General features: G+C 42.6%; 2 protein-coding genes and 1 pseudogene across 16 annotated transcripts; 1 reads left to right on the forward strand and 2 right to left on the reverse strand.

Moving 5' to 3' along the window:
- Nucleotides 1-16,624: 16,624 nt before the first annotated feature.
- LOC720359 (large ribosomal subunit protein eL31 pseudogene) lies at nt 16,625-17,084 on the forward strand (annotated as a pseudogene). Its single transcript, XR_013395701.1, has one exon. The product of XR_013395701.1 is annotated as a large ribosomal subunit protein eL31 pseudogene (transcript).
- A 7,288-nt stretch (nt 17,085-24,372) lies between these two features.
- Nucleotides 24,373-44,522, reverse strand: FCGR2B (Fc gamma receptor IIb). Of its 14 annotated transcripts, none has more exons than XM_077997144.1 (11): nt 44,244-44,337; nt 43,757-44,009; nt 43,242-43,460; nt 39,698-39,906; nt 32,103-32,123; nt 30,734-30,991; nt 29,153-29,407; nt 28,264-28,386; nt 27,025-27,081; nt 24,986-25,023; nt 24,373-24,875 (listed from the first exon to the last, which is right to left on the reverse strand). In XM_077997144.1, exons 4-11 carry the CDS (start codon nt 39,807-39,809, stop codon nt 24,798-24,800), a joined length of 942 nt encoding a protein of 313 aa, XP_077853270.1. In that variant the 5' UTR covers nt 39,810-39,906; nt 43,242-43,460; nt 43,757-44,009; nt 44,244-44,337; the 3' UTR covers nt 24,373-24,797. The 14 variants fall into 14 exon arrangements, with proteins under 14 accessions (XP_077853270.1, XP_077853299.1, XP_077853302.1 ...); XM_077997173.1 differs by having other exon boundaries at nt 43,242-43,334; nt 43,928-44,009; nt 44,244-44,306; XM_077997176.1 differs by lacking the exon at nt 32,103-32,123 and having other exon boundaries at nt 43,242-43,334; nt 43,928-44,009; nt 44,244-44,308.
- Nucleotides 44,523-55,072: 10,550 nt separating this feature from the next.
- LOC144329947 (endogenous retrovirus group K member 7 Env polyprotein-like) lies at nt 55,073-60,622 on the reverse strand. The gene has a single exon (XM_077939685.1). The coding sequence runs from the start codon at nt 60,610-60,612 to the stop codon at nt 59,137-59,139; it is 1,476 nt and encodes a 491-aa protein (XP_077795811.1). The 5' UTR covers nt 60,613-60,622; the 3' UTR covers nt 55,073-59,136.
- Between the last annotated feature and the right edge of the window lie 9,249 nt (nt 60,623-69,871).

The following is a 69,871-nucleotide window of genomic DNA, read 5'->3' on the forward strand; positions in this document are numbered from 1 at the left end:
GCCAGATATGGTGGTGCACACCTGTCATCCCAGCTACTTGGGAGGCTGAGGCAGGAGAACTGCTTGAACCCAGGAGGTGAAGGTTGCAGTGAGCTGAGATCAAGCTACTGCACTCCAGCCTGGGCGACAGAGCAAGACTCCATCTTAAAAAAATAAAAATAAATAAATAAATAAAATCAGCATGTCATTTTTTTTAAGCCTGCTGAGACTTTGAATAGGATTGCATTGATTCTATAGATCAGTTTGGAAAGAATTCACACCTTAACAATACCAAATCATCTGATCCATGAAAACATTTCTCTTCATTTATTTAAGCCTTCCTTAATTTCTTTCAGCAGTTTTCAGCATATAGGTCTTGTACATCTTTTGTCAAATGTATCCCCTAAGTATTTTATATTCTTGATGCTATTATAAATGGTATTTTTAAAATGCATTTCCGATTGTTCATTGTTGGTATACAGAAATAGAACTGAGTTTTGTATATTGACTTTGTAACCTTGCTGAACTCACTTATTAGTTATAGGAGTTTTTCAAAATAGGTTAGTGGGATTTTCTATATAGACCATCATGTCATCTATAAATAGGGACAGTTTTACTTCTTCCTTTCTGATCTGTATGCTTTTAAATTTTCTTTTACTGCCTTATTACAGTGGCTAAAACTTTCAGAACTATGCTTGTAAGAGCAGTAAGAGCAGACTTCTTTGCCTTTTTTCCAATCTTAGGGAGAAAGCATGCAGTCTTTCACTTAAGTATGATGTTAGATGTAGTTTTTTTGTATATGTCCCCTATAAGGTTAATGAAGTTTCCATCTATTCCTAGTTTACTGAGAGTTTGTGAGTATTTTTGTTTGTTTTGTTTTATCATGAATGGGTATTGAACTTTATCAAGTGCTTTTATGCATCTATTGAAATGATGTTTTTTTTCTCTTTTTTAATCTGTTAATATGGTAAATTACATTCATTGGTTTTGAATTGGTCCAGATTTGTACTGGTCGATATGTATTATCCTTTTATATAATACTGAATTTGATTGCTAAAATTTGGTAAAACTTTTTGCATCTATGTCCATGAAAGATATTGGTCTCTAGGCTTTATTTCTTATTTCTTATTTCTTATTTTTATTCTATTCTACTTATTTATTTTTGACACCGTCTCGCTCTGTCACCCAGGCTGCAGTGCAGTGGTGCCATTTCGGCTCACTGCAACCTCTGTCTCCCAAGTTCAAACGATTCTCCTGCCTCAGCCTCCCCAGCAGCTGGGATTATAGGTGCCTGCCACCACGCCGTGCTAATTTTTGTATTTTTAGTAGAGATGGTATTCCTTAAATGTTTGTTAGAATTTGGCAGTAAAACCATCTGGACCTTAAGTTTTCTTTGCAGGAAAGTTTTGATAATAAATTCAATTTCTTTTTTTATTATTTTTATTTTACTTTAAGTTCTGGGATACACGTGCAGAACATGCAGGTTTGTTACATAGGTATACAAGTGCCATGCTGGTTTGCTGCACCTATCGACTCATCATCTAGGTTTTAAGTCCCGCATGCATTAGGTATTTGTTCTAATGCTCTTCCTCCCCTTACCCCTACCCCCCAACAGGCCCTGGTGTGTGATATTCCCCTCCCTGTGTCCATGTGTTCTCATTGTTCAACTCCCACTTATGAATGAGAATATGTGGTGTTTGGTTTTCTGTTCCTGTGTTAGTTTGCTGAGGATGATGGTTTCCAGCTTCATCCTTGTCCCTCCAAAGGACATGAACTCATCCTTTTTTATGGATGCATAGTATCTCATGGTGTATATGTCCCACATTTTCTTTATCAAGTCTATCATTGATGGGCATTTGAGTCGGTTCTAAATCTTTGCTATTGTAAATAGTGCTGCAGTAAACATATGTGTGCAGATGTCTTTATAGTAGAATGATTTATAATCCTTTGGGTGTATAACCAGTAATGAGATTGCTGGGTCAAATGGTATTTCTGGTTCTAGATCATTGAGGATTCACCACACTGTCTTCTTCCACAATGGTTGAACTAATTTACACCCCCACCAACAGTATAAAAGTGCTCCTGTTTCTCCACAGCTTTGCCAGCATCTGTTGTTTCCTGACTTTTTAGTAATCACCATTCTAACTGGCATGAGATGGTATCTCATTGTGGTTTTGATTTGCATGTCTCTAATGACCAGCGATGATGAGCTTTTAAAAATGTTTGTTGGCCCCCTAAATGTCTTCTTTTGAGAAGTGTCTGTTCATAACTGTGACCCACTTTTTGATGGAGTTGTTTTTTTCTTATACATTTAAGTTCCTTGTAGATTCTGAATATTAGACCTTTGTCAGATGGGTAGCTTGCAAAACTTTTCTCCCATTCTGTAGGTTGCCTGTTCACTTTGATGTTAGTTTCTGGTTTTTTTTTTTTTTTTTTTTTTAGCTTTTTTTTTTTTGAGATGGAGTCTCACTCCGTCGCCCAGGCTGGAGTGCAGTGGCCGGATCTCAGCTCACTGCAAGCTCCGCCTCCCGGGTTTAGGCCATTCTCCTGCCTCAGCCTCCCAAGTAGCTGGGACTACAGGTGTCCGCCACCTCGCTCGGCTAGTTTTTTTGTATTTTTTTAGTAGAGATGGGGTTTCACCGTGTTAGCCAGGATGGTCTCGATCTCCTGACCTTGTGATCCACCCGTCTCGGCCTCCCAAAGTGCTGGGATTACAGGCTTGAGCCACCGCGCCCGGCCGATGTTAGTTTCTTTTGTTGTGCGGAAGCTCTTTAATTTGATTAGATCTCATTTGCCAATTTTGGCTTTCGTTGCAGTTGCTTTTGGTGTTTTAGTCATGAAGTCTTTGCCCATGCCTATGTCCTGAATGGTATTGCCTAGGTTTTCTTCTAGGGTTTTTATGGTTTTAGATTTTACGTTTAAGTCTTCAATCCATCTTGAGTTAATTTTCGTATAAGGTATAAGGAAAGAGTCCAGTTTCTGTTTTCTGCATATGGCTAGTCAGTTTTCCCAGCACCATTTGTTAAATAGGGAATCTTTTGCCCATTGCTTGTTTCTGTGGGGTTTGTCAAAGATCAGATGGTTGTAGATATGTGGTGTTATTTCTGAGGTCTCTGTTCTGTTCCATTGGTCTCTATATCTGTTTTGGTACCAGTATCATGCTGTTTTGGTTACTGTAGCCTTGTAGTATTGTTTGAAATCAGGTAGCATGATGTCTGCAGCTTTGTTCTTTTTGCTTAGGATTGTCTTGGCGATATGGGCTCTTTTTTGGTTCCACGTGAAATTTAAAGTAGTTTTTTCTAATTCTGCAAAGAAAGTCAATGGTAGTTAGATGGGAATAGCATTGAATCTATAAATTACTTTGGGCAGTATGGCCATTTTCATGATATTGATTCTTCCTATCCATAAGCATGGAATGTTTTTCCATTTGTTTGTGTACTCTCTTATTTCCTTGAGCAGTGGTTTGTAGTTCCCCTTGAAGAGGTCGTTCATGTCCCTTGTAAGTTGTATGCCTAGGTATTGTATTCTCTTTGTAGCAATTGTGAATGGGAGTTCACTCATGATTTGGCTCTCTACTTGTCTACTGTTGGTGTATAGGAATGCTTGCGATCTTTGTACATTGATTTTGTATCCTGAGACTTTGCTAAAGTTGCTTATCACCTTAAGGAGTTTTGGGGCTGAGACAATGGGGTTTTCTAAATATACAATCATGTCTTCTACAAAGAGACAATTTGACTTCCTCTCTTCTTATTTGAATACCCTTTATTTCTTTCTCCTGCCTATTTGCCTGGGCCAGAAATTCCAGTACTATGTTGAATAGGAGTGATGAGAGAGGGCATCCTTGACTTGTGCCCGTTTTCAAAGGGAATGCTTCCAGTTTTTGCCCATTCAGTATGGTATTGGCTGTGAGTTTGTCATAAATAGCTCTTATTATTTTGAGATATGTTCCATCAATACCTAGTTTATTGAGAGTTTTTAGCATGAAGGGATGTTGAATTTTACGAAGGCCTTTTCTGCATCTATTGAGATAATCATGTTTTTGTCATTGGTTCTGTTTATGTGATGGATTACATTTATTGATTTGCATATGTTGATCCAGCCTTGCATCCCAGGGATGAAGCCGACTTGATCATGGTGGATAAGCTTTTTGATGTGCTACTGGATTCAGTTTGCCAGTATTTTATTGAGAATTTTCACATTGATGTTCATCAGGGCTATTGGTCTGACATTTTCTTTTTTAGTTGTGTCTCTCTGCCGGGGTTTGGTATCAGGATGATTCTGGCCTCATAAAATGAGTTAGAGTGGAGTCCCTCTTTTTCTATTATTTGGAATAGTTTCAGAAAGAATGGTACCAGCCTCTTTATACCTCTGGTAGAATTCAGTTGTGAATCTGTCTGGTCCTGGGCTTTTTTTGATTGGTAGGTTATTAACTACTGCCTTAATTTTGGAACTTGTTATTGGTCTATTCAGGGATTCAACTTCTTCCTGGTTTAGTCTTGGGAGGGTGTATGTGTCCAGGAATGTATTCATTTCTTCTAGAATTTCTAGTTTATTTGCATAGAAGTGTTTGTATTATTCTCTGATGGTAGTTTGTATTTCTGTGGGATCAGTGGTGATATCCCCTTTATGATTTTTTTTGCGTGTCTATTTGATTCTTCTCTCTTTTCTCATTTATTAGTCTAGCTAGTGGTCCATGTATTTTGTTAATCTTTTCAAAAAATCAGCTCCTGGATTCACTGATTTTTTGAAGGTTTTTTCATGTCTCTTATCTCTTTCAGTTCTGCACTGATCTTAGTTATTTCTTGTCTTCTGCTAGTTTTTGAATTTGTTTGCTCTTGCTTCTCTAGTTCTTTTAATTGTGATATTAAGGTGGTGATTTTAGATCTTTCCTGCTTTCTCCTGTGGGCATTTAGTGCTATAAATTTCCCTCTACACACTGCTTTAGCTTTGCCTCAGAGATCCTGGTACATTGTCTTTTTGTTCTCATTGGTTTCAAAGAACTTCTTTATTTCTGTCATAATTTCATTATTTACTTAGTAGTCATTCAGGAGCAGGTTGTTCAATTTCCATGTAGTTTTGCAGTTTTGAGTGAGTTTCTTAATCCTGAGTTCTAATTTGATTGCACTGTGGTCTGAGAGACTGTTTGTTATGATTTCTGTTCTTTTGCATTTTCCAAGGAGTGTTTTACTTCCAATTATGTATTCAATTTTAGAATACGTGCTATGTGATCCTGAGAAGAATGTATATTCGATTGATTTGGGGTGGAGAGTTCTGTAGATGTCTATTAGGTCCACTTGGTCTAGAGTTGAGTAAGTCCTAAATATCCTTGTTAATTTTCTGTCTCATTGATCTGTCTAATATTGACAGTGGGGTGTTATAGTCTCCCACTAATATTGTGTGGAAGTCTAAGTCTCTTTGTATGTCTCTAAGAACTTGTTTTATGAATCTGGGTGCTCCTGTATTGGGTGCATATATATTTAGGATAGTTAGTTCTTCTTGTTACATTGATCCCTTTACCTTTATGTAATGCCTTTGTCTTTTTTGATCTTTGTTGGTTTGAAGTCTGTTTTATCAGAGACTAGGATTGCAACCCCAGTTTTGTTTGTTTGTTTGTTTTGTTTTTTGCTTTCCATTTGCTTGGTAAATATTCCTCCATCCCTTTATTTTGAGCCCATGTGTGTCTTTGCACATGAGATGGGTCTCCTGAATATAGCACACCAATGGGTCTTGACTCTGTATCCAATTTGCCAGTCTGTGTCTTTTAATTGGGGCATTTAGCCCGTTTACCTTTAAGGTTAACATTATTACGTGTGAATTTGATCCTGTCATCATGCTGCTAGCTGGTTATTTTGCACATTATTTGATGCAGTTGCTTCATAATGTCATTGGTCTTTATATTTTGGTGTGTTTTGCAGTGGCTGGTACCAGCTTTTCCTTTCCATATTTAGTGCTTCCTTCAAGAGCTCTTGTAAGGCAGGTCTGGTGGTGGCAAAATTCCTCAGCATTTGCTTGTCTGGAAAGGATTTTATTTCTGCTTCATTTATGAAGTTGAGTTTGGCTGGATATGAAATTCTGGGTTGAAAGTTCTTTTCTTTAAGAATGTTGAATGTTGGCCCCCATTCTCTTCTAGCTTGTAGAGTTTCTGAAGAGAGATCTGCTGTTAGTCTGAGGGGCTTCCCTTTATATGTAAACTGACCTTTCTCTCTGGCTGCCTTTAATATTTTTTCCTGCATTTTGACCTTGGAGAATCTGAAGATTATGTGTCTTGGGGTTGCTCTTCTTGAGGACTATCTTAGTGGTGCTCTCTGTATGTCCTGAATTTGAAGATTGGCCTGTCTTGCTAGGTTGGGGAAGTTCTCCCGAATAATATCCTAAAGTGTGTTTTCCAACTTGGTTCCATTCTCCCTGTCACTTTCAGGTATACCAATCAGTCATAGGTTTGGTCTGTTCACATAGTCCCGTATTTCTTGGAGGCTTTCTTCATTCCTTTTCATTCTATTTTCTGTAACCTTTTCTTCACGTCTTATTTCAGTAAGTTGATCTTCAATCTCTGATATCCTTTCTTCCACTTAATCAATTTGGCTATTGATAATTATGTATGCTTCACGAAGTCCTCATGCTGTGTTTTTCAGCTCCATCACGTCATTTATGTTCCTCTCTAAACTGGTTATTCTAGTTAGCAGTTCCTATAACCTTTTATCAAGGTTCTTAGCTTCCCTGCATTAGGTTAGAACATGCTCCTTTAGCTCAGAGGAGTTTGTTATTACCCACCTTCTGAAGCCTACTTTTGTCAATTCATCAATCTCATTCTCCATTCAGTTTTGTGCCCTTGCTAGAGAGGAGTTGTGATCATTTGGAGGAGAAGAGGCATTCTGGTTTTTGGAGTTTTCAGTGTTTTTGCATTGGTTTTTCTTCATCTTCATGGATTTATCTACCTTTGATCCTTTAGGCTGATGACCTTTGGATGGGGTTTTTGTATGGGGTTCCTTTATGTTGATGCTGTTGCTTTATGTTAGTTTTTCTTCTAATAGTCAGACCCCTCTTCTGCAGTTTGCTGGAGGCCCATTCCAGACCCTGTTCACCTGAGTATCACCAGTGGAGGCTGCAGAACAGCAAAGATTGCTGCCTGCTCCTTTCTCTGGAAGCTTCATCCCAGAGGGTCACCAGTCTGATGTCAGCCAGAGCTCTCCTGTATGAGGTGTCTGTCGATCCCTGTTGGGAGGTTTCTCCCAGTCAGGAGACTCGGGGGTCAGGGACCCAACTTGAGGAGGCAGTCTGTCCCTTAGCAGAGCTGGTGTGCTATGCTGGGAGAATCCTGCTAGTCAGGATCAGCTGCTCTCTTCAGAGCCAGCAGGCAGGAACAATTAAATCCACTGAAGCTGTGCCCACAGCCACCCCTTCCCCCAGGTGTTCTGTCCAGTGAGATGGTGGTTTTGTCTGTAAGCCCCTGACTGGGGCTGTTACCTTTCCTTCAGAGATGCCCTGCCCAGTGAGGAAGAATCTAGAGAAGCAGTCTGGCCACAGCTGCTTTGCCTCACCCAGCCCAGACCTCCCAGCCTCCTAAGCACTGTCGAAAACATCGCCTACTAAAGCCTCAGTAGTGGCAGACGCCCCTCCCCTGACTAAACTCAATTGTCCCAGGTCAACTTCAGACTTCTGTGCTGGCAGTGAGAATTTCAAGCTGGTGGTTCTTAGCTTGCTGGGCTCTGTGGGAGTGGGACCCGCTGAGTGAGACCACTTGGTTCCCTGGCTTCAGCCCCCTCTCCAAGGGAGAGAATGGTTCTGTCTCACTGGGGTTCTAGGTGCCACTGGGGTATGAAAAAAACTCCTGCAGCTAGCTCTGTGTCTGCCCAAACAGCTGCCCAGTTTTGTGCTTGAAACCCAGGGCCCTGGTGGTGTAGGCACACAAGGGAATCTCCCCATCTGCAGATTGCAAAAACCATGGGAAAAGCGTAGTAACCCAGCTGGGTAGCGCAGTTCCTCATGGCTTCCCTTGGCTTGGGGGAGGGAGGTCCCTGGCCCCTTGCACTTCCCAGGTGGAGCATCACCCCATCCTGCTTCTGCTCACCCTCCATGGGTTGGACCCACTGCCTAACCATTCCCAATGAGATGAACTGGTTACCTCAGCTGGAAATACAGAAATCACCAGCCTTCTGCATTGGTCTCGCTGGGAGCTGCAGACTGGAGCTTCCTATTTGGCCATCTTGGCCCCTCCCCCCTTGAAAATTCCATTTCTTTAACAGATATAGGACTATTGAGGCTATTTCTTCTTAAATGAACCTAGATACCTTGTGTGCAGCTGTCAAGGAATTTGTCCATTTTATCTAAGTTATCATATTTATCTATATAAAGTTTTTCATAATATTCCTTTATTATCTACTGTCTATAGCAGTACTGATGGCTTTTGAATACTTGCATGGCTAGTTGCAGATCTATAGCGATGTCACCTGTCTCATTCCTAAGATTTAAAAATGCACTGCAGGACACAAAGTTATTCCACACACCTCGACTTAGCTTATTTGTGTATTTCTTCCAAGAGGAAAAAAAAAAAAAAAGAGCCCTGGCACGGTGGCTCATGTCTGTAATCCCAGCACTTTGGGAGGCCGAGGCAGACAGATTACTTGAGATAAGGAGTTTGAGATCAGCCTGGTCAACATGGTGAAACCCTTTCTCTACTAAAATACAAAAATTAGCTGGGCGTGGTGGCGGGCGCCTATAGTCCCAGCTACTCAGTACACAGAGGCAGGAGAATCGCTTGAACCCAGGAGGCGGAGGTTGCAGCAAGCCGAGATCGAGCCACTGCACTTCATCCTGGGCGACAAAGTGAGACTCTGTCTCAAAAAAACAAAACAAAAAAAGAAGGAAGGTAGGAGAAGGACAGAGAGAGGGATGGAGAGAGGAAGGGGAGAGGGAAAGAGAAAGAAAGAATTCACTCAGAACCAGTTTCAGGTTGTTCAGGTAGAAGCTGAAAGTCTCCACATAAACTAGACATGAATTGACATGCCCCTTTCTGGGTACCTATTTCATCACCTGTTAAACTTTCAGAATACACATTCTGAAAGCATACACAAAGATGCTCTGAGTTCTCCATGCACCAAATCTCCCAGGCACCAGGGAGTGGCCCCCAGTTTCTAAAGAAAGCCAATCCAATCCCCTACTGTCAGGTCACTGGAAGTATGGGAAACTTTTTTTTTTTCTTTTTCTTTTTTTTTTTTTTTTTTTGAGACGGAGTCTTGCTCTGTCACCCGGGCTGGAGTGCAGTGGCCTGATCTCAGCTCACTGCAAGCTCCGCCTCCCGGGTTTACGCCATTCTCCTGCCTCAGCCTCCGGAGTAGCTGGGACTACATGCGCCCGCCACCACGCCCGGCTAGTTTTTTGTATTTTTAGTAGAGACGGGGTTTTACCGTGTTAGCCAGGATGGTCTCGATCTCCTGACCTCGTGATCCGCCCGTCTCGGCCTCCCAAAGTGCTGGGATTACAGGCTTGAGCCACCGCGCCCGGCCAGGAAACTTATTCTGCTGCCAGGTGGGCTTCATTTTTATGAAGAAAACTCACATATTCCTGGAAGACAATGCCCTGAGCTATTTTTTCTATCTGACTGCTAGTAGCAAATAAAAGATTTAAGAATTTATGGAGTATAGTGCCCTGAATTCTTTCCCTTGGAAATTGAAACTGCTTGAGGTTCTTAGGCCACAAACAATTTTTAAAATATGTATACTTTTTTTTCTTACTGTCTTTGTGATGGCTCTGCAGATTTGTTCAGCAAAATGACTCCTTAACAGAGTTATCCTGAGCTGGTATATCACAGAGACAGGCAGGCTTCTGCTGGAGCCTAAGGTTTCTCTCCTCTCTCTTAGCTGCTTTATTTGAGACCGCCAGCATAGGGCACAGCCTTCAACCCTCAGCTCACCATGGATTTGTTAATTAATTGAAATAATTCTCCCAATTTTTGTGTTGAAGTAGAATGTCTTACAGAACTATGAGCTTCTTTCCCCTAACATGAATAACTGAGAAAATGAAGGTATCAGTGATCCACTTCTAATTTGACAGAGCAATTTTACAAGTGTTTATTTTGTGTAGGAGTATATAGATGTAAATTAAAACATTATTGCTCAGGCAACAGATTTTGAAATAATATCATCAAAATGAAGCATGGATTTATTTTTGAAGATAATTTTCACAAGATATGGCAGTTTTTAAAGGAATTCTGCAAGGTCTCATTACTCAAATTTTACTTCCAAGGACAGATTAATATCAACAGAACAGGTTGTAAACAAATATGAATATCCACACATCTCCATTTTGTCCAAGAAAACAATATTGATATTTTAATAAAACACTTCAGTTTAACACCTTATCAAATTGGATTCTTGAAGCAGCTTTATGACATAGAAGGATAGTGCTCCTCTGTTAATTAAAGGGAGAGGGGACATCTCTTTCTGAAACTCCTTACATTTCTTATGAAAACTTGCATTTTTAAAGTTAAAGCCTGCAATTTTATTGGTTAGCAAATAAGCAAAAATAAGGTCTATAAAACTCAATTTATTCATAAAAGTGACGTAGAAATAAACAGGATTTTTACTTAATAATAGTAAAATAAGATACATAGAACACTGAGCTTCCAAATGTTATTTACGATACGTACTAATGGTAGAAAATAAGGAAAAAGGAAAAAATAAAATAAAAGCATCCATAAGTCCTTCACCTAGAGAGTTCTCCTATGGATAGTTCAGCTTATTTTTATCTGGGTGCTTTTTATTCCCCCAAAAAGTTCAAGGGGGAAATATAGACTATGACTAACTCTATGTATTGATGAAAATTTAAGTGTAAACATGTATATTAAAACTATTAGGAGCATAGCTTGAGCCTAGGAGTTCAAAACCAGAGTGGGCAACATAGCAAGACTCAATCTTCACAAAAATTTTTTTAACTTTTATTTTAAGTTCAGGGATACATGTGCAGGTTTGTGACGTAAGTAAACTTCTGTCATGGGGGGTTGTTATACAGGTTATTTTATCACCCAGGTACTAAGTTTCGGATCCATTAGTTACTTTTCCTGATTTTGTCTCTTCTCCCACTCTCCACCCTCTGGCGGGCCCCTGTGTGTGTTTTTCCCCTCTCTGTGTCCATGTGTTCTCTTCATTTAGCTCCCACTTATACGTGAAACATTAGGTATTTGTTTTTTGTTCCAATGTTAGTTTGCTAAGGATAATGGCCTCCAGCTCCATCTGTGTCCCTGCAAAGGACATGATCTCATTCTTTTTTGTGGCTGTATAGTATACCATGGTGTGTATGTATCACATTTGCTTTATCCAGTCTATCATTGATGGGCATTTAGGTTGATTCCATGTCTTTGCAATGGTGAATAGTGCTGCAACGAATATACATGAGCATGTGTCTTTATAATAAAAGGATTTCTATTCCTTTGGGCATGTACCCAGTAATGGGATTGCTGAGTCAAATGGTATTTCTGTATTTAGGTATTTGAGGAATCATCACAAATTTTTTCATTATTGGCTGGGCATGGTGGTGCGTGCCTGTGGTCCCAGTTACTTGGGAGGCTGAGGCAGGAGGACAGCTTGAGCCTGGGAGGTCAAGGTAGCAGTGAGCCATGAACTGCCGCACTCTAGCTTGGGCAACAGAGCAAGACCCCATTTTAATAATAATAGTAAATAAAAATATGCCAAGCTCAGTGGCTTATGCCTGTAACTGCAGCACTTTGGGTGGGAGGCTGAGGCAGGAGGGTTGCTTGAGCCCAGTAGTTTGAGGCTAGAGTGAACTATGATTGACCACTGCACTCCAGCCTATGTGACACAGTGAGACCCTGTCTCAAACACACACACACACACACATGCACACACACACACACACACACAGCTTCCAGACTACTGAAAATATGTAATAGAAGTATTTTCCCTATTCCTCCTGCTAAGTACAGCTAAAAACTGTAGATATTATATACAAAACAGAAATAAGAAGGTCTTAAAAATGGAGAAAAGAGAAAAGAAAGCAGATGAGCGAGGGAGTTTGGAACCTGGGGAACAAAATGGTGATGAGTTCCATAGGTTTTTTGTTTCATGTATGCTACACCTGGAGCTGAAAAAGCCAGCAACCCAGAAAATCCAAAGGTATAGAGAAAAAAAGCCTCAGCAAAATCCTTCTCTTCCTCCCCAAAAGACAAGGAAAGGGGCAGCCTAGCATGACTGAAAATGTTTAGATAGTAAATGCACTAGTCTAGCAATACCACAGGGAAAAAAAACCAAAAAAACAAAAAAAACTGTGGCCCCCACCAACACCCACAAAAGCATCAGATAAAGTAGACTTCAGAGCAGAGTGAATTACCAGAGACAGAAAGGGACTTTATTTAATGATAAAAGGGCCAATCCACCAAAAAGATATTCTAAATGTAAATTCACCAAGCGAGAGAGCTACAAAATATGTGAAGCGAAAGTGATAGCATTAAAAGTAGAACTTGACATATCCACAATTATGGCTGGAAGCTTCAATGCCCCTCTCTCAATATTTAGTAGAACAACTAGATGGAACATCAGCAAAAATACAGAAGAACTCAATGACACCATCAAGCAACAGGATCTAATCAATATTTATATAACACTCCACCCAAAAATAGCAAAACACACATTTTTATCAGGTGCTCACTGACATAAATCATATGCTAAGCCAAAATAAATCCTCAACACATTTAAAAGACTCAACGTTATACAAAGCATGTTTTCCAGCCACTATGAAATCAAACTAGAATCAACAGAAAGACAACAGGAACATCTCTAAGTACCTGGAAACCAAACAACATATGTCTACATAATCCTTGGGTCAAAGAGGAAGTCTCAAGGGAAATAAAATAAAATACACTAAACAGAATAAAAATGAAAATACAACGTATAAAAATTTGTGGGACACGGACGGGCGCGGTGGCTCAAGCCTGTAATCCCAGCACTTTGGGAGGCCGAGACGGGTGGATCACGAGATCAGGAGATCAAGACCATCCTGGCTAACATGGTGAAACCCCGTCTCTACTAAAAAATACAAAAAACTAGCCGGGCGAGGTGGCAGCGCCTGTAGTCCCAGCTAGTCGGGAGGCTGAGGCAGGAGAATGGCGTAAACCTGGGAGGCAGACCGTGCAGTGAGCTGAGATCTGGCCACTGCACTCCAGTCTGGGTGACAGAGCGAGACTCTATCTCAAAAAAAAAAAAAAAAAAAAAAATTTGTGGGACACAATTAAAACAGTACTGGAATGGAAATTTATAGCACTAATTGCATAGAGAAAAATCTCAGATCAATAATCTAAGCTCCCACCTCAAGAATCTAAAAAAAGAAGAGCAAAATAAACCCAAAGCAAGCAGAAGGCAGGCAATAAAAAAGATAAGTGCACAAAACAGTGAAACTGAAAACAGAAAAACGATAGAGAAAATAAATAAGAAATAGAGAAAATTGATCTTCATTGAAAAGATAAAACTGACAAACCTCAAGCAAGACTGACAGACAGAGCGAAGATACAAGTTACCAATAAACCTGCAGATATCAAAAGGAGAATAAGGGAATACTATACTTTTATTTGTTTAAATTTATTATTTTGTATTTACTATTATTATTATTATTTTGAGACAGAGTGTCCCTCTGTCACCCAGGCTGGAGGGCAGTGGCATGATCTTGGCTCACTACAACCTCCGCCTCCCAGGTTCAAGCGATTCTCCTGCCTCAGCCTCCCAAGCAGCAGGAACTACAGGCATGCCCCACCATACCCGGCTAATTTTGGTATTTTCAGTAGGGGCAGGGTTTCACCATGTTAGTCAGGCTGGTCTCAAACTCCTGACCTCAGGTGATTTGCCTGCCTCAGCCTCTGAAAGTGCTAGGATTACAGGAGTGAGCCACTGCTCCTGGCCCGTATTTATTTTTTTAAAAATAGAGATGGGAATCTCACTATGTTGCCAAAGCTGGTGTCAGACTCCTGGCCTCAAGCAGTTTTCCCATCCCAGCCTCCCAAAGTGCTAGGATTACAGGCATGAGCCACTGTGCCTGGCCTATAATTTTAAATACATAAATTTGCCAACTTAGATGAAATAATTCCTCAAAAACACAAACTGCCACGATTCTCCCAAAATGAAATAGATTGTGGAGTAGCTCTATAATTATAAAGGAAATTGAATTCACAATTTTAAAACTCCCCAAAAAGAAATCTCCAGTTGTAGACGGTTTTACTGGTGAATTCTGCCAAACATTTGAAGAAGAATTAGCCAATTCTATACAATGTTTCTCAGAATATAGAATAGGAAGGAACACATTCCAATTCATTTTACAAAGTTAGTTTACCCTGATACCAAAGCCAGACAAAGACTACACATTCTTTCTAAGTGCCCATGACACATATACCAAGATAGACATATCATATTTTGGGCTAAAGACAAATACAGGATTAATACACACACACACACACACACACACACACACACACACACACACACAAGAAAACTACAGACTAATATTTTTCATGACTATAGATGCAAAAATACTAAACAAAATATTAGCAAATAGAATTTAGTAACATGTAAAAAGAATTATACACCATGACCAAGTGGGGTTTATTCCTGGAATGCAAGACTGGTTTAATATTTTAAAATCAATCAATGTAATCCACCATGTTAACATACTAAAGGAGAAAAATCACATCAAAAATCATGTCAAACCATAAAAAATCATGTCAATCAATGCAAAAAAAAATCAACAAAATTAACACCTATTCCTGATGAAAAGTCTTAAAAAAATTAAAAAAAAAAAAAAAAAACAAGCAAAAAGGAGAGGGCATAGAGGGAAACTTGCTCAACTTGATAAACAGCATCTACACAGACTTTTGGCTAACACCATACTCAACAATGAAAGACTGCATGCTTTCCCCCTAAAATCAAAACGATGTAAAGATGTCTGCTAGCACCACTCTTATTCAACATAATGCTGGAAGTTCTAGCCAGTTCAGTAAGATAAGAGAAGAAAATAAAAGGCATATGGGTAGGAAAGAAAGAAAGAAAATGCCCCTGCTTATACATGATGTGATTGTCTACCTAGAAAATCCCAGGAATCCATTAAAAACTCCTAGAACTAATACGTGAGTCTTCAGCAAGGTTGCAACACACATAAACATACAAGATAAAAAATCAATTGTATTTCTACATACTGGCAATGAACATGTGGACTCTGAAATTTAAAACAGTATCATTTACAATTACAATACTAAGAAGAAAAAAGAAATAGGTATAAATCTAACAAAACATGTATAGGTTTTGTATGACAAAAACTACACAACACTGATGAAGGAAAGTTGGTAAAAATCTAAATAAATGGAGAGCCATATCATGTTTATGGATTGGAAAACTTAATATAGTAAAGAAGTCAATTCTGCCCAAACTAATATACACCTTTAACACAATTACTGTCAAAATCCTAGCGTATTTTTTATTTTTATTTTTTAGATGGAGTCTCGCTCTGTCGCCCAGGCTGGAGTGCAGTGGTGCAATCTCTGCTCACTGCAAGCTCCGCCTCCCAGGTTCACTCCATTCTCCTGCCTCAGACTGCCGAGTAGCTGGGACTACAGGGGCCCGCCAACACACCCGGCTAATTTTTTGTATTTTTTAGTAGAGACGGGGTTTCATTGTGTTAGCCAGGATGGTCTCGATCTCCTGACCTTGTGATCCGCCCGTCTCGGCCTCCCAAAGTGCTGGGATTACAGGCGTGAGCTACCGCGCCCGGCCTAGCGTGATTTTTTTATAGATATAGACAATATTATTTTTAAATGTATATGGGAAGACAAAGGAATTAGAATAGCTTAAAAATCTCGAAAAATAAGAATGTTGGGAGGAATCAGTCTAACCAATTATAAAACTTACAATGCAGTTAGAATAATCAAGATCTTATGGTATTGGCAGAGTGATAGACACAGAATAATGGGACAGAATAGAGAACCAGAAATAGGCCCACACAAATATGCCCAACTGATTGACAAAGGTGCAAAACCAATTCAATGAGGAAAGACGGCCTTTTCAACAAATGATTGTTGGAGCAATCGGTCATCCATAGGAAAAAAAATAAACTTCAACTTAAGTATCATACCTCATAAAAAATAAACTCAAAATGGATCCTGGATTTATTTACTTACTTATGTACATTTTTGAGATAAGGTCTCACTCTGTTGCCCAGGCTGGAGTGCAGTGGTGCAATCATAGCTCACTGCAGCCTCGACCTCCCGTACTTAGGCAACCTTCCCACCTCAGCCTTCCAAGTAGCTGGGACTTCCCAGGTAACTTTTTTTTTTTTTTTTTTTTTTTGTAGAGACCGAGTCTCACTATGTTGCCAGGCTGGTCTCAAACTCCTGGGTTAAAGCAATCCTCCTGCCTTGGCCTCCCAAAGTGCTGGGATTACAGGTGTGAGCCACTGTGTCTGGGAGATCCTGGGTTTAAATGTAGACTGTAAAACTGTAAAACTTAAAAAACAAAAACAAAAACAAAAAACTGGAGAACATATTTTTTGGGATGTAGGGCTAGCCAAATAGTTCTTAGACTTGACACCCAAAGCATGATCTATTAAAAGACATAGAGTCTAGGCTTTCCTTCTCCCACAATGCCTCGCGCTCTTCCTTTCCGACTTGGACCCGGCAGAATGACTCCAGCAAAGAAGGATGGCGAAAAGAAAAAGGGCCATTCTGCCATCATCGAGGTGGTGACCCGAAAATACACCATCAGCATTCACAAGCGTATCCATGGAGTGGGCTTCAAGAAGTGTACCCCTCGGGCACTCAAAGAGATTCGGAAATTTGCCACGAAGGAAATGGGAACTCCAGATGTGCGCATTGATATCAGGCTCCACAAAGCTGTCTGGGCCAGAGGAATAAGGAATGTCCCATACCGAATCCATGTGCGGCTGTCCAGAAAACGTAATGAGGATGAAGATTCACCAAATAAGCTCTATACTTTGGTTACCTATGTACCTGTTACCACTTTCGAAAATCTTCAGACAGTCAATGTGGATGAGAACTAATCGCTGATCGTCAAATACATCAAATGAAGTTATAAAATTGCCTTCAAAAAAAAAAAAAAAAGACATACATTCTCATTGGATATGTAGAAATTATAGATTGAAGTGTTTAATTATTTGGCTGACAACAGTTATAGAAATGTATGTAACAATGTGTTTGATAAGTCTTAAGTAATCTTGTTGAGATACAATTTGTATAATTTAAATTATCAGTTGAAATTGTGGTTTTCAACAAAAATAGAAAAATTAAGGAACATTTCATTCCAGTGGGCACAGGAGTACAGTAAACAGAGAGACTAATGTGGTAGGGAAAATCTATACATATTTTTTGGTATTATTCAAGACTAAGAATATTACAAAGAGAAGAGATTACAATGTACAAGATTGCAAACAAAAGGAGGATGTGATCAAACAATCAAAAACTAATTCTGTGAAAAGACCAATAAAAAAGACTTCTGACAAGTCTAATTAAGATGAACAGAGATATAAAGATATCTCTGTTATTCAACCATTTAACAACATTATTTTTGTCTAATATCTAAGAAGTAACATTGGGATGACCACAAATCTTGGTCCTGTTGTTACAGAAAATTGGGTAATAGGGAATTGAGTTTATTTCCCTAAAGAAAGGAATACTAATGAAAAGCAAGCTAATTTTCCTGGAAGATCTTAGAAAAAGTTCAGGAATTAGAGGAATCATGTACAACAAAATATACGGTTAAAGAATGATTCTAGGCCGGGCGCGGTGGCTCAAGCCTGTAATCCCAGCACTTTGGGAGGCCGAGACGGGCGGATCACGAGGTCGGGAGATCGAGACCATCCTGGCTAACACAGTGAAACCCCGTCTCTACTAAAAAATACAAAAAACTAGCCGGGCGAGGTGGCGGGCGCCTGTAGTCCCAGCTACTCGGGAGGCTGAGGCAGGAGAATGGCGTGAACCCGGGAGGCGGAGCTTGCAGTGAGCTGAGATCCGGCCACTGCACTCCAGCCTGGGTGACAGAGCGAGACTCCGTCTCAAAAAAAAAAAAAAAAAAAGAAAAAAAAAAAAAGAATGATTCTAAAAGTGAGAGGATAATTGTAAACTCTGTAGAAGAAGAAGTTACACTCTTAGGGCCTCTCTCCTACCCAGAGTGACTGTTTGCAGGTGACTAATTTTTTCCCTGTCTTAGTTTAATTCTCAGGAGAAATTGACCCAGCCAGCAGCTGCAAGTGAATTCAGGTGAGCTGAGTGAGTATGAGGTGAGGCATTATGGCCTCCACTATATCACCTGAAAACCCTTTCTCAGGGTACCCTGGCAAACATGCTGCAGCCACACAAGGAAGAAACCAAGAAATATGAAGACATAAGATTCAGGAAACAGGATTTCATATAAAAGATAGAGAAGTCCTAGGACAACAGCTGTGCAAGAGGCCCAGAGATCAAATGACCGAAAACAGCGTCAAAAAAGGAGGGACATCTTGCTAATGGAAAAAAAAAAAAAGGAAGGAAGAGAAACTGAAAAGATACATGGTGCATTTGACCACATGGAAAATAGTATTAAGTTACTTAGAACATTTTTAAAAATCTTTGGAAAAGCTAATAAACACATAGAAAACTAAAAAAAATTACAAAAATGAGGCATTTATTATCTCTAGAGGAAAAAAAGATGGTTCAAGAGGGGAAATATAATCAGACAACGCTATTTGTCTCAGTAACAAACAGTAATCATAAATTGTGATAAAGCTATGTTGGAGCACATGGTAGGAAAAGTGGGAAGTGAGTAAGCGTGGTATAATAAGAATAGTCCTCATATTCTATAGTAGGAAATCAAATAGATAATGTCTAATATTGAAAAATTGAGAAATAGCATATTGTATTGTTTGGAAATATGGAGGTAAATTAGCAGAAGACATAGTTGAAATAATTGAACATGGTTGCCTCTGAGAAGCAGAGCTGAGATGTGAGGGAAGGGGCAATAAACAGCTATTTCTTATTATATGCCTTCTATTCTCTTATACAATATAAACTAAGTGTGTGTGTTGCTATAATAAAAAACAAAGCTTTATTTTAAATGAAAGAAAACATTGTCTTCGTACATATACTTAAAGATATTCACATACAGAAAAATCATACAGACCACATTTACCGACCGTCCCACAATAAAATGAAAACAAAAAAGGCAAAAAAAGGTAGTACTCATTTGTCTTGAACAAAACAAACACAACAAAACACCCTTCCAAATAAACTTTGGGTTAAGAAGAAAGTAAAAGTAAAGTTATAGATTTAGAAACAACAATGACAGGGATACATACATCTCAAAATCTAATGGGTGTGACCAAAATGGCAGAAGAGGAAAAGGTATAGCCTTTTGTGAATCTGTTTCAAAACAGGAAGTTTAGAAATTAATAATACAGTAAATATAAATGAAATCTAAGAAAGAAATAATACATTAGAAAACAAGCAAAAGTACTTGAGCCAGAAGTCAAAAGCTGTGACAAGACTAATAAAGCAAACCTTTGGTAAGTCTGTTTAGGATGAACAGAGAGATAGTGTCAAGATGGTTGACTCTCCAAATGATTAAGCTAAGTGAATTACGGTCATCTCAGTCCCCTTTCTCATGATGGATTTAAGAATGAGCATGTGACCCAGTCCTGACCAATATGATATTATGGGAAGATGGTTGAAGAACTTCTGAGAAAATTTTCCTCGTTGTCAAAAAGAGACACAAGGCCAGGCACAGTGGCTCACGCCTATAATCCCAGCGCTTTGGGAGGCCGAGGCAGGTGGATCACCTGAGGTCAGAAGTTTGAGACCAGCCTGGCCAACATGGTAAAACCCTGTCTCTACTAAAAGATACAAAAATTAGCTGGGCGTGGTGGCGCATACCTTAATCCCAGCTACTCAGGAGGCTGAGGCAGGAAAATTGCTTGAACCCAGAAGGTGGAGACTGCAGTGAATGGAAATCGCGCCACTGCAACTCTGTCTCAAAAAAAATAAAAAATAAAAAATAAAAAGGTACACATGAAAGAGATAGTCCTTTTCTTTCTATAGCGGTCTGGGTATGATGCTGCCTCGAATCACTAATCATCTTGCTGCTAGCTCAAGGGCAGTGCTCACAGAATTGTAGAAAAGTGGACCAAGAGGTCTGATGTGCTAGAAACTGTCTCTGGACTTTTTGTTATGTGAGATAATACATTTCCTTAATGTTTAAGCCAATTTGAATCACAATTTCCTGTTATTTCCAACTGAAGTCATCCTAACTGATAAAAGAAAGAAAACCCAAAACCTAGGAATGAGAGGAGGGACGTAAACACAAACACACAACTTATTGCCAAAAAATAGGGAAAAAGTGTGATTTACTGCTGTATACCAATAAAATGGATGATTCCTAGGAAAGCAAAAGTTTTCAAAATTGACTCCCAAGAGAGATAGAAAATCCTAACCAGACCAAAAATGACAGAAAAAAAAAGTTTGTCAAAGATCTATCACAAAAAATGTACCAAGCTCATACGATATTATAGAAAAATTCTGTAAGTCTGAATGAATGAAGAGTTGTAACTTGGGAAGCCTCAATATGACACAGATGTCAAACTTTACCCAGATAATCCATAAATGCAGTGCAGTTCTACCAATATCATAATAGTGTTACGGAATTCTTAAGTACATCTGGAAGAGAAGCAGCACAGTAGTAGCCAAGAAAACCTTGAAACAGAAGAATGAGAGAAAACTTGACCTTCTATATATCAAAGTACACTATAAAGTTGCAATAACTAAAAATGTGGTATTGATGCAGAAATAGATAAATAGAACAATGTAATAGAAGAGAGGCTAAAAATAGACCTATGAGTGGGAATTTAGGTGATAAATTAGGATTTCAAATCATTAAACTGTTCAACAAATGGTATTGGAACAACTGACTTTCATGTGGAAAAATTATGTTAGGTTCTCATCTTACACCAAGTCCAAAAATAAGCTCCAAATATGGTAAAGATCTATTTAAAGCATTTAAGAGTTTTAGATAAATATAATATGATTTCATTCATTAACTCATTCAATCAATAGTGATTGCATTGTTATAGTCTCTGGAATACACCAGTGAATAATACAAATACCCTGCCCAGAGTGAGCTTACATTTTAGAACATGTAAGTAAATATTTAAGCAAAAAAAAAATGCATAAGACAATTACATACAGTGATAGATACCATGAAGGAAATAAGAGCAGAGGAATAGCAGTAGGGGAAGTGTAGACAGGGATGTCCTTGCTGAAGAGGATATTTGAAAGAACTCATCAAACTCTACTGAGCATGCTCACACAAAGTGCTTATTTAAAAATATAGCAAGAGAAAGAGAGTCTAGGCAATTACTGGGAGTCCAAGAGATTCCGTGTGCAAGCTCCCTAGCATCCTTATAGTTACTGTACCTTATTTGCGCTTTTTGTCAGGATTAAACCACCAAGATCCATGCAAGGAATCTTGGCTATGGGAGAGCTCAAAGCAGAAGTTCCCAGAGGGATTTTTATGCCCCCTCTGGCTACGTAGTCAAGCCAACTATCTAAATGGCTAGGCTTACTGAAAAACTATCAGTAAAGAAACTGACCCTGGGGATCAGGAGTCAAGTTTCAGACTTTAAATAGCATGTCAGGGCCAGGTACAGTGGCTCACACCTGTAATCCCACCACTTTGGGAGGCTAAGTGGGGAGGATCACCTGAGGCTCAGAGTTTGAGATCAGCCTAGGCAACATAGCAAAACCCCGTCTCTACAAACTTTTTTGTTTTATTTTGTTTTGTTTCGAGACTGAGTCTCACTCTGTTCCCCAGGCTCGAGTGCAATGGCATGATCTCGGCTCACTGCAACCTTCGCCTCCCGGGTTCAAGCGATTCTCATGCCTCAGCCTCCCAAGTAACTGGGACTAAACAGTCATGATCCTCTACGCCCAGCTAATTTTTGTATTTTCAGTAGAGACGGAAGTTTCACCATGTTGGCCAGGCTGGTCTCAAACTCCTGACCTCAGGTGATCCACCCACCTTGGCCTCCCAAAGCACTGGGATTACAGGCATGAGCCACCGTACCCAGCCAAAAAAAAATTTTTATTTTTATTTATTATTTTTTTTGAGACGGAGTCTTGCTCTGTTGCCCAGGTTGTAGTGCAGTGGCGTGATCTTGGCTCACTGCAAACTCTGCCTCCCGGGTTCACGCCATTCTCCTGCCTCAGTCTCCCAAGTAGCTGCGATACAGGCGCCCGCCACCAAGCCTGGCTAATTTTGTGTGTGTGTATTTTTTTTATTTTTTTGAGACGGAGTCTCTATCTGTCGCCCAGGCTGGAGTGCAGTGGTGCGATCTCGACTCACTGCAACCTCCGCCTCCCGGGTTCACTCCATTCTCCTGCAGAGTAGCTGGGACTACAGGTGCCCACCACCACGCCCGGCTAATTTTTTGTGTTTTTGGTAGAGACGGGGTTTCACCGTGTTCACCAGATGGTCTCGATCTCCTGACCTCGTGATCCGCCCGCCTCAGCCTCCCAAAGTGCTGGGATTACAGGCATGAGCCACCGTGCCCGGCCAAAAAATTCTTAAAAATTAGCCAGGTGTGGTAGTCCCAGCTACTGGGAAGGCTGAGGTGGGAAGATCACTTGAGCCCAGGAGTTTGAGGCTGTAGTGAGCTGTGATCCTGCCACTGCACTCCAGCCTGAGCTACAATCCCATCTCTTAAAAAAAAAAAAAAGAAAGAAAGAAAGAAAAGGGCTTCTACTTTTTACTCCTTATCTTTCTGTATTATTTGGGCTTACATGCTTACAATGAGCATACATTTTTGCCTGAGTGTATTTATGAATATGTAAAAATATACGATATGATCCAATTTTTTTTTTTTTTTGAGATGGAATTTCACTCTTGCTGCCCAGGCTGAAGTGCAATGGTGCAATCTTGGCTCACTGCAACCTCTGCTTCCCGGGTTCAAGCGATTCTCCTGTCTCAGCCTCCCAAGTAGCTGGGATTAGATCCAATTCTTAAAACACAAATACACACTGCCTCAGACAGGAATGTGGATTGATATCCTTAAATGCTACCATTAGTTATTTCTGGTTTATGGCTTTATGGGTGACTTAATTTTTTTGTTTTGCCTAGCTGTATCTTAATTTTATAAAAAGAATATATTATTAGTGTCGTGAAATAATTTACATACAAATAAAAGGAAATAAGTTACTACTATGCAATTTATAAATAAAGGGACATATATTGTATCTACAAAAATAGGCAAAGAATAAACTCACAGGAAACTCACAAAAGAGGAAATATAAAAGGCTAATTGTAAATTCTCTAATTTCTAAAGCATAGAGTTCGGCACAAAGTAAGCCCTTAATAATGCAGTAATTTTAATTATTATCCCTTATTACTAAAACAATAAGTGTGTATGAAATCTGATTGTGGGACCATAAAAAGTGAGTACTTTTTATCCTACCATAAAAAGTGCAACAAATGTTGCACAATGATACTGTGTTAGAGTCCCAGGAAAATGAAGCCTCTCCAAGGGCACTCTCCAAACCCTCCAGGAGACTGCCAGTCATGTTTCTAATCTGCCTGGGATGACTTCTCTGAGAAGGTCACATCCTTCTGGTAACTACATTGGGAGAATAGTGGAGCAGGACATGTCAGCAATCTCCACTGAGGGCTCATCTCAAGTTTGACTTCCTGTGAACTTGTGTTGCAAAACAGTGTTTTATTTGCCATAGGAGGAAACAGAAGAAGACATGGAAACAAGAATACAAGGTTATTGGCAGAAGAGTACAGTCATGCATTGCTGAAATATGGGGATATATTTTGAGAAATGCAGGCAATTTTGTTGTGTGAACATTAGAGCAGGTACTTATACAAACCTACACGGTGTGGCCTACTACACACCTAGGCTATATGGCATAGCCTATTGCCCCTAGGCTACAAACCTGTACAGCATGCTACTGTACTGAATACTTTAGGCAACTGTAACACAATGGTAAGTACTCATATATCTAAACATAGGAATAGAAAAGGCATAGTAGAAATATAGCATTATAATTTTATGGGACCACCATCATATATGCAGTTTGTTGTTGAACTAAAAATCGTTACGTGGTGCATGACTGTATTCAGTTTTAAGAAAAGGGGCACTAACTCTACATTCCAAATCCCCATCTCTCCTTTCCCCCACATCCTATCCGTTCCTGCCTTCCTAAGAGTCTCATCACTGAAGAGAAACAGACCCCACGCAATTCAATCTACACTCAAACCAATACAGCCTTGAAAAGGTAAACAGAATGTTATTTTTATAATGTTTTATCATAAAAGTAATATATGATCTTTATAGAAAAATAAAGAAAATTAAAATCATCAATAATTTTATCACCCAGAAACAATCACTTTTAATGTGCTAGTAGAGGTTAGTCTATTTTAACATTTCTGAAATCATATAGATTTACATGATTGTTCTCATGTAACCTGTAACATAAGCATTTCCCAAGTTGCTATGATCTATTAATAACAGTGGTTTGATTAATTGTATTGGCTGTGTGGATGTGGAACGAAGAGTCTTGATGTCAAGAAGGGCTGAAGCACAGAAGGTGCAGTCGGTCATTTGGGGCCATATTGTCCGTGGTTTTCAGGACAGGGAGCTTCAGGACTCAGGTAGATGACTCTGGAAGAGACCTTCTTTTTTGGAACTGCAGCATCTCCTTCTCCTCCCCAAGGGGAATTTAGGCCAGGAACTATCAGATCTTTCCTTCTCTGATTTTCTTCTCAAATCCCAAGGCAAGACAATGGAGACTAAACACGGTTTTGGTCATCAGGCTCTTCCAGAGCGTCCGGATGCATGAGAAGTGAATAGGTGATTGTGTTCTCAGCCTAGAGAAAGCAGAGACCAGCAGTGAGGATCCACAGAGAGGGCCTAGGAAAGAAGGCAACAGAGAAGGCAAAAGGGGAGAAGGGAGGGGGAGATGACTGGGATTACTCACCCCAACTTTGTCAGCCTCGTCAGGATTAGTGGGATTGGCTGTGGGCAAAAAGAAGAAATATCAGCCAGAGCACTGCCGGAGAAGAGGGCCTGCCTGTGCTGATGCTGAGGCTGCAAAACCAACGCCCAAGCTAGAGCCAAAGCAAGCACAGCTGACCCTGTCTTGGATCTCTAGGCCAAGATCTGGGTAAATATGGCCTCATTGATCCACGCGTGGGGTAGCCCAGCCACAGCCTTCCCCATGGGCCATGGTGAAAAAGTGAAGCAGTCACTTGAGCTGCATTCTTCTCAGGGAATTGCTGAGCTTTCCTAGAAGCAAACCAGGGAGCCTTGGGATCTGAGATATTAGGGAAGAGGTGGGGTAGGGGAGTGTTCAGCATCAGAGTGACGTAAAGTCCAGATTTTTGCTGGCCACAGACTTCAGGGAGAGAAGACTGAGGGCCATTTTCACATTGTCTAAATGTAGTGCATCTTTGTTGGAACTTTGAAAAATATGGTACACCGTAGCATTAAAAAGGAAGAGAAAGTGAGTGAGAAAGGGAGGAAGGGAGGGAGGGAAGAAGAAAGGAAGGAAGGGCTTTCTCTGGTTAGTGTCTGAAACACACTGAATTCCCTCATATTTTGCTATGAACTGACTTAGCCAGTGTGAAAAGTAGCCCCAGTATCTGCAAAGTGGCATTTCTCAGGAAGTCGGGAGGCATCTGAGACAGTGCATCTAGTCTCTTCTCTCACTCCCTGAACACCAAGAGCCTTTATTGCCATGCTGTAAATTCTGCAGCAAAACCACATTCTGAATTCCCATTCTAATACATTCCCCAAGAATCCCAGTAACCCAGCTTTACCTTTTGGGAAATCATCAGCCCCAGTGCCTGGCTGCAAAAATGCCTTGTGAAATGTGCTTATGCCAGTGTAGACAGAACCACACAACAAGACAGATAATCCAGTTGCTCGGACTTTGTTTTTTCCAGATCTGCTTTGGCCCTGGTGTGAACATAGGCCCCTGTCCCCACTGGGCCCGGCCAGCGGACACGTGACCTTGCTGCAAGCACAGCGGGACGAGTGATATTTTGCTCAAGCTCTCAAATCTGTTGGTTCTGCTCTGAATCATACTCCAGCCATCTGAGTTGGGGTCGTTGACACCCTTTTTCCTGCCTGTTCCTACTGTCATGGAAGCCCCCAGAAAAAACCCCAGTTTCCTTTGTGCTCTGACTTTACCTACAGTCTGGAAGTTGCCTGGCATCCTCCTGGAAGTTCCTTTACATACTCCCACCTAGGCCAGGGTTTGAGTGGCCCCTGGCTCTCAGAATGTCAGACCTAGAAGGCCTGAGAGGTCACCCCAGCCACCCACTCATTTCCTCAGTGAGCAGACTGAACCCCATCAGGGAGACTGACTGGCTCAAGGCTCCACTGTGTGATGGGGGCAGAAGCAGGCCAAAATTCAATCAACCTTGAGTGCATGGGCATTGGAACCAAGCTTTGCCCACAGAGTAGAGCCCACTAGTGCCCCCAGTCCCCAGGAATTTTCTCAAGCCCAAACCTCCTCTTAGCATTCCACAGACAGCTGAGCCTGGCCACTCCACCCCATCCCTCCACAGAGACAGATTCCTCAGCAAATCAAGGGGTTTCCAGGCCTCCTCCTCTTTTCCCCTAGACTCCTGCCTCCCACATCCGATTGGCCTCAGCCTTACAGCGCCTAGCCCTATCCTTTGCCAGCTCCGCCAAAGCTCCATGGAAAGACCAAAGTATCTCTGATTTCCTGCTCTGGAAATATCACCAGATTCCTGATCCCAGAAATTCGGACACAGCCCTCTCCTCTGTATCCCGGGACTGGTGTTTTTCTTCTCATCTCCAGAGAGGTCCTCTTTAGGCCTAGGAGTTAGACTCAGAGCTGACCAAGCGATTTGAGCCCCGGCCATCCACCCACCGCTGCTCCCTCCCTGGCTCCCAGCTGAACTCGCACAAGCCCCTTCTGGCTGGCTCCGGTCCAGCGGGCAGCCCTGGTGAGCCATCACTGAATCCCTGAGACAACCCTGTACTCACCTGGTTTCTCAGGGAGGGTCTCTCCCATTTCCCTGCACTCAGGGTTTCCTGGGAGGGCTGGGAGGGGCACACAGGAGGTTAGTAGGATTAGGGGGTGGGGCCTGAGTCCTCAGGACCAAGGACCAGGGCCAGGATTGGATGGAACCAGCTCAAGCCTTCCCTCTGGCAGATGCTTTCCGTCCTCCCACCCCCAGCTCCCCTGCTCAGGGGCTGCTCCCGCCTGGAAAAGGGCTGGTCCAGAGGCAGAGCTCAGCTCACCCATGGGGACGCCCAGGAGTGTCAGAAAGGCCACTCCATGGTATCTGAGACTTGCTCTGCCTTTTAAACACCTCTGTGTCTCAGTCTCTCTCTGTTTTTCTGTATTATCATCAGTAACTGAGGTCCTGCTTATGAACCAATTGCAAAGTGCTTTGTGAGGTGTTAGTGGGATTATTTCTCTTTCTCAGCGGCTTGTCGCACCCTCTCTAGTCCTCCTTCCACACCCATATGAGCCCCACCCAGCTTCAATCCCTGCCTTGGCCCGGTGCCTGGAGAGCCCTCCTTCCCTAGCTAAGCGCTGCCCTCACACACCACCTCCTCCAGAATGGCAACAGCCCTGCTTGTGTGCTGTTACTGCCTGACAGGCACTGGTGTAAGAGCGTCAGCCTCTTTCATCCCCATGGCAACCCTGTGAGGTGAGTCCTATTAGTGTCCCCATTTTCCACATGAGACAACTGAGGCACAGAGAGGTGGAGTGACTCACCTGGGTCATATAGCTGGTACGCTGTGGAACTAGATTTGAACCCACGCAGTCCGACCCCACTATGTGCACTCCATCACTGCACTACACTGCTCCCCCCGAGACCTTCTCCAACTGCCTCAGCCCTTGTTGGGCTATGGAGCCTCCTCTGTACTCCTATCCTAGGCTTTTCATGTCCCTATCATTGCTTTTATCCCATCTTATTATAATGGCCTAGCTGTACTTCTGTCTTCCTCACAATGCTGAGAACTCCCCAAGGGCAGGGACTGGACTTCATCTTGGCATCACCCACCATGTCTCACGCATTGGCTGACACATAAGCTAGTTTGTTCAAGTCTTGTCAATGAATGATCTAATAAATGAACAAATGAATATAATACAATACGGGCCTAGATCTGAATGCGTATCTAGCCCAAAGAGAGGGATTCTGGCAATGTCTGGGGTTAGGGCCTGGACCAAGTGGAAACTGATAACAAAAGGGACTGGGAGGAGCTACAAACCTGAAATCCGCTTTTTCCTGCAGTAGATCAAGGCCACTACAGCAGCAACAATGGCCGCTACAGCAATCCCAGTGACCACAGCCACAATGATCCCTATCGGTGAAGAGCTGCCCATGCTGGGCACTAGGGAAGACAGACATTAGGACAGGATGGGGTTACTATTTGAATGACTACTTTTGTATTCTCCCTGTCCCACCTCCCTCCTCCTCCAGTGCTATGTCCTAGTGCTTGTCACCCAAAGCTCTTCTGTGTCTGAGTCACTCACCAATGCAAGACTCATACATCCCCCAGCCTCACCTGCACAGGGTTTCTGTGGCTGGACTTATGCCTCCTGCCTATCCAGGTTTCTCCACCAAACTAATAAAGGCACATTGGCGAGCAGGCAGGAGCAGAGGGAAGGAATCCCCTTAGCCCTTGCGGGCAGTAGGGAGGGCGGGCCCAAAGCCTTGCATAGCTGGAGGCATCATTACTCTACGGAGCACAGCCTTGAACAGACTATGACATGCCAGGCTTTCTGGAGTGAATGGCTATAACATGAGCCATGAGAAGAAACGAGGCAAACTTCAGCTCTTAGGAATGCCCAGGAGCCTGGGGAACCTCTGCACCAATGAGGAAGCTCTGCTTCGCTGCCCTCTTCAGTCTGGGGCCTGCATTTCAAAGTGGAACAAGAGCCTGACTACCTATTACCTGGGAGGTGAGGGCTCCAAGTTCTGGCCCCTACTCCTGCTCATTGGCCAATACTTAGCCAGGCCTCCACACCACTCCTCTTTGCTCCAGTGCCCAATTTTGCTGCTGTGGCCTTTCTCAGACCCCCGTGTAGGCCCAGGTGACCTTAGCGCTTGTCCATCCCCTCTTCTCCCCTCCCTACATCTTGGCAGATTCCCCATACCTTGGACAGTGATGGTCACAGGTTTGGATGAGTATGGCGTGTAGCCTATGTTTCCTGTGCAGTGGTAATCACCACTGTGACTGTGGTTTGCTTGTGGGATGGAGAAGTTGGGATTCATATGGGAAAATTTCTTGGATATTCCATTCTGGAAGAATGTGACCTTGATCAGAGGCTTGTCCTTCCAGCTGTGGCACCTCAGCATGATGGTTTCTCCCTCCCGGAACTCCAGGTGAGGGGTCTGGAGCGCCAGCCACTCTGAAAGATGCAAAAAACCCCAGAGGACCCGGGAGGTCTTGGCTCAGCTCTGAGACCCAGATCTTCCTTACTGGTGGGACATGGTGTGCAGAGGGAACAGCTGAGGTCTGAAACCAGACAGTCCTGGACTCTAATGCTTGCTGTGTCATTTATGAACTCTTGGGCAGATAATTTAAGTCTTCTGAGCCTCAGTTTCCTCATTTGTGAAAATGGGCATGATAATGTCATGTATCTACAATAGGCCCTAGCACATAGTAGGTGTTCAGGATACACTCATCTCCTCCTTCTCCCAGGAAGGCAGCTGCAGCCTTTTCCTGCCCGACAGGCCTCTGTAGGAAGAACACAAGAGACCCTAAGATGCGATCTCTTCCATGCCGGGGAGGGAAGGAGGAATCCAGTCTGACCGAGGAGTCTGCATGTGAGAAGGATATATGCCTGTGTGGACAGCAGAAAGTCATGAATGTGCAACAAATGTTACCTGACGAATGCTACTTGACAAATTTACTTGGAGAATGTTAATAAGTGTGGAGCTTCTTTCCAGCAGGGTCTAAAGGCAGCAGTGTCGCCAGTGGGTCATTGGTTTGCTGTGTACTTTTGAGGAAAATTTGCTATTCAGGTGAAGGGAGAGGATCAAGTGAAAAGCAACAAGGACAATGTTCATCACAATCTCATTGTAACTTTGCTTTACAGAGAGCCACCTTTCAATGGGAGCTTTGTAAGATCATCAACCTCTCCAGCGAAATATTTACTAAGCTCTGCCCAGTTTCAGATGCTGGAAATACAAAGATGGGTAAGACACGACTTTCATCTCAGGTTTCCCACAGGCTGGTGGAAGAGAAAGACAGAGAAGGGCACCTAGCACTGTGAGAACGTGGAGAAGGGGCATGGAGGGTGGGATGGGGGCAGGGAAACACTGATTCCCACCAGAAGCCTTTGAGGGAGGCATTAGTGCCCCATGGAGCAGGTGAGGAGATGGAAACTCAAGGGTTAAATGAATTAATCATGTTTGTACAGTGAGTCATTTCCAGGGCTAGGATTCAGTTGTGGTCTGTTTGTGCTTTTCAGTTCTGCCATTAAAATGGAAATGGGTTTTATGCAGTCGGGATTTCCTTCTGCTTCTCTCACACTTGGCTGCCTGTTTGTGGCCTCGTAACCTTCTGTTCAATCAGGACCGAGGCAAAAACAACCATTGATATATGCTGAGGCAACTCACACTGATGCTTCCCAGTAAGCAGGCCACCCCCCTTTCCTGCAAACCTCTGCCTGAAAGCAGATTTCAACCGTCCTGGGTCTCCCAGGTCCACCCCGGGGCCTTCCTCCACTGACCAGAAAGCACAGTCAGATGAACAGGGTCGCTGAGGCTGGTCCGGCCAGTCTGGCACCTGTACTCCCCGCTATCATTGTTGTTGGCCTTGAACCTGTAGCTGGGCTGCGTGTGGGTGGGGATGAGATTCCCATTGTGGAACCACTGAGTGGAGTCGCTGTCAGGGCTGTGAGCGCCCCCGCACGTCAGAGTCACAGAGTCCTCCCGGAGCACGTTGATCCACGGGGGCTCGAGTTTCAGCACAGCCTTCGGGGGAGCTGCTGAGGGGCAGAGAGAGGAGGTAGCATGAGGAAGAGGAAGCCCAAGAGCCTGAGCAGGCCCTGAATCTCAGACACAGAAGCACCTGTGGGCCTACTGGGGGCACCAAAAGCTGAGCCAGGCCCAGAATGGTTCTGCAACTGAAGGCAGTTGCTTTTGCTCATACATCCCACCACAAGGGCCCCAGGGAGCCCAGGGATTCAGACAGGGCAAAAGAGAAGAGGGAGGGAGCGGGCAAGAGAAACACCCTAGAAATACATATACTTCACCAAGAGAGAATCCTCACCAATTCCTTCTCTCTCTCCCCACCAACCTCTCCCCGCCACCACAGACACACAGACACCCCATACATACATACTCTTTTGAGACTAACTTTTCTCCCCAATAAACAAAGGTGTTTGGACACTGGTGGATAAATTTTCTCTGGGGCTGACTGAAGGTTAAGTGGGGGCTCTGGTGGAGATGGCAGGCATGGGAGTCGGGTATCAGGTTTCCGTTCTGACCTAATGTCGTTCTGTGTACTTTTAAAAATGATGTCAAGATGGCCCGTCCTCACACCCAAGCATAGATGAGCCTCTCTGGCCTTAGACGGATAAAGAGAGAGGGAGAAAACCTGGAGGGTCAGTCCTGGGGCGGCAGAGGCTGAGTGGCACAAACACAGAGGTGCTCAGGAAAGTGTAGCCAGAGGTATACAGAGGCGGCTCTCTGAAGCTCTCAGAAACATGCACAGTCAAGGATTTAGCAACACAGGGGGACAACATATGCCGGCCATGTGATTTTGCATGTGCCTGAATTTTATTTGGAGAGAGGAAGCTCTTGGTTTTATTTGGACAGCAGAAGGCAGTTGAGAGAGAGGTCAGAGTTCTCATTTTCTGTGACAGCTCCCCCATTTGAACACCGTGGCTGCCTACAACTTGCCTCCGTGGAAGGAGGAAAAGGAAGGAGGAGAGCAGAAGAGGGAGCAGGGGATCCTTCGGGAGCAATTACCCTTTCCTGGCCCTGACTTGGTACTGGGCTCAGTTGCTGGTACATTTAGAGCACCTCCAGACAGGGCACTGGGAGGAGAGGAAAAGGGGACCTGGAGGAAGGAAAGGCTGTGGGTGGAGTACTTACCAGGTGTCCCAGCAACAGGAGCTGTAAGACAGAAAGCAAAGATCAGCCCACAGTGGAGTGTCTGATCACCTGCCCTCTTTGGCCCAGAGACTGCCCAGGCCCAGAACACCCTTCATCTACAGCACAGCCCTCATGATCATATTCCCTGGGACTGCCTGGATGAGCTGCACTTTCGAAAGGACTGAGAACTCCTTCCCAGTAACATACAAAAATGAAATAAAATTATATAACACCCTCTTCCACCTGTTTTGTGACATTGTCCTTTGGCTTCCCCTCTTGACTGATTAAAATAAATATGCCTCTGGAAAGAGGTCTCTGTTGGGCTTTACATATGATTTATGCATCAGTATAAATAATTTTGCCAGAGTTTATCCTGAGAGCAAGATTTGTTCTTTTGTTGGAGTGGGGTAGAAATTGCACAGGTAATCCACGATCACTACAGAAAAATAGAAAATACACAGAAGCAAAATATTATCACCTTGGCATACATCCTGTTGGATTTTTTTCTGTGATCACACACACACACATGCTGTTCACATACAGACATACATAAGTGTAAATGAGGATATCCTCTAAAAACTGTTCTTTAACCTGAGTGTTCACTGAGCAATGCAAGTTCTAGTAGATGAATCTGTTTCTATGTTGTCATTTTATTTTATTTTACTTTTGGGGGGGACAGGGTCTCACTCTGTCACCCAGGCTGGAATGAAAGGACGCGATCTTGGCTCACTGCAACCTCCGCCTCCCAGGTTCAAGTGATTCACCTGCATCAGCCTTCCAAGGACTAGGATTACAGGTCTGCGTCACCATACCCAGCTAAGTTTTGTATTTTTAGAAGAGAAGGGGTTTCATCATGTTGGCCAGGCTGGTCTTGAACTCCTGACCTGAAGTGATCTACCTGCCTCGGTCTCCCAAAATTCTGGGATTACAGATGTGAGCCACTGCGTGCGCCCATGTTGTCATTTTAAAAAGCTACACTAGGCCGGGCGCGGTGGCTCAAGCCTGTAATCCCAGCACTTTGGGAGGCCGAGACGGGCGGATCACAAGGTCAGGAGATCGAGACCATCCTGGCTAACACGGTGAAACCCCGTCTCTACTAAAAAATACAAAAATCTAGCCGGGCGAGGTGGCGGGCGCCTGTAGTCCCAGCTGCTCGGGAGGCTGAGGCAGGAGAATGGCGTAAACCCGGGAGGCGGAGCTTGCAGTGAGCTGAGATCCGGCCACTGCAGTCCAGCCTGGGCAACAGAGCAAGACTCCGTCTCAAAAAATAAATAAATAAATAAATAAATAAAATAAAAAAATAAAAAGCTACACTATATTCTACTATTTGGCTGTCCTGTGATTTATTTAACAACTCTATTGCTTGGCCTTTAGGTCTTCCAGGTTTTTGCTATTAGAAATATCTCTTAAAAGGAGAAAGAGACTGCAAAAGGACACCAGATCTGTGACTTCATGCAGGGGTAGGGGGATGCCACTGGGTTAAGAAAAGAGCTTCCATAGGGGAGGCAGTGTGGGCTAGGGTGGGTAAAGATTTGTGGGTGCTATTATTGGGTAAAGAAGCAAAGCTGGGTCCTTAGGTGAATCAGAGCTGTCTGTGTGTGTGTGTGTGTGTGTGTGTGTGTGCGTGTGTGTGTGTGTCCATCTGTCCATGGGTGAGGGTCTTCTCTTGCATCTGGGCTGAGAGAAAGTCAAGAAGCTTCCAAGTGCGTGTATATTTTCAGGGACAAAAGTATGGAAGGAAATGGAAGCAGAACCAAGGGGCGAAAAGGAGGCAATGTGGAGAAAGCATTGGCTTCAAAGTTTGGAGAACTGGTTTCTGGTCCCAATGTTCCAATACCTCGAAATATACACTTGGACCAATCACTTCCTTCCTTCGCAATACAACATTAATCAACAAACCTGCATTGGTTTCCCACTGCCCTGCAATGCATGCTGAGTTCTACTAAGGGAAAAGAATGTAAGTCCCTACTTCCACTGAGGACAAGAATCTAACGGTGAAGATAAGCACATGTGTAATCTGATGTAAAAGAGATGCCATTAGAGGAATATGGATAAAATGCTATGGAGGTTCAGAGAAAGAAAAGATCCCAGGGCTCTGTGTTTGGGAGGGTTTGGGGTTCAAAAGGAGGAGAATTCCATGGAGAAGATGGGACCTTCCAGGTTCGTCAAGTACCTTCCAGGACTGATAGGATTTTGGTTGAGAGGAAAGAGGTATTCCATGGGAAGGAGCAGCAGGTACTTGGCAACATTCCCAGCAAGTTGCAGCCCAACTTCTACTTGATTTCTGGTCTCTCCTCAAGCACTTCCAATAATGAGGGACAAAGCAGGAAAGCAAGGTAGAAGTCATACTCTGGAGGGCTCCTAGTGCCAGGTGGTGTGACAGTGGGGGAAGGCACATACTGAGTTTAAATGCTGACTCCACTACTGCTACGTGACCTTTCACAAATTACTTAACTTTTCTCTGCCTCAGTTTCCTTGCTTGCAAATGAAGATAATGACAGCAGTATCTACCTCATAGGGTTGTTGTAAGGATTCAATGAGATAATCCAGAGAAGGCATTTAGTGTGCTACATGACACATGGTGAATTTCAAATAAATTTAATTTTTTATAAGTTCGCACCTTGGTTCAGTATACAGTGGGAAGTTACTCAGAATTTTCAAATTGGGGCTGAAAGTGCAGTGTCAAATAGATTGGAACAGGGGAAATTCCAAAGAGGTTAATTAAGAAAGAAAGTAATTGTGATGGAAGAATGAGGTCAGAGAAAAAGAAAAAAAAAAAAAAAAGAGATGACTGCAGTGATCCAGAATATGTGGATAACCCATCAAACACCTGGCCTCTTCACTCCCTGAACTGCTCATCATCAGTAAACTTTCTTTCTTTGGAGATGAACTTTATCTGCTCAAGTACAGCCCCCAGAATAATCTTTGACCTTATCAAGAACCCCAAAGCATCCATCTTACCACTGTCTATCCTTGAGCACATGTTTGCCTTCACCTCCCACCCACCCCCATCTAGCTTGAATTCAATGAGGCATCACTATAATTACCTCCTTGCAAATCCCCTTAACTTCAGTTGCCTTTCTCTATCTTTACCAAAAGCACCTGTATTCTCCATGCCTTTACTTGCTCAAGTGGGTGTTACTGAAATTACCACACAAGAAGGCAAACTGTTGATGCAGTAAATGTGTGATCACCGCATTCAATAGGACACTGAACTGCCATTGTGGACTTTTCTCCAAGACATTTGCTCTGCTACTCTGAGTAGTGACATTCATCTTTTCCTCATTCCCCAAACTTTCTCATCCCACCCTCTGCCTCCAGTCCCCTCTCATTTTTAGCTGATGCCTTCCCTCATATTTCACGGAGAAAAAAAAAGAGGTTACAGAGAAAATCTCACATCGTCCCCCGACTAAATCTACCCGTCTATCTGCATCTCCTCCTGTCTTCTCCTTCCTTGCATTTCATTGGAGAAAGTATCTCTCCTCCTGTCTATGGTCAGTCTCAAGCAAGTACTCTGATCCCATTCCCTTTCATCCGCTCAAGGATTTCCCTTTCTGTGATTCACTTTCTCTTCTGCATCACCAGTTTCTCCCTCTTAGCTGGATCTTCCCATCGATGGTAAATTTATTTCAGTATCTTCCACTAAAAATAAAAAACAAAAAAACAAAAAAAACTTTTCCTTGACACCATATATAATTCCAGCTAGTGCCCCATTTCACTCGGTTTGTTGTTGTTGTTGTTTGTTTGTTTGTTTTTGTTTTTGACAGAGTCTCACTCTGTCACCCAGGCTGGAATACAGCAGCACCATCTCAGCTTACTGCAACCTCCGCCTCCCAGATTCAAGCAATCCTCTTGCCTCAGCTTCCCGAGCAGCTGGGATTACAGGTATGCCCCATCATGCCTGGCTAATTTTTGTATTTTTAGTAGAGATGGTGTTTCACCATGTTGGACAAGCTGGTCTTGAACTCCTAACCTTAAGTGATCCACCCACCTCAGCCTCTCCAAGTGTTGGGATTACAGGCGTGAGCCACCACGCCTGGTCTCTCTTGTCCCTTTCACAACTAAATTTCTCCATTGTTTTTCTTACACAGGCTGTCCTCATTTCTTCTTCCATTCACTGTCTAATTCTCTGCAATTTGGACTTGGCCCTCAGCAGTCCACTAAAACTTTTCTTTTTCTTTTTTTTTTTTTTTTTGAGACGGAGTCTCGCTCTGTCACCCAGGCTGGAGTGCAGTGGCCAGATCTCAGCTCACTGCAAGCTCCGCCTCCCGGGTTCACGCCATTCTCCTGCCTCAGCCTCCCGAGTAGCTGGGACTACAGGCGCCTGCCACCTCGCCCGGCTAAGTTTTCGTATTTTTAGTAGAGACGGGGTTTCACTGTGTTACCCAGGATGGTCTCGATCTCCTGACCTCGTGATCCGCCCGTCTCGGCCTCCCAAAGTGCTGGGATTACAGGCTTGAGCCACCGCGCCCGGCCCACTAAAACTTTTCTTGGCAAAATCACCAATGGCTTCGTGTTGTCATATCAAGTGGACACATTCTGTTTCTCTCCGTCTTCCTCATGTCAATATCTATCTTCACTATCCACCCAGCTACATAGGCCAGAAACCTGCAAGCCATCTTTTAACCTCTCTGTCTCCCAAAATCCAGCCCCTTCCATACCAGGAAGTCTTGCTGATCCTGCTTCCAACTTAGATCTCGAACCCACTAACTTCTCTTCACCCCCATTATAGCCACTACTCAGTTTAGGTCACCATCAGCTTTTTCCCATATCTTAATTTGTCCCCTCACTTCTTATGGTCCCCCTACAATCCATTTTCAACAAAGAAGCTAGTTCCTTAAAAAAGAAAAAAAAAAAAAAAAAGAAATCAGATGATGTCACTCCCCTGCTTACAAGCCTTCAGTTGCCTTTCTTTGGTCTTAAAATAAAGTGGAAATGGCCTACAAGCCCTACTCAATTTGGTCTGTGCTTACTTCTCCAGCCTCAGCTCAGAACCCTCTTCCCCTACTCATCGAGTTTCATTAACACTTGCCTTCCTGGCATTCTTCAAATTTGGGGGTTTTCTGTATGCCAATCCCTCTACCCTGAAATACGTCCTCGATCACCAAATGGCTAAATCCCTACCATGTTGAGTCTCAGCTTACATGTCACCTCCTCAGAAAACTCTTTACATAACATCCTGTTTAAAGTAGGCTGCTCTCTTGTCTTCCCCACAACTAATCTTATCACAATACCCTATTTACATCTTCATAGTCCTTTTCCATTTGTACTTATGCCTTCTTGGTTGTTTACTTTTCATTTATATCCCTCAGTGGGATAAAAATTCAAAGAGAGCAGTAGCCATATTAATTTTATGTGCCATTGCTCTGGAAATCATTCACTGGTTGGATCTAGGTAGGAGATAAGAGAGCCCAAAGTTGTATGACAACAGGAGGTGAAGAAGAGGAAACAGATGCAGAAAGAATTTAAGTGGCAGAGAGAAGTTGGCATTTAATAGACTGTGGGGGTGATTTAAGTTGGATAACTAGGAAAAGGGTGGCTGTGCTTACACAAATACAAATGTTAGCAGGAGAAGAACATTTGTAAGGAGGAGATTGTAAGTTGGATTTTGAATATGCTTTGTTTTTGAGCTGGCGAATCGTTTTAGAGGTGTCCAACCAGCAGTGGAAATGTAAAATTATACCTGACAGAAGCAAGCAAGAGAAATAGGTTTAGGAGTTGTTGACATAAAAGTGGTAGCTAAAAACCTCAGTATGTAGGATTGGCAAGGGGGACGGTGTAGTGGGAGAGAGGGTGAAAAAAGAAGAGGAAGAAGAGGGAGAGAAAAAAATAAAAAGATGAGGAAAGGAGAGAGACGTCACTAATTATTTATCCATTCCACAGTTAATAAATAGTAGTAAATACCAAACATGCTCCCACCCAGTGTACTTATTGCTTCACAGTAAGTTCATTGACCTCATATTTCCGGTCAGGAAAGCTGTCAGTCATGCTCACTGATAAGTCTCCAAGTCCTAGAACAGTGCCTGCACATAGAATTTGGAGAATCAGCAGGAGCAAAGGTGGTAAAAACAGAAAGCGCCGTGTACATATTGCCTGGCTGTAGAAGAAGATCCATTTGGGGTGCAATGGGGAACACGGTTAGCAGGGCAGAATTAGAGTTTTTGCAGTAGGCAATGGAGCAGCACAGAAGGCATTTATGAAATGCACTGACACAGCCGTAGCTGGACCTGAAGATGCCACGGTCTTGGTGTGCAGCATGGATGCATGGGAGGGGAGACAGGAGCAATCAAGACCCCATCAGAGGGTGCTATAAAAATTGAGTTATCAAGTGATAAAGACCTAAATGTGGAAGCCCCAGTTAAGAGTGGAAAAAAATAGGGTAAATCCTTGATGATTTAGCAAAAGGCAAACGGGAGAAAATACCAAAGATCTTTCCCAGGAATCTTGCCCAGGTGACTGGCACATTGGTAGCACTAGGAGCAGAGATAAAGAAGCACATCACCTCTCTAGGCCTGAGCTTCCCCACATGCCAAATGAGGTAGTTCACCTTACTTTCTCTTCGAATTTAATCCATGCATCCCATTCATGGAGGAATACTTTCTCTTCCTTACCTCTTTCTCCTGTAGCCCAGTATCATCCTGCATTGACAACCAAGAGCTGAGGGTCCCCAGAGCTGATCAGATTTCACTAGCAGCCACAGCACACAATTTGGATGAGTGGCAGTATGCTTTCCTCTAGAATGTGAGGGTGGAAGCCCCAGGAATTGAGATTGGAGAGATAGTCCTGGCAGTAGATCTCCCCTACTTGGCCTCGCATAGGCTTTTCAAACCACCTAGCATGATCAGTCCCTGTCCCCTGTCCAACAGCTGAGAACATAGTCTAAAAACAGCCCTCCATTTTGGCCTAAGACCCTGGCTTTCTTGCTGATCAGATCCAGTACCTCCCCATCATGGTCTGTGTGGTAAAAAGAAGCATGCATGATTTCTCTGGTTCCCACAACACATCACTCCAGACTTACCCAGGTGTGTGTATTCTCAGAGCCCCTGTTCTCTGGATAACCTAGATCTCCCTGTGCTTCTGCCCAGGGGAATATTCTTACACATGAAGATGATAGGCTTCTGCTGCATGAAGTGGTTTCACGGGCACAGAGAATGGCCACTGCCACCTCCTCCCAGAAATGCATCTTATAACTTCCTCCCTACCCCTTATCCAAGGCAGCACTGGCCCTCCTGACTAAGATGTGGTCTTTTGTGAAACATAAATTTCAAAGAAGGCAAACACTCTGGCCATTCATTTGTCATTCAAATATCGGTTACTAGACTTTTCTCACAGCGGGTTCTGATGTGGGAAGTGACAGAACATCAAGAGTCTGGGTGTTCAGTGAGATTGGGTGAAAGACACAGAAAAAGCCCTGAACTCTGCCACGTTGGATGACTTTCCAAAGCCAGCAGAGTCGTCAGGGTTTCATCTTCACCAGCCTGCCTTCCCTCCCCTGGGTGTCCTGACGGGCCTCCCATGCCACCCCTCATCCTTGCCCAGGCTTATCCCCAACCGAGTTTCCTGTTCTTCTCTCCCTCCCGGGGGCCCTGACTCACCCAGGAATAGCACAGCTGTCCACAGAAGCATGTGGCCCCAAGGCTGGGAGGACTTGCAGTCAGCCCAGTCACTCTCAGTAGCAAGGACAGGTAAGAATGACAGGATTCCCATCACTCCCTGGAGCGAGCTGGTGCCCAGAGTACAGCAGTCACAGCCTTCTCTCCAAGTTTGGCGGATTCTACCCCAGAGGGCAAACAAATTCTGGAGTCTGAAAGAGGAAGTGAAAAAGAAATGTTCTGTTTTATCATAGGCTCCTCCCTTTCCACCCTCTTTCCTCTCAGATGTTCCCTCCTAGAAGATTCAGAGCTTCCCAGATAAATCTGGCGTAGCCCATATTCAAATTCACAGAAATTTTAGAAACTATGGAAACAACTCCCTTCTTCTCCCTCTGAGGCCACAGCTGGCTTGGGCCTCTGGGAGAAAGAGGGAAATGGTCACCAAAACTCAGCTCAGAACCTCCTGTTGCAGTCTCTATCCTACTGAGAGAGGGCGATGGATGACAGCATGCACCAGCAATCTAGTACTTCTACTTCCACTTGGAGACCCAGGCACTGGAATCTGGACTCCTCCTGAAATTGAGCATGGGGGCTCCAGGCCACCTACCATCATTTAAGGACAAGGAGGTATGTCAGGATGGCAATAGAATGACCACGCTCATCCTCATTATTCCCCTGCCCGTATTCATTCTTTTTCTGATTCATTCTTCCATTTAATGAATATCCCAATAAATATCTATTGAGTGCCAATCTGTGCCCTGGTTTTGTATCTTGGTCATTTTTGCCACCCTCATTTCCATCCCTGTTCTCACTGCAATGGCATGGTGAAAGAGCATGGGCTTTGAAGCTGTGTTAGGTTTAGGTTTGAATGCCAGGTGGCTTCTCAGAGTGTCAGGTTCCAGATCTGTAAAAGTGAAGATTATTGTGCCTACCGTTTAAGCACAGTTTCTCAGCCTCAGCACTATGGACATTTTGGGCCAAACTATTCTTGCTGTGAGGACCTTCCCTGAACATTGTAGGATGTTCCGCAGCACCCCTGGGCTCTACCTGTTAGATGCCAGTGGCACCCCCAGTTGTGAAAACAAAAATGCCCCCAGATATTGGCAAGTGTTCCCTAGGGGTTGAATTGCCTCTAGCTGAGAACCACAGTACTACAGGTTTTTGGAAAGTAAAAGAGAATATGAGGGTTAGCAAAGTGTTTGGTACATCACGGGTGTCCGGTGAATGCTAGTTCCCTTTTCTTGCATTCTGTCATCATCCGCATCACCATTTGTTCACCCTCAACATCTCCAGAACACGAGTTTCTTAATCTCTCCTGGGGCCCCTTTCTGGGGACTCTTGCCCAAATGCCCTCTCAGGAAGCAAGCTGTAATACTTTAATACTTAAGGAAATGACACTGTAAAACCTTGTTACCACATTCTGTGGTCTTCAGAAACCTTCAACAGCCCCACCCACTCTGACACATGTTTTTACTACTGCCCCGATTCTACCCCCAAATCCATCTCCAGCTCTTATCTAATTTTTAGGTTAAAAATTATTTTTTTTAACTGGTGATGAGATAACAATGAGCTGGCATCAATACTTTATAAATATCATTAGAAACAAAGGCACACAATATACAGGTAACACACTAAGAAACCAAAATGAATAGTTACTATGTAAGCATATGAATTCTTTTTTTTTTTTTTTTTGAGACGGAGTCTCGCTCTGTCGCCCAGGCTGGAGTGCAGTGGCCTGATCTCAGCTCACTGCAAGCTCCGCTTCCCGGGTTTACGCCATTCTCCTGCCTCAGCCTCCCGAGTAGCTGGGACTACAGGCGCCCGCCACCTCGCCCGGCTAGTTTTTTGTATTTTTAGTAGAGACGGGGTTTCACCATGTTAGCCAGGATGGTCTCGATCTCCTGACCTTGTGATCCGCCCGTCTCGGCCTCCCAAAGTGCTGGGATTACAGGCTTGAGCCACCGCGCCCGGCCAATGAATTCTTACTGTAAAACAAAGGGTATCTGAGACAGGTTGCAATTAATTTAGAAGTTTATTTTGCCAAGTTTAAGGACATGCCCAGAAGAAAAAAACACGGAATCACAAGAAACAGTATGTGGTCTGTGACTTTCTCCAAAGATGAATTTGAGGGTTTCAATATTTAGAAGAAAAGCAGACTGGAGGGGAAAGAGGAAGAGTATGATAATCCACATGTTGTAAGGGAAAAGGAGCAGGTAGGGGAATAGTCAATTAAGTATTGTCTTGCTCTCAGTAAATAGGCACTTTATGTAAGATAAGGTAGAAACAGAATAACCTGTGGAGTTTTCTTTCTTTCTTTCTCTCTCTCTCTCTCTCTCTCTCTCTCTCTCTCTCTCTCTCTTTCTTTCTTTCTTTCTTTCTTGCCAGAGTCTTACTCTGTCGCCCAGGAGGGAGTGCAGAGGTGTGACGTCAGTTCACAGCAACCTCCGCCTCAAGCGATTCTCCTGCCTCCTCCTCCCAAGTAGCTGGAATTACAAGTATCTGCCACCACGCCCTGCTAATTTGTTTTTCTTTTGTATTTTTAGTGGAGCTGAGGTTTTGCCATGTTGGACAGGCTGGTCTTGAACTCCTGACCTCAAGTGAACCACTCACCTTGGCCTCCCAAAGCGCTGGGATTACGGGTATGAGCCACCACACCTGGCCACCTGTGGAGATTTTTAATCTTTTATCTGTAGCTATCTGCTTAGGATCGAAAGGAAAGTCAGTTTCTTGTATGACTCAGTTTTCAGTTTAATTGTTTTTTCTTTTGGCATAGTGAATTGGAGTCCTGAGTTTTTATTTTCCTTTCACATTATTACTACGGAGGAGGCACTAGACTCACATTATTTCTAATTTTCAACAACCCCAGAAGATAAGTATTATCATCCTCATTTGCACATGAAGAACTTAGCTTCAGAGAAGTTAAAACGATTTGTCCAAAGCTACATGGTTAATAAGTGGTGGAGTCAGAATACGAAACCAAGTCTGCCTGACACTAAAGACTTAGGTTTTCTACAATACCAAAGGAGCTTCACAAACAGTGTGCAGGCAGCACCTTCATGCCTTGTATGAGTTATCACCACACAGAACTAATGAGTGGCTCTCAGGCCTAGCAATAGCCAGGTAGGGCCAGTTGCCCCTGGCTGTAAGAAGCCTCATTTGTTTACAACTTTACTTGTGTGGTTTTCTCTGTGCCACAGTTTAAAAATGATCAGGAAGTCCTACACAGTGCACATGCTACTTCCCTGAATTGTCTCGGGATCCAAATACCACTACTAGACATTTTACTGAGACAAAAGAACCAGACAATATCTTTTTGATGACTTATTAAAGGAGATAGACACAGAGTTAGGTAGGGCATTTCCAAGGACACTAAATCAAAACAGAAATGAGTTTCTTTTTCTCATCACAGCTGGGAAAGGGAAAGCACAAAATACAAGGAGATATTTCTAAAACAAAATGGTTATGAATAGAGGGGCACACTATTTATTAAAACTGAAATATGCCAGTCAGAAAGGAAAATTTTTGGGCGGGGCCCAGTGGCTCATACCTGTAATCCCAGGACTGTGGGAGGCCTAGGTGGGCAGATCACTTGAAGTCAGGAGTTCAAGAGTAGCCTGGCCAATATTGTGAAACCCTGTCTCTATAAAAAACAAAAATTACCTGGGCATGGTGGCGCATGCCTTTAGTCCCAGCTAATTGGGAGGCTGAGGCACAAGAATCACTTGAACCCGGGAGGCAGAAGTCGCAGTGAGCTGAGATCATGTCACTGCACTCCAGCCTGGACAACAGAGCAAGACTTTTCTCTAAGGAAAAAAAGAAAGGAGAATTCTTTGAAAGGGATGATTTGATATAAAATGTGTATTCTGGTAATGGGAAAAGTATGAATAACTCAAAAATCATGATAATCATAATAAAGATGCTTGGAGACAGACCCAGATCAAGAGCCTCATTGCGTCTCTTATCAGCTGTGCAATCTTGGATATATTATTTATCTTTTTTTTTTTTTTTCAGAGTCTTGCTCTGTCACCCAGGATGGAGTGCAGTGGCATGATCTCAGCTCACTGCAACCTCTGCTTCCTAGGTTCAAGCGATTCTCTAGCCTCTGTCTCCCAAGTAGCTGGGATTAGAGGCACCCACCACCACGCCCGGCTACTTTTGTATTTTTAGTAGAGAAGGGGTTTCACCATGTTGGCCAGGCTGGCCTTGAACTCCTGACCTCAGTAATCCACCCACCTCGGCCTCCCAGAGTGCTAGGATTACAGGTGTGAGCCACTGCGCCTGGCCTATTCATCCTTTTTAAGCTCTGTCGTCTCATCTGTGAAATAGAGATTACATTAGTACTCACCGTATAATGTTGTGAAGATTAAATGAGAAAATCCATAAATAATGCTAAACATAGAACCTGCCATATAAATTTAGTCTTTATCATTATTATCATTAAAAGTCTGGAAGAGTCTAGTCTCTGCTTCAAGTTGGGACTAGTGTTTATAGACCCACTTTGGGAAGGCAGATAAATGCTATAAATTCAAACCGTTCCAATTTTACATACTCTCAGATTCCAGCCGCTTGATTCAGAATGTACTCCTTTCTTTTTGTTTTGCTTGGTTGAATTTTGTTTCTCTTCCTCTTGATATCCTGACCACAGGCTCAGTGAATCCCTGTGGTTGTTTTTATCAATCCTCTCTACAGTTTCCTCCTTATAGCCACTTCCCCATAAGCTGAGACAGCCAGGCACTACAATCAGCTGCCAACCCCAAAGGAGGGGGAAACCTGGCAGAGAATGCAACCACCAGGAAAACAAACAGAAAGAATGATTGACTGATGGAGGCTCTGGTTGGAGAGGCCTCAGCCGGGTCTAAGCATCAGCCACACCTCCTCGGGGAATTCAGGTCTTTGTGTTAAAGCATCATCATCTCTAACAACCCGTTAGAAATGCAAATACCCCGCTGAGGGTGTTAGCTCACGCCTGTAATCCCAGCACTTTGCGAGGCCGAGGTGGGTGGGTCACTTCAGCCAGGGAGGAGGGAGAGAGTAACCTTTCTGAGTTTTATGGCTTGTTTTGGGGAAGACGGATTTTGGTTTCTGACTTGCTTCAGGGGAGAAGGAAGGGTAAAAGACAGGAGGGCAAGAGAATGTCAGAGAGACCTTGCTTCGGAGGCCTTCCAATCTCCTTTACTTCAAAGCACTCAGCAGGCCAAAGTGCCATACGCTGGGGTATTGTTTCTGTGCCCCAACTGGCGACACTGGGTAAAATTGGAAATGACTCAATGCTTATCATCATTAGGAACACGGTGATTAGAACCAGGAAGAACTTGTAAACAGCATCCAATTATTGGTGAGAGAACAGACAAATAGATTAATGGAACAGAATAGAGAGCCCCCAGATAGGCTCACATGAATATAGTCAACTCATCTTTGACAAAGAAGCAAATGCAAAGCAACAGAGAAAAGTCATTAAAGACCCTCATTTCAGAGGAGTACTTCCCCACACCCAGGAGGAAGGAATGGTACACAGGCCAAGAAGAATCTGAACACACAGGCCTTGCTAAGTTTTCCCCATCAGTCTGTTAGCATCAGACTATACCCTTTGTCCAATCACATTTCTACAGGGCTAGGCATTCCTCATTGAACCTAAGCAGAGGACAAAGAGATAGCTTACTGTGAGCGCCACCCTAAAAAGGTGCTAGCCAGGAAGGAAGACATATGCCATCATGCCATCCCCTGGAGAGAAAGCAGAAGGGTTGAGAACCAGAGATGTCCATTAATCATGTATCCAAAGCAGAAGGACTGATGTGTGAGGAGGAGTCAGAAGCAGATGGGAGGGTGCTGGGTCCAGGGCCAGTTTGAAACAAATCTTGTCAGCCAGGCGTGGTGGCTCATGCCTGTTATCCCAACACTTTGGGAGGCTGAGGCAGCCAGATCACTTGAAGTCAGGAGTTCGAGACCAGCCTGACCAGCATGGTAAAACTCCATCTCTACTAAAAAGATAAAAATTAGCCAGCTGTGATGTCGCACACTCATAATCCCAGCTACTTGGGAGGCTGAGGCAGGAGAATTGCTTGAACCGAGGAGGTGGAGGTTGCTGTGAGCCAAGATCATGCCACTGCACTCCAGCCTGGGTGGCAGAGCAAGACTTTGTCTCAAAAAAAGAAAAAGAAAAAGAAAAAAGAAACAAATCTTGCCACCATCAAGTTCCCATCATCCATTTCTCCTTGTGCATTTATTGGCAGACTGATAAGGCAGGACAGATCCTAAAAGTGATTGGAATGTAAATAAAGGAGATCTCTGCCTCTACTAAATAAATATACAATAAAAGTTAAAAGGAGATCTCCTCTGACCAAGGTATTTGAGTAACGTTGCAAATACGAAGGTAAGTATTGCTGCTGGTTGAGTAGTCTTATGGAAAAGGCCTTCAATCGGGTCTCAGTTTATTGTTCTAGAAACTGGGAAAAGTATTTTGTACAGGAGGACAGTGGAAGTTCCTGCTCAGCACCTGTTCTTTCCTGTGACCTCCAGTCTCAGTAGAGGCCCTAGGAGAAGAGTTTACTCTGACCGGAGCAGAAGGGCAGGCTGCAGTTAACTTGCGCCCTGGAAGAATTACAGAAGTAAAACGAGGTCTTCAGGAATCACTGGAGGGAAATGATACCGAGAGTGACAATAGAAACAAATTCTGAGCAGGAAAGCAATAACTCATGGGGATCAACTAGTGACTGATTTACTCAATCCATATCCAGTGCTCTAACCCAATGTTGACTCTGCTAGGTAAGAAAGATGGGGTGGGGATGGATGGGAGGAAAAGATGAAGAAATGAGAAGAACAGTGGTCTCTGTCCTGAGGAACCCTCATTACAATGGGAAAGACGGGATACATGCAGGAGACAGATATGAAAACAATACTAACCTATCCTGTGCTTTACCTGAATTAGAGCAGAAAGGAGTAGAATTAAAAATTGAGGCTGGGCACGATGCCTCACCCCTGTAATCCCAGCACTTTGGGAGGCCGAGGCAGGTGGATCACCTCAGGTCAGGAATTCAAGACAAGCCTGGCCAACATGATGAAACCCCATCTCTACTAAAAATACAAAAAATTAGCCGGGCGTTGTGGCACGTGCCTGTAATCCCAGCTACTCAGAAGGCTGAGACAGGAGAATTGCTTGAACCCGGGAGGCGGAGGTTGTAGTGAGCCAAGATCACACCACTGCACTCCCGCCTGGGCAACAAAGTGAGTGATTCAGTCTCAAAATAAATAAATAAATAAAAATTGAGGAAAAGCGTGAGTGTTAGAAGAAATAATTGATTATAGAGCCAAAATATCTAATCAGAAAGATTGCGATTTCAGACATATCTGCATACTCTCTCTTCCTTACCTCTTCCTCCTGTAGCCCAGTATCATCCTGCATTGACAGCCAAGAGCCAAGGGCCCCAGAGCTGATCAGATTTCACTAGCAGTCACAGCACACAATTTGGATGAGTGGCAGTATGCTTTCCTCTAGAATGTGAGGGTGGAAGCCCCAGGAATTGAGCTTGGAGAGATAGTCCTGGCAGTAGGTCTCCCCTACTTGGCCTCCCCTAGGCTTTTCAAACCACCCAGCATGATCAGCCCCTGTCCCCTGTACAACAGCTGAGAACATGGTCAGAAAAGAGCCCTCCATTTTGGAGGGTAGTTCTGAATATGAAGAAGTAATAACAAAAATGTATGAAGAATGTAGTAGCTCAGAGAAACAGGCTTGTACCATGAAGGGTTAGGACAGTCATAAAATGGAAATCATGTTTAAATGAGAAACAACATGGCCTCAAGGAAAACAAACGCCAGTATCAGGCTTTGGTGAAAAGTTAGAACAAGGAGAGATTGTAAACTAACCAGAGGTGCGAAGAGCAAATAGCAGAGCCTGCCTACATAGCACAACTCCTGCCTGCATGGCCATCAGGACACATTTGGGGCCAACCTCAAGGACACTTTTGATAACTTTTAAAACACACCATTTTACTTTCTGCTTTTTAGATTATCAAGTCATGTGAGAAACAGATAACTTCATCTAATTTCTGTGCTTAAACTCATTATGCTCTGCCATTCTGATGATTTTTCATTTTGGACTTGGCTATTTTGATTTATGGTATAAAAACAGCTGTGAAAACCAGCCTCATTAAAATGTTTTAATTAGAAACACTCCCCCCAAAAAATCTGTATTAATTAGAAACACCTGAAAAAACAGATAATACACAAAGTGGTAACTTTTCTTGAACCCATTGGAGTGCTGAGGTAGTGAGGCAACCAAGTACCCTGAAATCTAAGAAAAGACAGGTGTTTCTAAAGAGGGCTAGGATATGAGCACAGGCTCACCTGTAAGACAGCGTGGAAGGAAGATAGGACTGCTATTCAAATGGGTTAGAGGAATTCAGCTAAAATTTTTAATAAATCGCTGAAAGCCAGATGTGGCCAAGAACTCAGAACTCACGATACAACGGGCATTCCCACCCATTTGAAGCATCTTCATGGCCCTCCACCAGAGCTCATGAAAAGCTTGTGACCAGGGAATACATACCTAGGTAATGGAGCAGCCATCATTCTGGGAAAGGCATGAAGCCCACCTGAATCCTTTTTTTCTAAGGAACAAATGTCTTAAATCACTAGAAGAAGGGCCCAGGGCACAGGAAAAGAGCCCATTATACCTGGAGGAAAGGAACAGGAAAAAAAAAAAAAAATCTCTCTACCTTTGGGGAAGGGGCTGGAAACCATCCCCAGCCTAGATGATTACAGGTCTTTTACCATTGAGTGAGATCTAGGATCACTGAAAAAGCCCTATCCTCAAGATCCAGGGACAGAAGGCCCGACTAAAACTGAGGTGGGACTAGAACAGCTGTCACAGACCCACATGTTCTTCTTAGCCACTGCCCTGAAAAAACCAATGAGAACAGCGGGTATTGCAGCAAAGAAAGAGTTTAATCATCACAGGGCCAGCCATGTGAAGAGAGCAGGGAGCAATTTCTCAAACCCGTCTCCCCCACAATTCAGAGACTAGGGTTTTTCAAGAGTACTTTGGTGGGCAGGAGGCTTGGAAACTGGAACAATTGATTGGCTGGGGATGAAATTACAGGAGGCGTCTAAAGCTGTCTTCGCGCAGCCAAGTCAGTTCCCAGGAGTGGGTGGATCTCAGGACCTAGTGGCGTCTCTTGGTCTACTGAAATGCTGAATCTGAAAAATATCTCGAAGACTCGAAGACTCGTTCTTCAGGTTTCACAATAGTGATGTTATCTATAGGAGTAGTTGGGGAAGTTATAAATTTTGCGACCCCCGGTTACGTGACTCTGGAGCAGTAAGCAACATGCTACCATAAGGACACACGGAAAGCAAGGAAGTGAGGAAGACGCACTAAGCAATGGCAGGTCATTGTTTAACTGAGTCTATTATTCAGCAGAGTTAAAGTCCCTACCATATTTTAACCTTGCCTTATGAATGCAGTTTCAATCTTGAACAGGAGGGAGTTCAGTTTCCCTTGCCCCAAAGTTTAACTATAAATTTCTCTCATAGCTATTTTGATCTCCATGCTAGAATAAGCAAAATACATACATATATATATATATATGTATATATATATGGGTTAGAAGCAGGATGGAGTCAGTCATGTTAGATTTCTCTATTTATTTATTTTTTATTTTTATTTATTTATTTATTTATTGAGATGGAGTCTTGCTCTGTCATCCAGGCTAGAGTGCAGTGGTGGGAACTCGGCTCACTGCAAGCTTTGCCTCCCTGGTTCAAGCAATTCTCTGCCTGCCTCAGCCTCCCGAGTAACTGGGATTACAGGTGCCTGCCACCATGCCCAGCTAATTTTGTATTTTTAGTAGAGACTGGATTTCACCATCTTGGCCAGGCTAGTCTCGAACTCCTGACCTCAAGTAGATCCACTGGCCTCAGCTTCCCAAAGTGCTAGGATTACAAATATGAGCCACCACGCCCGGCCAGATTTCTTTCCTTATTTATACATATATTCTGCAAAGGCAGCTTCACAACGGAGAAATCTCTGCCCTACCTCCCAGGCTAGCAAGTACTGAGTAAGAAGCAAAAGTACTCTGCCACTGAAGAGAGAATCTCTGAGGTGCAGGCACATACTTTAGGAAGGCTTAAAGTTGGGGTAGTGCAGGAAAATTGAGAAAATACCCTCCAGGAATACCAGCATCTCTTGGTCTACTGAAATGCTGCCTCCACCCAAGCACAAGACAACACTAGAAGAATTTGAAGGTAACTATGGCAACAACAAAACCCAAACCCAGCTCAACTCTTGACTAGATTGGCCCACACTAAGAGCTTACCAGAATAAGAGGGGTGCTCATTTCCAACCATAAATACAATTTACCTCAGTCCCTACTGTCCTACACATAATATCCAGAATTCAATAAAAACAATGAGCCAACACAGAAAAGCAAGGTTTAAAAATCCTATCAACAGACAATGCAAGCAATAGAAACTGCCTCAAAGATGATTCAGATGTTGGTACTATCAAATAGGGAAATTTTAAAATCAAACCATTAATTATAACCATATTTAACATGTTAAAGGCTCTAGTGGAAAAGGTAGACAATATACATAAACAGATGGCGAATTTCAGCAGAAAGATAGAAACTATAGGAAGAGTCAAACAGAAATGTTAGAAAATTTTAAAACAGAGTAAAAGAGAAGAAGAGTGTATTTCACAGGGTCATCAGTAAATGCCATACAGCTGAGAAAAATATCAGTACTTTGAAAATGGGCTCATAGAAATTACCCAAACTGAAATTCAAAGAGTAAAAAAAAGAAAATAGAACAGAACACCCAAGAACTGTGGGACAATATAAACTGGCCTAACATATATGTAATTGAAATCCCAAATAAGAGAGAAAGAATGAGAGAGAAGAAACATTTAAAGAGAAAATGCCCAACAATTTTTCAAAAATAATGGAAGTTATCAAACCACAGATCCAAGAAGGACAGAGAAGCATAGGCAGACTAAAATACACACACACACACACACACACTCTCTCTCTCTCTCTTTCTCTCTCTCTCTCCTAAATATATCATATTTAAACTGCTGAAAACCAAAGATAAATAAAGCATTATTAAAATACCCATAGATCTTCATTTTATTTTATTTTATTTTATTTTACTTTATTTTATTTTTTGAGACAGGGTTTTGTTCTTGTTGCCCAGGCTGGAGTGCAATGGCGCAGTCTCAGCTCACCACAACCTCTGCCTCCTGGGTTCAAGCAATTCTCCTGCCAAGTAGCTGGGATTACAGGCATGTGCCATCATGCCCGGCTAATTTTGTATTTTTAATAGAGATGGGGTTTGGAACTCCCGACCTCAGGTGATCCACCCCCCTCGGCCTCCCAAAGTGCTGGGATTACAGGCATGAGCCACCGCGCCCGGCCAGATCTTTATTTTAAAATTTTTAATTGGAAAGCTAGGATGCCAGTGCCACCACTCTAGCCAGCCACAAAGAAATGCAGAAATATCAAAATATCTAAATCTTTCTCTTGGCCAACTCAACTGGCTGGAAGATTTTAAAAGAAAAGTTTTCTAAGATACAAAGATGAGCAAAAGAAGAGTAGTCAAGCCTAGTTTCTTTTTTTTTTTTTTGAGACAGAGTCTCGCTCTGCCACCCAGGCTGGAGTACAGTGGCGCGATCTCAACTCACTGCAAGCTCTGCCTCCTAGGTTTAGGCCATTCTCCTGCCTCAGCCTCCTGAGTAGCTGGGACTACAGACACCCACCTCTGTGCCCGGCTAGTTTTTTTGTATTTTTTAGTAGAGACGGGGTTTCACCGTGTTAGCCAGGATGGTCTCGATCTCCTGACCTCATGATCCGCCCGTCTCGGCCTCCCAAAGTGCTGGGATTACAGGCTTGAGCCACCACGCATGGCCGCCAAGCCTAGTTTCTAATGCACAATAATACTTTGCTTCCAAAATAAATGGGAACCCAGATCTTGTTTTCTGATCTTCCCTTTGAGACCAAAACTTCAGGCCATCTCCTCATCTGCAGTCTTCCTTATCTCTTCCTTGACAGAAGTCATTTTTCTTTCTGAATCTCAAAGTTTTCTTCCCTGAGTTGTCCTAAATGTTGTACTGGGCCCTATCACTGGAAATGCCTTTTTTACTCTAAGCCCAGGGAGAAGTCAGAATTCTCTCACTTCTCTAAGAAGTGATTTATGAACTCCACAGGCAGCATGCAGTCTTTTAGGATGTACCCTTGCTGTTTGCAGGGACAAAATACTCTGAACTCATTCACCATCTGTTTCATCACGACTTACCAGGGTTCCCCTCCTGGTGTCCCTCTGATGACTCGTGTTACTCTCCCTGAACACTATCTTCACCTGCCCATTAAATATTGGTGTTTGTTCAACTTTCTGTCCTCTACGTAATTCTCTATCAGTAATTTTCTAAGTGAGAAGAGACTTCCTCAAGGGGTGCCTCAGAGTGGGAGAGGGAAGGAGAGAGGTAGAGGTGTAATTTTAAAAGCTTTTTTTTTTTTTTTTTTTTTTTTTTTTGAGACGGAGTCTCTCTCTGTCGCCCAGGCTGGAGTGCAGTAGCCGGATCTCAGCTCACTGCAAGCTCCGCCTCCCGGGTTTACGCCATTCTCCTGCCTCAGCCTCCTGAGTAGCTGGGACTACAGGCGCCCGCCACCTCACCCGGCTAGTTTTTTGTATTTTTAGTAGAGACGGGGTTTCACCATGTTAGCCAGGATGGTCTCGATCTCCTGACCTTGTGATCCGCCCGTCTCGGCCTCCCAAAGTGCTGGGATTACAGGCTTGAGCCACCGCGCCCGGCAATTTTAAAAGCTTTGTTAGCATTACAATACAATTTAATACTTGTAAACTTGACAAACTAGATATGAAAATTAAGATAAAACTAAAGAAAGTATGTTTATGTTCAAAAAGGTTGAAAATGAACTTTAAAGGGCTAAGAAACATGGTCCTGTATATGTCTCACTACTTCTAAATGATTTTATCTACATTCTTGGCTTCTTCTACACCAGTGGTTCTCAACAGAGATGATTTTGGCCCACGCTCCCGGGGGACATTTGCCAATGTTTGGAGACACTTTTGGCTATTACAAGTGGAGAGGGTTGCCCCTGGCATCTATTGAGTGGAGGCCAAGAAAGCTACTAAATGTCCTCCAGTGGAGAGCACCCCACAACAAAGAATTATCTGGCCCCATGTGTCAATAGTGCTGAGAATGAGAGCCTTGCTTTACTCCCTATATGCTGATGACTCCTCAGTCTTTATCTCTGCCCAACACTTTTCTACTTAACTCTAGAAAAAATATATTTATTTTATATATATTTATATATATTTATCATATATAATATATACAATATGATGATAGCTACCTATTAGGCATTTCCATTTCAAAACATTTATTTTTGGCTGGGTGCAGTGGCTCATGCCTGTAATCCCAGAACTATGGGAGGTCAAGGATGTCAGGAGTTTGAGATCAGCCTGGCCAACTTGGCAAAACCCCATCTCTACTAAAAACACAAAAATTAGCCAGGCGTGGTGGCATGTAGTCCCAGCAACTCAGGAGGCTGAGGCAGGAGAATCACTTCAACCTGGGAGACGGAGGGTGCAGTGAACCGAGATCATGCCACTGCACTCCAGCCTGGGCAACAGAGAGAGACTCTGTCTGAAAAGTAAAACACACACACACATTTTTTTTTCTAAAACAAAATTCAGTTATTTCTCCAAAATTTACTCTTCTTTCTCTAAGATCTACTAAGACAAAATCTTTCAAATTAATGTATTTACCATTCCCATCCAATCAATAAAGTTCTTGCACATTTCTTTTCCTCTTGCCAATTATTAGCAGTAGAAAATCTTTAAGCAGGTCATTTAATTTCCCCATGCCTTGGTTTTCTCAACCGTAAAATAGTAAAAATAATAGTACAACTGCCTCCTAGTTATAAACAACAGAAGTTTCTTTCTTTTTTTTTTTTTTTTTTTTTGAGACGGAGTCTTGCTCTGTGGTCCAGGCTGGAGTGCACTGGCCGGATCTCAGCTCACTGCAAGCTCCGCCTCCCAGGTTCACGCCCTTCTCCTGCCTCAGCCTCCCGAGTAGCTGGGACTACAGGCGCCCGCCACCTCGCCCGGCTAGTTTTTTGTATTTTTTTTTTTTTTTTAGTAGAGACGGGGTTTCACCATGTTAGCTAGGATGGTCTCGATCTCCTGACCTCGTGATCCACCCGTTTCAGCCTCCCAAAGTGCTGGGATTACAGGCTTGAGCCACCGCGCCTGGCCCCAGGAGTTTATTTCTTATAGCTCTAGAATCTGGGAAGTGCAAGATCAAGGCGCCAGTACACTCTCTGGTGAGGGGTTGCTCTCTGCTTCTTAGATGGTAGCTTCTGTGTGTCCTCAAATGGCAGAAGGGCTGAAACAATTCCTTAACTAGTCATCCTGCCTCAGTCTTGCTCCATTCCAATTCATCTTTCATAGGGTTTTCAAAAAGATTTATCAATTGTTTGTTCATCAAAAGATGTCATTTAGTGGTCACTTGCACCCTGCTAAACTTCTGCCACTATCACAATGAAGATGACAGCAGAGTAGAGTTGTACCGTGGTGAGAAATGAACTTCCATTATTTGGGCTGAAATGGCTCAAGAAATTTTCAGCCCTCTTCTGCAAAAATTTTCTTTCAAAGAGGTAAAAGATAATTGATTTACCTATGGAAATTGACCTGACTTTCACATTATTGGCAGTGATTTTGATAGCATGCAACAAAGTAAAAGAGGAGTTTCACAACACTTCTACTTTCAATCCTCTTCCTTTGACACTAACTGCTTTCCTTATTAATATTACAGTTGTACGTGAGTTGGCTTATGAGCCTTCTGAAAGTGATGTGGCAGAAACTACTACTGAGATGGGGAAAAGGTATTTAGAGTTCTATTTACAGGTTAGAGATTGTAATGTCTAAAAGGTTTTCTGTAGAATGTGTTATTAACTTGTTTTAGAAGAGTCATGCTTCAATGACCTTCATAATTGTATTCATTTATCTCCCAAATATACATTATGGATTTTGTCAAATAATACAAAATATATTTTTGGTATAATCATTATTGAAGTATATTTTTTAAAAAATTTTCCAGCCTGAGCAACATGGTGAAATTCCATCTCTACTAAATAAAAATTTAAAAAATTAGTCAGGCATGCTGGTGCGTGCCTGTAGTCCCATCTACTCCGGAGGCTGAGGCATGAGAATCACTTGAGCTTGGGAGGTAGAGGTTACAGTGAGCCAAGCTTGCGCCACTGCACTCCAGCCTGGGCAACAGAGCAAGACTTTGCCTCAAAAAAAAAACAAAAAAAAAAAAAAACAAAACAAAAAAAACAACTAAGACATCATTTAAAGAGTTGGTAGGCAAGCCACAGAATAGGAGAAATATTTGTAATAGGTATATTTGACAAGAGACATATCTAAAATACATAAAAAAAACATTAAAAATCAATGAGAAGAAGATAAGCTAATTCATAAGTGTGCAAAAGACTTAAACAGAAACATCACAAAAAAGGATATTCAAATGAACAAATAAGCACATAAAAAGATAGAAAGTCACTACGTATCAGAGAAACGCACACTAAAAACGCAGTATCACTACATACCCACCTGGTTGGCTAAAGTTTAAAAGATTAACAAGACCATGATATATCTCAATTAAAAACAAACAAGAAAATCTCAAATTGCCTAACAGGTCAGATCACCACCCTGCTCAAAATTCTTCAATGATTTTCCATTGCTTTCAAGATGATGTTAAACCCTTCAAAGTGACATTCAAACACTTCAGGATGGCACATAGCATCTGAGAGTGTATCTAAATATCACAGCTGCCCCACGGCACAGGATGCTATGTGCCATCCTGAAGATTCCAGCACCTAGGGTCTTGAGGTATATCGTGGTCTTGTCAGATTCTGCCCAATCCTATTCCGAACTTCCCCAAACTTGCCATGCTGTTGCCATGTTTGAGCCCATGCTGCTTTCTGTGAACAAAGCTATCTTGCCAACGCATACTTATCCTTCAAGATGAAACTCCTTCTCCATAAAGCCTTCCATGAGTTACACATAGCTAAACTGTTGTTCACAAGAGGAAGGGTCGTCTACGAGTCGCTGACTCTCTGGGATCTGCCCTACCTTCACAAAGACATGCCTCATTTATGAACACACGAAGCACAGTGTGCCATATTTTGGGTACCTTGACCTGGAGAGAATGTTGGATATGGATTTGTTTTGTTCCTTCAGGGCTTAGAAATGTAAACTGTTTGCTGTTCTCTACTGCCCTCTGTTGAAACGAACGTGGACAATGTGCATCTCTTCTGCAGGACAAAGGAACCCAGTTTTCAAGGAAATTAAAGAGAGATCTGAATGGTTTAACATAAGAAACAGCCAGCTAACGGTCTAGGGGAGTGAGAGTAATAGTCCAGAGCAGGCCCAGGCCCAGCACAGTGGCTCACACCTGTAATGCTAGCACTTTAGGAGGCCGAGGCCAGGGTGGGGGCTGGGGAGGGGATCACCTGAGGTCAGGAGTGGGAGACCAGCCTGGCCAACATGGCAAAACCCTATCCCTACTAAAAGTACAAAAATTAGATGGGCATGGTGGTGGGTGCCTGTAGTCCCAGCTACTCAGGAGGCAGAGGCAGAAGAATTGCTTGAACCTGGGAGGTGGGGGTTGCAGTGAGCCGAAATCACACTACTGCACTCCAGCTTGGGTGACAAGAGCGAGACTCCATCTCAAAAAAAAAAAAAAAAAAGTACAGAGCAAGGAGAACCCAGGCACACTTAACTTAAGCCACTTGGTCTGCTCTTCTGATTGAATGTCTCTTGACCTCAGCATGACTTCAGGCAGTGGTACTCAGAAAGAAAGGCTTGTTTCATTTATCCACACTCTGGCTTTAGACACTTAGTGAAGAGGGTGGCATTCGAAGTTGTAGTAGAAAACTAGGAGTTAGATTCTAACACATAGGGTCTGCAACTCAAATGGCTTGGAACCTTCCCGTCAGCCTGTTTTGCCCTTTAACTGTATCGAGTGCATGTGTCTCCAGCAAGGGTAAAGATTCAGGTGGGTGGGAACTTGGTCCTAAGCCAAACACACTAAAGAATGCTGGAAAATGGTCCTGGGGAAGGTTGAGGCTGTTCTGCTTAGTAGCAAGTAAATACTCGACAAGAACATTTGAAAAACTGTGACTGAGGCTCTAACCAATACAAACTTGCCTCCTTGTCACTGGAAATAGACCTGCTGCAAGGCATCAGCAAATAAGGAGTCATCTCTTTGGCTTCCAGTGAATTTTCTAAAAGCACAATTCAACTCTAGTCTGTGTCTCTAGTTCTAGCCCAGATTTCTCCTTCCAGTTACCCAGCTGATATTGACCACTCCTCTGCTATGTCCACAGGCACCTCAAACTCAGAATATCCAAACCTGAACTTACTATCTCTCCCCAACCCCTTCCAGCTAAGCTTCTTTCCATCGTATTCCCCACCTCAGGGAATGGCACCTCCTGAGCCAGGAATCTGGATGTCATTGTGATTCCCACCTTCTCTGTCATAACCCACATCCAATTGTGCTGATTCTCCTTGCTAAATATCTCAACCCTACCACCATTACCTTAGTCTGAGGCCGTCTTCATCTGCCACTGTGCAGAGACCAACTCATCTTTCTGCTCCCAGTCTTACTCCTCCAACCTATTTACAAGCAGCAACCAGAGTAATTTTGTCAAAGTACAAATTATATTATGTCACTTTCCTGCTTCAAATAATTCAGTGGCTCCCCACATGAAGGGGTGGCCTGCCCCTCCACACCTGTGGGCGTTTCTTCTTGAGAGACTTGAGAAAAGAAATGAGACACAGAGACAAAGTATAGAGAAAGAAAAAGTGGGCCCAGGGGACCGGCGCTCAGCTTACAGAGGACCCAGGCTGGCACCGGTCTCTGAGTTCCCTTAGTATTTATTGATAATTATCTTTACCATCTTAAAGATAAGAGTGGCAGGACAATAGGATCATCGAAGGGAGAAAATTAGCAGTAAGACATGGACAAAGATCTCTGTGACATGAGTAAGTTCAAAGGAAAATGCTGTGCCTTGATACGCATATGCAAACATCTCCATAAACCTCTTAGCAGCATTGCTCCAGCAAGTCCCACCAGCACGTCCCACCTTATGCCATAAGGTGGTTTTCTCCTATCTCAGTAAACAGAGCATACAATCGGGTCTCACACCGAGATGTTCCATTGCCCAGGGATGGGCAGGATTTTTAACCAGCAAGCTGCCTTCAGGCACTTGTTTAACAAAGACACATCCTGCACAGCCCAAAATCCATTAAACCTTAAGTCACCACAGCACATGTCTCTTGCAAGGACAAGGTTGGGGAGAGGGTCACAGATTAACAGCATCTCAAATACAGAACCAAATGGAGTCTCTTATGTCTACTTCTTTCTATATAGACACAGTAACAGGCTGATCTCTCTTTCTTTTCCCCACATTTCCCCCTTTTCTTTTCAACAAAACCACCATTGTCATCATGACTCGTTCTCGATGGTCGCTGTCTCTTTGGAACTGTTGGGTATACCTGCCTACTAACAGCAGACAGAACAGGCACACAAGGATTAATATGAAATTTACAACAGCAGTACTTTAGATGGTCTTAACCAAAGTGACAGGGTTAAGATTTGCGAGGCCATTAGCAACTCCTGCAATTGCCTCAGTTTCTGGTATCAACACAGAGATCACATACTTCACAAAGTAATAAAATATCACAAAGCAAGTGGAGGCAGGATGAGATCACAGGATGGCGTTAAAATTAAGATTGCTAATGAAATTTTGGGCATGCATTGTCATTGATAACATCTTACCAGGAAACAGGGTTTGAGAGCAGACAACCCGTCTGACCAAAATTTATTAGGTGGGAATTTCCTAATAAGCCTGGGAGTGCTACAGGAGGCCGGGGCTTATTTCATCCCTTTGGCTTCAACTGTAAAAGGTGGCACACTTCCAAGGGGGTCGTTTATAGACCTACCCTCAGAGCGCATTCTCTTTCTCAGGGATATTCCTTGCTGAGAAAAAGAATTCAGCGATATTTCTCCTATTTGCATTTAAAAAGAGAAGAAATATGGCTCTGTTCCATCCGGCTCACCGGCGGCCAGTTCAAGGTTGCCTCCCTTGTTCCCTGAACATCGCTGTTACCCAGTTCTTTTTTCAGGATGCCCAGATTTCATATTGTTTAAACACACATGCTCTACAAACAATTTGTGCAGTTAAGGCAATCATCACAGGGTCCTGAGGTGACATATATCCTCCTCAGCTTACAAAGAAGATGATGGAATTAAGAGATTAAAGACATAGGAAATTACAAACATATTAATTTTGGAGAACTAATAAATGTCCATGAAATCTTCACATTTTATGTTTTTCTGCCGTGGCTTCAGCTGGTCCCTGCATTCAAGGTCCCTGACTTCCTGCAACATTCTTTCTCCCTTTTTCTCTATATAAATGTGCCATGGCGATGAAGGCTTGTTCATTCTCTCGATTCTGACGCAGGATTCTTCGACTGGTCCGGCACACTAAAAACAAGCCGATAAAACAGAGACACATAATTCCAAAATTTACTGCAGTAGAGTTCCCAATAGACTTAATCCAAGTCGTGGGGTTTAATCCATAAAGATGTTTTGCCACTTGATCTAACACCTCAGCTCCAGGCACAATATTTAAGTGACTTTGAGAGGCTTCAAACATTTGTTCTTTTAATTTAGAAATGTCTAAAGTGAGATTATCTTCTCTTCCCTGTAGATGGCGTCTAACCATGTCCCAGTGATGTTTAGACTCATTATAAACTTGGGGTGTAATACGAAAATCTGATGTATTCCAGTCACACTGTAACTGGAAACAATGTTCCAAGCTCATGAGTCTATCTCCCATCCAAATGACAGTTTGTCTAAGATCATTAATTTGATTTGCCAATTTTTGATTTATACCAGATTGTGAATTCCACAACCTTGTGGAATTCTTTTGCCAATTGTCAACAAAGCTTACTGTCTGAACAGAAGAGTGCAATGCAACTCCTGCCACAGAGGCTGTAGCTGTGACTGCAATTAATCCCATAATCACTGCAATTAAAGTAAAAATGAATCTTTTGGATCTATTTAAAACGCCTTTTAATACTTCAGTCAAAATATGGATGGATGGTGAGGCCTCCCATGGTCGGTCCATGGACACAGGGATCCACACGCCTTCTCTTGCTCTCACTAGCAGAATACGGTGCTGCCAATCAAAAGTCGAATCAATGCAAGTAAACAATCTGCAATTTTCACAAGTTATAGTTTGGGAGTCTGGTTTAATAACTATATTTCCTGTGACTAACATATAATGGGACTTTACACAACTTTGTAAAGGAACTGTTAGACTGGAATTTAGGTTGATAGAGTAAAATGGCTTATAATCTCTTGTTTCTATAGTTTGATTTCCAGACCAAATTCTAAGGTGGTATGAAGCTACAGTAAGCCTCCATAATTCTGGATGTTCAGGACCAAAAACAGGACTTATTATTTTTGGTCTTGGAGTAGAGATTCCCTTTTCTCCCCATATCCAAGGGTAGAAAGACTGTAATTTTTTGTGCTTACCTTTGTCTAAATTTTCTGTTAAGTCACTATCAACAGTTGGACTCACTAGTGCACTGGGACAGAATTGAGTTTGTCCTGTGCAATTGTGGTAGAATTGACCTCGAGGTGCCCAATCTGTAACAGTTCCGAATGTATTGTTTTGTAATATCACCGCACTATCGGCCACACATTCTTCCCAAACTAAATCTTTTGATTCTTTGGAAATCTCTTTGGGGCAAGTTTTCCCTTTTGGCCTAAATTTTAATGATCTTTGATAAGAAAAGTCTTGTAAATAGTTTACCTGTGGTTTGAGTGACATTCCGCTTACCATGTGATAGTAAATCTACTGGTGGGACTGAGAGTAGGTACTTCTACCAACCAATTTTGGATAGCAGGTATTAAACATCCTGGTGCTCTCCCTAGGCAAATAGGAGGATAACGATACCCAATGGAAATATTTATCATCATTCCTTCTTCCTCCGGTTTGGCAGGGCAATGATCATCTGTGGGACCAGGTACCCACACACTATTATTAACATATACTTCAATAGGATTATCCATCCATGTGACTGCCCGAATTAAGGGCGAGAAAGGCACATAGGCCCAGTAGATATAATTAGCTGCAGCTGCAGCTGCAGCTGCTCCTGCAAGCATGGGGAGACTTACCACCATTGATACAATCATTAAAGCTGCAAGTAGCATTTTTTCTGGGGTTTGTGTCACCTTTGTGCTAGCTAGGCTTTTTCCAGCTAACGGTGTCAGCTTCTTTAACTGTGTCCAGGTTGGCAGCTCTGCCTTCTTGGTGCATGGTGACTTCATCTGTTCTTCTGATATCACCACTCGGTTCATCATGTGAGTCAATGGTGCTCGATTGTGGTGTTTCCATCTCCATGGAGGCGCTTTTCTTTGCATCTCCGATGGGTTCATTGTAGAACTTTAAATGTTTAGTGGGTATCCAAACAGGAAGCTGATTTTCTCCTGGTGAAACACAAGCAAAACCTCTTCCACAGGTTATCACCTTCCCTATTTCCCATGTCTTATTTTTGTTTTCTTTCCACCAAATCAGTTTTCCTTCATGTGGACTGTTCTTTTTACCGGTAAGATGTTGTTCTGCAGAAGTAGTAGTCTGATTTCTATAAATGTTTAAAAAATTTAAAGTATAGAATGCTAGATTAAGCTGCATCTGAGGAGTGGTACACTCCTTACTGTCTCCCCCTTCTTTTGTTTAACTAACTGAGTTTTGAGTGTTCTATTAGTTCTTTCAACTATGGTCTGTCCTTGGGAATTATAAGGAATTCCTGTTGTATGTGTAATATTCCACTGATTTAAGAATTTTTGGAAAGCTTTACTACAGTAACCTGGTCCATTGTCAGTTTTAATTTTTTCTGGAACTCCCATTACAGCAAAACAAGATAATAAATGTTTTTTAACATGGGAAGTACTTTCTCCTGTCTGGCAGGTTGCCCATATGAAATGTGAATAAGTATCAACTGTTACATGAACATATGATAATTTTCCGAATGAAGGTACATGGGTAACATCCATTTGCCATAATGCATTAGGACACAGACCTCTGGGATTAACTCCTGCCTCTTGAGTGGGCAGGTGTAGTACTTGACACTGGGCGCAGTGTTGTACAATATCTTTTGCCTGTTTCCATGTGACATCAAATTTGTTTTTTAACCCTGCTGCATTTACTTGAGTCAAAAAAGCATGAAGTTCTTGTGCTTTTATGAATGCAGAGGATACCAGTAAGTCAGCTTGTTCATTTGCTTTAGTTAAAGGTCCTGGTAAATTAGTGTGTGCTTGAATATGAGTGATATAAAATGCAAAATTCCTTTTTCTTACAGTTTGTTGTAATAAACTGAACAGCTGGTTTAACTGATCATCCATGCTATATTTAATTAGAGCTGTCTCAACATCCCTTGTAGCCTGTACTACATAAGCAGAATCTGATTATCTGATTATTTATTAACAGGTTGATTAAAATCTTGTAACACTGTAATGACTGCAACCAACTCTGCCCAATATCGATTGATATTGAGTTTTGATTACTCGCACTTTTGGCCCTGTGTGAGCCGCTTTTCCATTGCTGAAACCATCAGTAAATACTGTCAGAGCATTTTCTAAAGGTTCATGTCTGGTAATTTTAGGTAAAATCCAAGTAGTCAATTTTAAAAACTGGAAGATTTTTGTTTTTGGGTAATGATTATCAATAATTCCCACAAAATCAGCAATGCCAATCTGCCATGCACCAGAATTGATAAAGGCTTGTTTAACTTGTTCCTTGGTTAAAGGAACAACTATTTTGTCTGGATCATTACCACACAATTTTATTTTTCGTAATCTTGCCTGACCAATTAATGTAGCTATGTGATCCAAGTACAATGTAAAAGTTTTAATTGTACTGTGAGGAAGGAATGACCACTCCACAAGATCAGTATTTTGAATAATGATGCCTGTTGGAGAATGTGCAGTAGCAAAAATTAAAAGTTGGAGTGGGGCTAAGGGATCTATTCTACTTATTTGCGCAGACTTAATTTTTTCTTCCACTAATTTAATTTCTTTTGTTGCCTCTGGGGTTAATATTCTTTTACTATTTAAGTCTGGATCTCCTCTTAGGACAGAGAACAAATTTGACATGGCATAAGTAGGAATGCCTAGAGTTGGACGAATCCAATTAATATCGCCTAACAATTTTTGACAGTCATTTAATGTTTTTAATGTGTCTTTTCTTATTTTTATTTTTTGTGGCTTAATTTTTCTGTTTTCTATTTGCATCCCTAAATAATGAAAAGGAGCAGAGGTTTGGATCTTATCAGATGCTATTTTTACTCCTGCGTTGGCAACCTCTGCTTGCAGAAATGTGTAACAGTCAATTAATTTGTCTCTTGTTTCTGCAGCACATAAAATATCATCAATATAGTGAATGATGTAACAATCTGAAAATTTGTCTCTAACTGGTTGAAGGACTTGACCTAAGAAAGTTTGACAAATAGTTGGACTATTAAGCATTCCCTGAGGTAGTACTTTCCACTGCAACCTGGTGGCTGGTTCTTTATTATTTATGGCTGGTATAGTAAAGGCAAATTTTTCACAATCTTGCTCTGCCAGAGGAATGGTAAAAAAGCAATCCTTTAGATCAATTATAATTAAAGGCCAGTCTTTTGGGATCATGGCCAGAGAGGGCAATCCGGGTTGAAGAGGCCCCATGGGTTGAATTACAGCATTTACGGCTCTTAAATCCATTAACATACGCCATTTGCCTGATTTTTTCTGAATTACAAATACAGGAGAATTCCAGGGCGAGAATGAAGGTTCAATGTGTCCCTTTTCTAATTGTTCCTTTGCTAATAAATGTAAAGCCTCCAGTTTTTGTTTCGGTAGCGGCCACTGATTTACCCATACCGGTTTTTCTGTTTTCCAAGTTAATGGAATGGGTTTAGGAGGCTCTACAGTGGCCGCCCCTAAAAAAGATACCCTATTCCTTTTCTTTCTTGATTTTTCTCAGTCTCAATTGGGACTTTAATGCCATTTTCATTTTTTCCTAACCGCTTTCCTGGTATATATCCCATCTTAGTCATGATTTTTTGACTCGTGGGGCTGTGTAATGGAGCGGGCATAATGATTTCCACACCCCATTGTTGTAATAAATCTTGACCCCATAGATTAACAGGAATTGAAGTAATCATTGACTGAACAGTACTTTCTTGATTATCTGGTCCTAAACAATGTAAAATCATTGTACTTTCATACACTTCCGAAGCCGTGCCTACGCCGACAAGTCTTGTAACAGCCTTTTGTTTAGGCCAATTTTTTGGCCACTGATTTAAAGCAATGACAGAGATATCTGCTCCAGTGTCTACCAACCCTTCAAACTGTTTTCCTTGAATAATGGCCTTACACACAGGTCTGCTCTCAGAGACCTGACTTGCCCAACATGCAGCCTTTCCTGCCGGATCAGTGCTTCCAAACCCTCCTGTTCTTTTTATCTCACTGTTTCCAACTTTAATATAAGGTAAGAGTAATAATTGAGCAATCCTGTCTCCTGGACTGGCACTCCAAGGAATTGAGGAACTAATAACCAATTGAATTTCACCTTTATAGTCTGAATCAACCACACCAGTATGAATTTGAACTCCTTTTAGATTTAAACCTGATCTTCCTAAGATTAGTCCTACAGTCTCCTCAGGCAATGGGCCGTATACCCCTGTGGGGATTTTTCGTGGAGGCTCCCCTGGAAGCAGAGAGACTGCTTGTATGGTGCATAAATCTACTGCTGCACTGCCACTTGTGGCAGGGGACAGGGGGGATAATTGCTGTATTGTGATAACTGGCTTATTCCCTGAGACACTTGTGACAGTGGGGGTTGTCCTTCCTGAAAACCCTGAGGAACAAAGGACTGAATTTGGAATGCCCCAGTTTGTTGCGGGGCCTGAGGCTGGCCCCTCCTCTTGTTTCCCAACAGTGGTTGCCCATTTTTATCTAATTTAGAACGACATTGATTGCCCCATGTTTTCCCTTTTTACATCTTGGACATACGCCAGGTGGCTCTTTATCTGTTGTTGTAGTAGTTTGAGTAGTTACATTTTGTTTATTTGAGACTAGGCAATTCTTTTTTAGATGACCGATTTGACCACAATTATAACATCTTCCCCCAAATGTTCTAATTTGTCGTCCTAAAGCAACTCCTGTGATTGCTTGAGCCATAAGCATAGCTTTATGCATAGCTCCTCCATCGCAGGCTTTAACGTACTCTGAGATTACATCTGATCCTGTGGGAACCCTTCCTTTTAATGGCTTAATGGCTGATTGACAATCAGGATTGGAGTTTTCATATGCCATCAACTCCACTATGACCTTACGGGCATTCTCAGGCATTCTCATCGGTAATTGACTTTTGAGCAGCATCTTGAAGCCTTGCTACAAAATCAGGGTAGGGCTCTTTAGAGCCTTGTCTTATTGTATTAAAGGAGGGGCAGGCAGTTCCTGGGTCTTGGATTTTCTCCCAGGCCCTAAGGCAGATAGCCCTGATTTGCTCAATGGCCTCATTTGGCATTATTACTTGTTGGTCAACAGTGCTCCAATTTTGACCTATTCCTAATAGTTGATCTGCATCTATGTTAATTGGAGGATTGGCAGTCCTATTTCTTAGGACCTGTACTTGTGCCCCATCAATCCACCAAGTCTTAAATTGTAAAAATTGAGAGGGTGAGAGTGAGGATTTTGCCAGAATCTCCCAATTATAAGGAATGAGCCTATGTCCATGAGCAATGGAATCTAATAATGTTCTCATGTAAGGAGAGTTGGGTCCATATTGTTTTACTCCCTCTTTCATTTCTTTTAGCATTTTTATAGAAAAGGACTTATATCTGGCTTCAGCTATGGGAGGCTCTCCCTCTTGGGCCCCTTCTCCAGGTGGTCTTGCTTCTAATATTACTGGGAATTGCCACGCCTCAATGTCTCCTTGTTTTCTTGCCTCATCAATAATTTTATGTAATGCACTACCCTGTGTACTAGGCAGTGCTGTAGGATTAAGTCTCATGGTGGGCGGCTGAGGATATGGCGACCTGCCCTGTGGTGCTGGAAATGTTCCTGGCTGTCCAGACAGATTTTCTGGGGGCTGCCGATACTGCAGTTCGGCTGGCGGCCAGTATTTTTTTTTTTTTTTTTTTTTTTGAGACGGAGTCTTGCTCTGCCGCCCAGGCTGGAGTGCAGTGGCCGGATCTCAGCTCACTGCAAGCTCCGCCTCCCGGGTTCACGCCATTCTCCTGCCTCAGCCTCCCGAGTAGCTGGGACTACAGGCGCCGCCACCTCGCCCGGCTAGTTTTTTGTATTTTTTAAAGTAGAGACGGGGTTTCACCGTGTCAGCCAGGATGGTCTCGATCTCCTGACCTCGTGATCCGCCCGTCTCGGCCTCCCAAAGTGCTGGGATTACAGGCTTGAGCCACCGCGCCCGGCCAGGCGGCCAGTATTGATAGGCTACTGGCGGCTGGGTCTTATTTTCTACCAGCTGATATTGTGGACACTGTATTTGGATTGGCATTGCCATGACAGAGACTCTATCTTTTTCTATTTGATCTTCTTTTGGAGTTTGCACTCCTTTAACCTGCATTTGAGGTTGTAAAGTTACAGGCATTTGAGCTGCTGTAAGAGGAGTTGGCCATCGTGGTTTAGACTCTGATGGCTCTGCTAATTCTGGACCTTTTCCCTCTAATTTTAACGTTTCAGGATATATCACCTCCTGTAATTGATTATTGTCAACATTTTGCGTTGACTGAGCCATTACCGGCTTTGCTACACATTTACAGTGTGAACTTTCTTTTCCTTTTCAGGATTCTATCCCTGCCTCTTTTTCACAATCTACTGCACAGCTTTTAGGGACATCAGAAACTGGAACGCTATCTTCTTCTGTTTGAAATGGTTCTAAAACTACTTTAATAATGACCCAATCATTCCATACTGTAAGTGGGATGATTTTACCTTCCCTACTTGCTTGTTTTAATTCTTTGCCAATTTTTTCCCAGTCTTTTAGATCTAAAGTTCCCTGTTCCTGAAACCACGGACAAAACTGTTCTATTGTTTGAAATAGCGTAATTAGATTTTTTGTAGAGACTTTAACTCCCCCTCTTTTTAAAAGAATTTTAGTAAAGCTGCGATAAGAGGCATGTTTACTTTTAGTTTGTCCCATTGTTACCCTAGGTTCTTCCGAGCGCACAAGCTTACCACAAGGCTGACTGTAGACGTACTCGGGAGTCTCTCCTCGACTTGTCCTCAATGACCACGCTCCGGCGTGCCTTCACCTTAGAGAAAAGCTCTCACGTTGGGCACCAGATGAAGGGGTGGCCTGCCCCTCCACACCTGTGGGCGTTTCTCCTTAGGTGGAACGAGAGACTTGAGAAAAGAAATGAGACACAGAGACAAAGTATAGAGAAAGAAAAAGTGGGCCCAGGGGACCGGCGCTCAGCTTACAGAGGACCCACGCTGGCACCGGTCTCTGAGTTCCCTTAGTATTTTTTGATAATTATCTTTACCATCTTAAAGATAAGAGAGTGGCAGGACAATAGGATCATCGAAGGGAGAAAATTAGCAGTAAGACATGGACAAAGATCTCTGTGACATGAGTAAGTTCAAAGGAAAATGCTGTGCCTTGATACGCATATGCAAACATCTCCATAAACCTCTTAGCAGCATTGCTCCAGCAAGTCCCACCAGCACGTCCCACCTTATGCCATAAGGTGGTTTTCTCCTATCTCAGTAAACAGAGCATACAATCGGGTCTCACACCGAGATGTTCCATTGCCCAGGGATGGGCAGGATTTTTAACCAGCAAGCTGCCTTCAGGCACTTGTTTAACAAAGACACATCCTGCACAGCCCAAAGTCCATTAAACCTTGAGTCACCACAGCACATGTCTCTTGCAAGGACAAAGTTGAGGGTAGGGTCACAGATTAACAGCATCTCAAATACAGAACCAAATGGAGTCTCTTATGTCTACTTCTTTCTATATAGACACAATAATAGGCTGATCTCTCTTTCTTTTCCCCACATCCACACCCTCAGGACAAAGCCCAAACTCCTAGATGTGTCCTGTAAAGCACTGTAGTACCAAGACCCATTTACTCCACTGCAGCTTCATCGCACTATCCTACTCTCCTCATACTCAGAATACAACAAACTCTGCTCTAGGGGAGACTCTTTGATCTCAGTATAGACATTATCTACTCTAGAGCCTGTTCTGGCATCCTATGATTGAAAGGTTTAAGAATGTTTAGCCATTTCTATCTTTAAGGTGCTTCTGCATTGATTTTAAGTACTAATCAGAAAGGAAAGATACGTGGAAAAAAGTCAGCAATATAAAATAAATAGTTTAAGCACTTCACATCTTTATGTCACTTATTTTATATCTCTTTTTGTTGCGTTCTAAGAAGAGTTGTAAAGAGAGTCAAAAAGCAGGGAGCTAAAAGGCATTAGTATGTCCCTCAAGCCAGGCAAGTTGTTAAGCAGACAGCTCCTCTCAGAATGCAAGCAAATCTGTTTCATAAGGATCATAGAGTGAACCACAAGAATCAAGCTATGAACACACCAGAGGATAACAGAATTGAATCTTGAGTAAATTCTCTGAAGGAAGAAAGATTTCTAAGCTTAGGAAAAAATTGAAAGAAAAAAAAAGAAAAAGAAGGAAAGAAAAGAGACCAGGCATGGTGGCTCATGCCTGTAATCCTAGCACTTTGGGAGGCTGAGGCAGGTGGATCATATGAGGTCAGAAGTTCGATACCAGCTGGCCAACATGGTGAACCCCTGTCCCTACTGAAAATACAAAAATTAGCCAAACGTGCTCACTTGAACCCAGGAGGTGAGGCAAAGGTTGCAGTGAGTGGAGATCATGCCACGGCACTCCAGCCTGGGCAACAGAGTAAGACTCTGTCTCAAAAAAAAAAAAAAAAAAAAAAAAAAGTGAGAAAAGAAAAGACCTTCACAAAACTTATAAATTTCGGAATGATACAAAACTAAAACCAACCAAAAACAAACTACTAACTGCAAACTGGAAAAAAAAAAATGTGTAAAAATTCATATCTCCCTGCAAAGGGGTATTTTTATTATATAAGAAATTAGTGAGAAGAACATAGAGTTTTGATAAATAGGCAAAGGCAGGGATATCAATAGAGAAACCCCAAAACATTTAAACAAAATATAAATATCCAAGTAGGCTAGACATGGTACTAAGTGCTTTCCATCTAACAGCAATATGAAAGAGGAAATGCAACTGGTTGACAGACACATGGTAAAAGTTGATTCCATGCTAGTAATCAAATAAATGCAAATAAAAATGATGAGACCCCATTTCTCATCTATGAAATTGTCTACAATTAAGAAAAAAGAACATAATTAAATGAACTTGGATATATTCCTGAATAGGGTAGAAATTAAAACAATTGTTTTGGAAAGAGATTTGGAAAAACTATCAAAACCTTAGACATTTATATAGCCATGACATTGTAATTTTGCTTCTGGGAAAATGACCTTTGGAAATATGCCAAAATACACAAAAGCACTGCTAGTCTTTGCAGAGCTACTGAATGATAATGAAAATTAGAAACAACCTAAAATATCCAAAATCTTGCTTCAAGTAAATTGCTCTGCTACTACATCAGCTGGAGTCTCCCTGAGCACTGAGAGAGAGGTATATGAATGAATCAGGTGGTTTTCTGCAGCAAGTACAGAAAATTCTGCTCAAATGGCTTAAATGACAATAAGTGTTTTACTGTCTCACATATTAAGTTTCTTGAAGTTAGGGCAGCTCCAGAGCTGTTTAATCTACAATAATGTCATCAGTAACCCAGATTCTTCCCTCTCTTTGCTTTGCTACCCTCAGCATGTCAGCCACTCTTCTCTGGAAGCAAGAAGGCTGCAATAGTAGCTCCCAGCATCACATCTTTAAGCATCACATCTTTAAGCATCACCATGTCCAAAGACTGAGAAAGGGCTCGTTACTTCCTGTGTCCCAGAATCCCTCTAGCAGATCATTCCTGAGGATTAATTGTCCAGAACTGTATCATGTGCTTAGTCCTAAGCAT

Source organism: Macaca mulatta, chromosome 1 (assembly GCF_049350105.2).
Source record: "Macaca mulatta isolate MMU2019108-1 chromosome 1, T2T-MMU8v2.0, whole genome shotgun sequence".
Lineage (NCBI taxonomy): Eukaryota > Metazoa > Chordata > Mammalia > Primates > Cercopithecidae > Macaca > Macaca mulatta.

What these genes read in the sequence shown, in the direction of transcription:
- LOC144329947 (XM_077939685.1), bottom strand. Translation starts at nt 60,612, where the DNA reads ATGTCACTCAAACCACAGGTAAACTATTTACAAGACTTTTCTTATCAA.
- FCGR2B (XM_077997143.1), bottom strand. Translation starts at nt 39,809, where the DNA reads ATGGGAATCCTGTCATTCTTACCTGTCCTTGCTACTGAGAGTGACTGG. An exon ending in GACAGCTGTGCTATTCCTGG is followed by an intron (nt 32,124 to 39,697) that starts GTGAGTCAGGGC and finishes TCTGTCTTACAG; the next exon opens with CTCCTGTTGCTGGGACACCT. An exon ending in ACGAGGCTGACAAAGTTGGG is followed by an intron (nt 24,876 to 24,985) that starts GTGAGTAATCCC and finishes TGCTTTCTCTAG; the next exon opens with GCTGAGAACACAATCACCTA.